The sequence below is a fragment of the Acanthochromis polyacanthus genome, chromosome 5 (genome assembly GCF_021347895.1).
Source record: "Acanthochromis polyacanthus isolate Apoly-LR-REF ecotype Palm Island chromosome 5, KAUST_Apoly_ChrSc, whole genome shotgun sequence".
Classification (NCBI taxonomy): Eukaryota; Metazoa; Chordata; class Actinopteri; family Pomacentridae; genus Acanthochromis; species Acanthochromis polyacanthus.
In genome coordinates, this window is record NC_067117.1 from 16,486,119 (window position 1) to 16,536,719 (window position 50,601).

Sequence of the window (50,601 nt, forward strand, 5' to 3'; positions counted from 1 at the left end):
TGTTGGCCAAATAAGAGAAATGCAAAACAAATGCAGGAACATATCTCCACCTCTCAACAATACGCATGTACAATAATCTAACAGCTGAATCTGCAGGGTAGATTTAATGTCATCACAGTCTCAGGTTGATTCTTTCAGGGCCATTTGTCTCTAGAGTGTTTTCCCCCAACAAAACTCCCCCATCAGAGCTTCTTCTTACACCACAGAGTTGGTTAAAAATCTTCCAATATAATCATGTCCTTGGTGCAGCAACCAAGTACAGGTAAGCCATAACATTTTAATTTCCTGAAGAGCGAGCAAAGAATCCTCCCAACAGATAAAACCCCAAAAATCCATTTACGTTACAGAAACCTCAGGTGTGTGAGTGTGTGTGTGTGCAAGTGAGAGCATGAACCAAAACGCAGTGATGCTGTAGAGATGTTACTGTCATCACTGCATCTTCCACAGATAGTGTTTAGTCCACCTACTAGCATCTGTAAACTGATTTGCAAAACTAAAGAAAAACAAAACAAAATCTGAAAATTTTAAAAGATTCTCATGACTTCCGGTGGACTGCAGGCCACTGATGCGAGCTGACAGAGAATCGTATCACCATTTGCTACTTACCATTGATAAATATCGCACTTCTCTGAGGTTACAACATAAACAAAACAATCGCTTCCTGTCGGCTGAATCGCAGGGCAACAGTTTCCAATGATGTGTGTTCATGTGTGCTGTATTTAATGAGTGATGCAAAACATGGATTTTGTAAAAAATAAATACTTATAATCTGTTTTTCATCAAGACTATACAACTTTTTTTACAGAAGATGTATAAAACTGACATTATTTGCGTTATTTGAGGAGAGGATTCTCCATCAGCACATTGACCTTAATGGCGTGAAACATTGCAGCAACGCAGCTGCAACATATTGTTGATGTAGTTTCAAAAGTGAAGCTCAAGTGAGAAATCTGAAAAAGACACGAGTAGAAATCAGCTCTGATACGACCATTGTGGCACCACACCAGCTTTAACACCAGATTTAAAGCCATCGAGGACACAGAAGTTTATCAAAAATCAAAGAGTGATGCCATAATTCTGTTTTTTTTAGACTGATAAGTTGTGATTTTGTCACTAAGGATGGGAACATCACAACCATATGACTGAGATAAAAGACAAAACATATCTTTAATGTTTTCCTTCACTCTGCTCTTCACAATATTTTGCATATCATCAGCCAAGTCTACATAAATGTTGTTTATTATTTAAAGATGTTTCTGAATCATATAACCATGACATGTTGGGGCGGGGGGGAGACACATTTCTGTTTCTTTTATCTGTTCCTTAAACTTATTTCTTTTCCTGAATTTGAGCCGGTGCAATAAATAAGCCATGGAGAAGGTCAGCGAGGCCTAAACTCATAATGATAAAAAATACAAAAGCATGTGATTTTAGAAAGAAGACCAAAGATAGGTATGACATTACATTTGGATAGAAACAAAACAATCTTAATATAAATTCTAATAGGGTTCTATATGTATTCACTTGTTTTTTGCGATGGCAGGATATTTCAAGATCTCAAATGACCTTTAAATCTTGACTCATCTCTGTTACATTTTGTTGTTGAATTTTAACTGATGTCTTACTTTTTATAAACACGGTTTCTGTAGCAAATGTATGTATTGTCTTCATGTTCAGGGATGATTCAAACTCCTCGCGAGTTTTATTTCAATCTGACTTGTAGCAAAATAGTTCTGATGGACACACACACAGTAATACAACAACTGGGCTGAAATGTTCTTGTTTTTATGTATTTTTATGAGAAGTTAATACTATTTTTGCTTTTTTTTGTTGCCTATTATTTGCTGTTTGTTGTTTCTTGTATTTTGATAAAGGCGCTTTTTGTTCTCAGACCTTTGACTTGTCATCTTCTTTGCCATCACGTTGCACATCTTCACATGATGAATCATATGATGGAAATACAACTGTTAATCTTTCAGCACAATATTTCCGCTGTCTTATACAATCTAAAAAAAAAAACAATGAACATACATATCTTCACCAAAATCAGCATGTATGTGTTTTCATCTTTTATTATACAGCCCCGTCTTTCTGACTGGGGGTCGCATCCATAAGGGAAAAAATATCATAAATACACTTTCATGTTCATCCAACCTGATGGTACTCTCAACAAACTGAAACCAAACATTTCACACTTAACCGTGACGTACACCCACACATTCACCACGATCTCAGGAGTCACACAGAGTTTATGTGCTGATATGCCACCAAAATATGATGCACTGGATTAAATTCAAGGTATCATAACATCAAGTTGCAACTTGGAATAACTTTTCACAGGTAAGAATATTTTTTGGATATTTTCCTCATTATTAAATCTTGTTGAGAGCTTCCGGTCTATGAGAGCTAACTAGTTAGCCACTAAACTTAAAAATAAAATAAAATAAATAAATAAATGAAAACTTAAAAAAGAAAAAAAAAAGATAAATGAACATCACCAGTAGCACTAAGATACTCAGAATATTTTACAGTAATAACATTGTCTTGTATGGTTTAAATCAATGTGAACATACGTGCCAACTGTGCCTCCTCAAACTTCATTGCCTCTGCGAACAATGTGCTGTCATCCAGCTCAGTGGACACAGAGGGTTGAGTGGATGAGCATGAGGGTTCTGGAGCCTCAGCGGTGGACTGCCGTGCGCGTGCCTGGGTCAAAGCTAAAAAACAACAAAAAGCAGGACAAACATAGATGAATACTGAACAACAGTAAATACTAAACATAGAAAATGTATAATATAAATAGATGCTTGCTTACAAGGTTTGGCTTTGGCAGGGGAAACCAGCCTTTTAATAGCTTTGGACAAACTTTACTGGTTCGGCAGCTTTCCGACCAACAAGGAGCAGAGACAGGAGGTGGCAACGTTCTGGGTGGAAGTGGCAACATGCTGGAGGGTGGTGGTGGGCTGGGAGGTGGCGGCAGCGTGCTGCCGTGTTTTTCCAGCATACTGCTCTTCCTTCATGGCAGTAGCAATTCTGCCAGAAGGAAACAACTCAATGTACTCCCTAAAACACGCCTTGTTCTGGGCGTGCTCTCGGGAGTCTTTGCTGCCTCCTGTGGGGTCCCTCTTCATAGCTGCCACCAGGTAAGCAGCATACCCATCGACTGTATATATAGTGGACGTATCATCTGGCTCCAGAATTGAAGCCAACCCGGAAGTGTCAAAAACTTGCAATATCACGCCGTCCGCTAGGGTTGGTTCCAAAAAGCTTTGCTCCATAGACCCCAATTCATTTTTGGAAAAAATAAAATTTGATAGACTGATGTTCTACAGCTCAGGATTTTTCGCCCGTTAGTTTTCATGGTCAAAATGAGAGATCAGGTGGCCGATCTTAAAATAAATCAATACTGAATTTTAAATAAATCGTTAAAGTTGGCGGAGCTAGGGGGCGTGGCTATACTTGATAGACAGCAACAGAAGCCTCTGCGGTAAAATGTGGGTGGGATAAGAGAGTCCTCAGTCAATCCTGCCCCTAGTTGCTCTCCGGTCCAGTCTGTTTGATGACGCTTTTTACGTCACTGGCTCCAAAAAATCCAAAACGGCGACCAGGAAGTAGCAAAATCCGGGCTTCATTTTCTCGGCGTTGAAACCAACGGGTGACGTCACGGTTAGTTTACGCTTGAGCATACCCCAGCGCGTTTTCAGCCACCCACCTAAATGACAGGCCACGAAACACACCAAACTGAATTTTAAAGAAACCCAGGAGGTGTACTCGATTTTGTGTGTCTCCGTGGGCCTGGACCAATGCTTTTTTGACCCTCTCCAGCACTGCTTCTCGGGACAAGGGGCGCTGCCGTGGCTTGTCTCGGTTTTGCGCTTTAACTTTGGCTGCTTCAGGTGAGTCTGAGAGGTTGAGACTGCCGTCAGCTCGCCTCCGGAAGCGAGGTTCCATCCAGGTTTTAAAAAAAATAAAATAGAAGAAAACTGAAAAAATGTAAATATCACAGCAAGGAAAGATGATATTGACAAGACATTTGGTAACACATTGCTTAACCCTCAAGCGACCAAGCTATTTTAGCGACTAAAATGACCGACTGGGGTCATTTACTGTATGACCCCACTATATTTTACACAGGAATGCCTACTTTAGTGCCTCTTTTTGTGCTTTCTTACCTATTCCACTCCACTGCATTTTAAGATGGATATTCTAAAATAACCTTCTGTAATTATTCATGGATTTTAATCATTTTTGACTCAGAGATAAAGTAAAATCATATGAACAATATGATGCATTGTAAGAATGCAATAACATTTATTTAGACATGCTTTGTCTGCCACTTCTTTTAAAACTTTATTCCTTTTGTTTCCTCAGTAGTAAATCAAAAGTACATAAAAACAAAATCCACACAAACACCTTGTCTGTATGTGTGCAGTGTAACATGCAGAGAAGTATTTAGATTAGGGGCGGCTGTGGCTCAGGTGGCAGAGCCGTTCGTCTAATGCAAGACACTTTACCCACCTTACATCCAGTGCTGCCACTTACACTGGTGTATGAATTTGTATGCTGTGTAATGTTGGTGGTGGTCAGAGGGGTTGTAGGAGTGGATCTGCAGCCAGTCAGTCTGCCCCAGGGCAGCGGTGGCTAAAAATGTAGGTCTACCAGCTATAGTGCACTGCAAAACACTGAAATATAGCGATTAGAGGTAAAAAAATAAAAAAATAAATAAAACTAAGGCCTACAATAGTGAAAAACCTATACATCTTTTTGGGGTCATAAGTGACCCCAGACAAGTTTCCATTGTCCTTGTCACACCGGTTGGCCGAGCTCTACAAAAAACTATGAGCAGCTGTAGGACAAGTAGATTGACAAATTCATGGTAGGAAACATTTTTCAGATAAAAGATATAAAAATGGAAATATAATTATATGGCTGGGGTCATAAATGACCCCACTGGGTCGCTTGAGGGTTAAGGCAGCTGTGTACATTATCTTACTCCACGTTTTATTCAGTCAAGAATCATCTCTTAAGCTTTGTCTTACAGTATATTATGCTCAGTCTATGTATGCTACTATAACATTCACATCAATCTGCAGAGTAACTGCCAACACTAACTAAAGCTACTAAGTCAATGTAGCTGAGGGAAAAAAGGTTTTCCCTCTAAAGCACAACACTGATATCGCAAAATGCAATAAATACGTGCCTAATTTGTACTTTCCACTAATCTGATATCTTATTTGCTCACTCACTCCTTCGTAAAAAACTCAGTAACCGTAGCGTTATTAGGCAGTCACCGATGTCACATCGGCCACAAGCTGTTCATTCCAAACATGTGAAGGTTACATAGACTGTACATCAGCAACAATGTGACAAACCGTGCATTATCCAAGACGCCTTACAAGACGAGACCCGACAGGTAACAGGACGAAGTAAACCTAGCGTTATAAAGCCGTCGGTAACGTCACGCCGGCCACCAAAAATGTCAGGTTAAATTGACTTTACAGCAAGACCACTGTGACAAACGTTCATATTCGCACGGAGTATCCAAAACGATAAAAAAGAAAATCCGAAGTTTATACGGCGACGACGGGACCTGACAAAAATACGTACCCGCACATCGCTAGCTCTTTTAATTCTGTAGTTTAATATCACCTTTTTAAAACAACAACAAACAACAACTTATTTAGCTAATGAGCTCGACCCTCGGGCGGCAGGGAGAGCTGAGCCTCGCAGCAGGTCACAGACTACAGTTGTCTCTATCTAAAATTGAACACGACGGGATTCGATCAGACGACCTTAAAGTCTTAAGCGGGCAGTTTTAAGCACTCGGCCACCGACAAGATGAAGGTGTGAGTGGACACAAATGGACCGCGTGAGCGATTACGTCACAGTCTGTGTCTGTCACTTGACTTCATGTTTCCACGTTTCGACCTGCATTTATTCCACAGATTTACTTTTGTTCCAGTGAAAATGATCCATCAGCAGATAATTTGCACTGTAACAAAAGTAAGTCTGCACCCAGTTAATGCCAAACATGAGCGGAGCTGTTGAAGGCAGGACAAGTGACTGTAACTGTGGAAGATGCTGGACGCTGGTTTCAGGCGGAGCTGAAGTGTCAGTGTGTGATCCACCGTCACCTACAGAAGCAGCAAAATTCGTGTGCTTCCAAAATCGTGGTTAGTTTAGGTGACTGATGTGTGATGAGATCCATAAAAGTATAGAAATAGAAAAAGCTCTTATTGTGGTAATAGCTGCAATCGTGATTTCATGAAGCGTTTTCAACAAGTGATTGAGCTCCATTTCAGAAACAGTCAGAACTGCTGGATGTTTCTGGATAAGTAAATATTGATTTTAAAAAAGAATAAATAAAATAAAGAACAAATAAAATTATTTTAAAAAATAAAGATATGTTTAGAGGGAGTGAGATACCCTATCTCACAGGTGTGACCTATTACAATGTGAAGTTCCCCGTTCCACCAGCACACCTACTCCTCCCATCGGCACTGAGAGTTGGCCAGTCTTCCTCCACTTCAAGCGTGAAGTGTCCCACTGGCACTTTATTTCGGTTATGAACGTGCTGGTTGTGGTACAGAACTTCACTTGCAATAGATCACACCTACCTCTAAATTTTCTTCATGCATTCCAGCGGTATATATACTCAACTGACCGGATGTTGGTCTCACTCATGGTGTTCACTAATTTTTTTGGCGGCATTTCCATGTGTGACACAATCTCCCAGGAAAATCTGACCACCCCACGGTGGTTTGATATTTTTATTTGCTTTAGTTTTCGTGTGAGCGGCTGGATTAGTTTAGTCTGAGGCTGCCCCTTGGAATTGTGGGTAATGCGTATCTAATCTTCTGTATATATCTATGTTTAGCTTGTCTGGTAGCATCTCTGGCTGCTGTTGACCTTGTTTTTGGAGTAAGACACGGTAAGAAGATAAATACTTCTAACCAGTAGCATTTTTTTTGTTGTACGTTAAGTCAGCGACTTGTGAAGAGTTGTGTTTTGTCGTGTTTGAGCAGTTGATCCAGACGCGTTAGCTAGCTAAGCGGCTAAGTTAGCTAGCGGGCTAATTTACACAGGTGGCTAACTTACCGCTGAACACCTGTGTAAGTTGCTGCCTCAGCTGTCTCTCATTATTAGAATGAACTTCTCAATCTGTATTTCTCTGCTGTGTATTTTAGCTTTTAAAAAAGTTATTTCACCTTGTTAGCTAAAACCCATTCAGCTGGTTTGAATTAAACTGTTCTGAACTTAACTTTGTGCAACATTACCTCACTGAATCTCCATAATTTCATTAAATTCCTTCTCTCTTCCACTGCTCAAGTTCAATCCAGTATATAAAGTGACAGTAGTAGTGAGTAAACTAACAACCAGCCATTGTATTTAATAATTATTGCATATATTTGTAGTAAAACATGAGTTAAATCATCTTACTTTTGGATCTAGAACTGCACAAGCCGTTCATATGCAGGCACCTAACGAGTTAAACTTCCCTTTTTATGTGAGGATGAAGCAAAGATCTGAGTTCACAAAGAAAATTGTTTATAATTTGCGATATCTGTTATCTCTGACTGAGGCTTTAGTTTTTGTTGAGCCAATTTACACGTCGAAACTTTGTTCAGGAAGATTTCTCAGTAGCTCAGAGGACAGGCTGCTTTTTACACAACCTTGTAAGAGAATGTCTGTCAGTGCTTTCAGCATAATTTAGAAGCACAACACTTCCTAAACAGATATTTTGAGGCTGTGAGGTTGGACATTTGAGTCTATCAGTGTGTTTGCTTGTGGTCTGTTTCTAGGTGGAAGCTGAATTAGTGAGGATGACTCCTGCTCCTGTCATCTCTAAGCTCCTCACACATCTTTACCTGCACATGAGGAAAATCACTCCTGTAGAATGCAGGTATGTTTGTCATTATTATAAAAAGATGTTGACTGGTGACCTGTCAGAAACCCATCATACAGAGTCAGTCAAAATAATGTTTACACATATCAGGAAAGGTAAAACTTGCATAAATATTTCAATACCAAATTAATTCAGACATCTCAAGATTAATAAAAGTTATCTTTGGCCTCTACAATTACAAGAGGTGCTCAAAGTGGAGGCCACTGACTTCCAGACATTTCTGTTGTGTTGTAGACCAGTGGTTCTCAAACCTGTTCCTCAGGACCCACTGTTCTGCATGTTATAGATGCTTCCCTGCTCCAACACACCTGATTCAAATGATCAGCTCGTCATCAAGCCTCTGCGGAAGCCTGATGATGAGATGATCATTTGAATCAGGTGTGTTGGAGCAGGGAAGAATCTGAAACATGCAGGACAGTGGGTCCTGAGGAACAGGGTTGAGAACCACTGTTATAGACGTCACCTGCTGATGCTCCATTCATGAGGGTAATGCCATCTGTTGGGAAAACATGGTACAACAGGACACGGAGTTATGGTGATTTGATGAAAGTACTGATACAAATGAAATATTTATTTAAAAAAAAACTTTTCCTGGTGTGTGCGTGCATTATTTTGGCTGACTGAAATTAATGAGAACAAAACTTTCATTTAATTGTTGCTCTGAAAGCTTCTTCAGTGAAAACCGGCTCGTGTTCTGCTTTGAAACAAACTGCTGTTGAGGTCTGTGTTTTGAGGTTTAACTATGGAGGTATTTCAGGTGCAAAATGTTTGAGCACCTGTAACATCGAATTTGTAGTTGTGTACATTGAATTTGTATGTGTATCATATCACATACAAATTCAATGTACACAACTACAAATTCGATGTTACAGGTGCTCAAACATTTTGCACCTGAAATACCTCCATATTTAACCCCACAGTTTCTGAATGAACTGATAGTTGTTGTTTTGTTTTGTTTTTTTCCTGATCAATGTGGCCCCGTGACCCTAGTGAGGATAAACCGGTGTATAGAGGATGGATTGATGATCAATGTGGACGTTATAATTGATAGTAACGTTTACCGATCATATAATCTGCATGACAATATAACAGTATAACATTATGACTGCCTGACTAATACTGTGTTGCTCCCTTTATGCTGCTAAAACTCCTCTGACCCAGTGGTTCATCAGGACCTCTGAGGATGTCCTGTGGGTTGCAGAGCGGGTCCTACCTAGATCAGGCTGATCCTGGACCATCTCATAGATGCTCAGTCAGACTGAGGGGTTGTGTGTCCTGCAGTGTTTAGGTGGTGGTACATGTCAAACATCCACCTGAACGTCAAAGTTTCCCAGCAGAACGTTGCATTAGAACAAGATGATGGATGTTGTTGTCTTCAGTGGTCAGAATGTTGTGGCTGATTGGTGGATCTGTCCTCCTTTACTCTGACATCCAGAGTTATACAAAAGTGTAGTATGTGTGCAATGCAGAAGAGATTTACTTTATTGTATGCAGTTTTTGTGGTCCCATCAGAGAAAATCATATCCATATACAGATTTTTATTAATTCCAGGGCTGGTTCAGTAAAGATTCTAATAATAACTACATCAGATAATTCTTTATCGCAGCTGGAATTTTGCAGACTGAGAGATGGTTGAGAAGGTTTGCAGTTCTTGTTTTAGTAAAATATGTTATAATAGAAGATCTTTATTGTCATTGTACATGAATTTATCTGCAAACCAGCAAAGTGCATCAGTCTGAGGTATCTAAAAATAAATAAGTCAAGAAAAAAGCTTCTAAAGCCAATAATAAACAGAATATTTTGAGGGAATATTCTAAAAAGGAAAGAAAAGCTCCATTCTCACTCCTCTCAGGATAAACTGTCATTAAAATTGACTTTAAATTTAACTTCAACACGAGATAAAAACATTTACTTTCATTACTGATGTTGTCCAGTTTTAATAAAATTCATGCTACTTTTATAAAATGATGAAAGTGAATAAATTGTATTTGTGTGATCTGTGTTTGATTTCTGTCTTTTCTCCTGTCATCCAGATGTTCAGAGGGTGATGTAGCCACATCTGGTCCAGCCGATGGAAGGTCTTGAAGTTCTCTGAAGACGGTCCTCAGACTGGATTTAAGGTTCAGATGCTCAGGAACAAACTTCAACAATGAGCCAACAGGGAAGCTTTATGTTTATTAAATGTTGCTATGACGGTATCGCTGTTTTTCTTTGTGAATGCAAAGTGCTCAACTGAAACTTGAATTAGAACTTAGAAGTAAATCCTTCCATCCGAAAGGATCTAGTTACATTAATAACTTCATAAGGTTCTAATTTTTATTCCAGTCTTGGTTGGAAATAGAATCTCTGTATTGATTCAGGTAAAAACTGAACTTCACAGCATGCTGGAGAAAAAACAACCAGACGAAAAGTGTGATGGTGTTGGACTGTCAGACCGTAATGTTGCAGCTCGAAGCAGCTTTTCTGTCTCAGTTCATTCTGACATTCAGCTCTGAATCAACAGCAGATCCAGTTGATGGTGATCCATGCTGTGGAAGTCTCACATCTCCTCATTTAATGGTAATATTTATTCACCAGCACTTTATTTAATAAAAGTCCCATTTAGTTTTTTTTGAGGAATGTGATGTTTTAATTTCTCTGTGAATAACTGCAGTCTAATGGAACAGCTGGAGTTGTAACATCTGTCCTGATATTGATCATGAAGTACTGATCAGAATACTTTTGGTTAGCCGTCATCCCTGAAGTTTTACATTAAAAAATCTTTACTTGTGTTGTGAACTTTGGTAAGAAGCAGAAACTTTAGTGTTGCCATGGATACATGAGTGTTAAATTCTGTCCATGTTTCCATTTTGGGATGCAGTCCAGCAGATGAGTTTGTTTTTACTGACAGCTAGCATTCAGTCTGAGATATTAAGAATAAATAAATGGGCATGATGTGGAAATGAACAGATTTTATTTTTATTTATTCCTACAGCTTCTGCAGGTAAAGTTCCAGAATGTGGAGGAATTTAGTCTCACAATCACAGACAATAAATATTATGTAAAAGTCGGGTACAATATGATGTTTTTTGGACGACAGCTTTGACCAGTCTGAGAACATGAAGTACATCAACGGCATCGGCAGCGTAACCAATGGAGGGAAAACCACCTTCACCAACCACCTGATCAAGAACCTGCCCAACTGCTGTGTGGTCCATCAGGATGACTTCTTCAAGAACCAAGATCAGATTGAAGTTGGTGAAGATGGCTTTAAGCAGTACAATGTCATCACTGCTCTGGACATGGACGCCATGATGAATAGGATCTACACGTGGCTGGAGAACCCGGTGAAGTTTGAGAAGTCTCATGGCGTTAATAACACCCTGGACACAGAGATCATCCCGAAGTCGGACCACAAGGAGGAGGAGGAGACTCACATCCTCATTGTGGAGGGCTTCCTGCTTTGCACCTACAGGCCTTTGATCGACGTGCTAAATCAACGTTATTTTATTTCCATCCCATATGAAGAATGTAAAAAGAGGAGGTGCTCAAGGAAGTAGACGGTGCCAGACCCCCCGGCCTGTTCAACGGCCACGTCTGGACCATGTATCTGCAACACAAGAACATCTGCTCACTGTGAAAGATTATTGAGAGCAGCTTTTTGTGATTTTCAGAACACTAATGTTTGCTGAGCTGTGCACTATTAAATGACTTTAGAATATGGAATATTGCTACTGTTTATTATTGTTCTCTGGTTTATTGTTAAATGTATAGAGTGTTGCTTATTGTATTTTATTGTATTTGATTTAAGAATATGGAGTATTGTTACTGTTTATTGTTCTCAGGTTTACTATTAAATGTACAGAGTGCTACTTACTGTATTTTATTGTTGGAGCTAATGATGCTGTAATTCACATAAACAAGGAAACAAGTCCATCATAATTTGAATGTTAACAGTCCAAAATGAAAAGGTCATATACAGCTTTCCTATTGGGTTAAAGAACAAAAAAAAAAAAAACATGAAAAATACTTTTTAAAAGTGAGAGGTCAGTAGCGGCTTTCATTTTTTCTTACAACTTTTCAGTGCCCCCCACAAAAATATCTGTTGCACCCCCCCACCCCTGCATTAAACACAAATCTGGACACTTTCAAACTTTGCCACATTTTCTTTGAAAACAGGCACCTAATTTTAACAAAACAACAAAATGGGAGAATTCTCCCAAAATGTCACAAGCTTCCTGAAGACACACATTGATTATCTTTGTAGAGATAACAGCGACCTGACTGTCTATCGGTTCTTCCTTGTGTTACCACATGGGGGCGTCAGCCAGATCACTGGAGAGGAAAAGAGAGATTTACAGAAAAGACAGACAGATTTACTAAAGGTGCAGAGGGTAAAAATAACAACACAGAATATACTGCCAATAAAGATGATACTAAATCTCTTACATCTATTCCTACTAATCTGTTGCTTGCCTGTTATGAATGTGTTCATTATTTGCATTTTTTTAAAACTCTTACTGCATTTTTATTACAATATTATTTATTATTTTTACTCTCCAGAGCTGACTATCAGAAGAAAGTGAACGATAAGTGGATGCGAGACTTTATAAAACAGTCTGTCAGTGAGGAGAGTGTAAAGTGATGATTCTAATCACGATGGAGGAAATGGTGTCTTTGTTGCAGATGGTAAAAAGCCAGATTTGTCACCTCAGGACGGGGTTGACGTGGTCTTTTAGGATCAGTTCCTTCCTTTCATCAGCTCTAGTGTCACAGTCCTGCCTCTTCTCATCCTGATTCAAGAGGCAGAAACAAAGATGGATGTAAAATGTAAATCTTACTGTTGTTTCCTAATATACTAAAAATTAATGTTTATGTAAGAACCAGTGACAGTGAGCAACATTTCCACACTAATGTCTGTGATGTAGCATTACTGGAAAACGAGTCAAGATGCAGTGTCTATTTTTTATTGTGTCTCCTAAAACAGTATTTATTTTTAATATTTTCTTTTTGCCTTTTTTCGGCTTTATTGTGACAGTAGCAGTGAAGAGTGACAGGAAACGAGGAGAAGACATGCAGCAAACGGACACGGGCAGGAATGGAACCTGGGCCGCTGCGTCGAAGACCAGCCCTTGTACGTGAGTCGCCCGCTTAACCCGATGAGCTATACGGGCGCCCCTAAAACAGTATTTTAACATGCGTTGATCTATCTCAACCCTGTGTCTAATGTTTGTTTTAAAATATTTTTTACTGCTCTGTATTTGTAAATAAGTCATGTTTCTACACAAAAAGCTCATAACTGATCTAATTTGAGCAAAATCAACCATATAAAATGATCTGAGCTTGTAACAAGGCTGTTGGTTACAAAGTTAGCTAATTATATTCTGTGTTGGCAGAGGATATCCTCAAGCAAAACATAAATGGATGTGTTGACGAGGTGTTAGAACAAGTTCTTTGTGAATACACAAGTGAGATGTTTCTAAGGAAGTGTCATTGTTCCCTGTTTTGTCTTTCACTTGATCTGGTTTGACATCATTGTTTCTGAGGCAGCACTAAATCCACGTGTTCAACGGTAGAGGTGGAACAAACAGCAGAGCTCCACGACTCAGTTGGGAAACTAGTCAAATATTTGCCCACTCAGGTCTGCTGAAAGCCAATGCAGGTGGTGTTAATCCTAGATTAGTTTAGTTGGATGGCAAACCTGTGTGTCAGAGGCTGGTGGATCCTCACAGATTGAAGATTCATCGATGTCATCCTCAGAGGACGAGTCAGAAGCTGTTTAAAAATGGGAATAATTCTTTACTTTGTCGCTCATTATAATGCTGTTAAACATTAGTCTGGTGCACAAAGAGAGTTTTTTTTTTTTTTTACTTACAGATACATGTAGAAACTGCGATATTTGATCTAGTTTCTGGCACAGTCTCCAACCTCTGCTCTAACTGATGAATGTAGCTCACCAGGTCCTGCTAGTTTCCAAATATAAACCCACAGATAAGAAGAAGTAAAGGTCGAGAAAAGAGAGAAGTAAATTTAAGTATTTCACTGTAAACTGTCATGATGCTATTATCCTTTCATTACTTGAGTTTAAAAAGTGTTTTCTTTGTGAATAATTGAAGATACCACTGCCATCAATAATGTTTTAGCTACAGAATGAGTGTAAAATGTAGAAAAAGACTTATTCCCATCTTTTAAGTGAATAAAATGGCAATATCAATAATGTAGAAATTCAAGCAAGAAAGTCCCACATTCAGAGATTGATTTTAGTTCAAAAATATTTGCATCAAACAACAGCAAAATTGGCAGCATCTATAACAACACAATTCTTTGTTATTCTATCACGCACTGTGAATTGTTATCTTGACTAAATTCCTGAAGAATGGCATATCATAAGAACATATAACGTGTACTGGTGATCTGGTGAGGAATTCTTGCCTGTTTGTTTAGTTGCTCCTCCTCTCTTTCCTTCTGGATTTTTCTCAGACTGGCCTTCAGCTCCTGCAGCTCTCTCAGCAGCACCTACAGGGGGCAGCAGCATTTAACTCACATCATCTCAACACCCACACAGCTGATGTGTCCTCTTTCCTGCTGTTCATCACATGACGGTGTGAAGAAATGTTTACTTACTGTTCGTGGAAGCTTTTCTATTTGTGCCAGTACGTGAGTAATAAAAGAGCTGCGCTGAACTCTGGCATGAATGTCCAGTTTCCAAAATGCAACCCGAGCAACTGACGATGCAAAACCGCAGCACCCGAGCAGTTATATTTAGAGCTGGATGTGTTTGTGAATTAAATAATAGTGATCATGATGTACTTTGGTTTACTTACTTTATTGTAATCTTTCTCTTCCCCGAGCTCTGCTTCTAGTGTCTCTCTCTCTGTCCTCTCCTCCTGCAGCCACTCTTCTTTTCTCTGCACCTCACAGCTCAGATCTTGTAATTTCTTCTTCTCACTCTGCACAAAAAGAAGAAAACAGGTTTATTAATGAAGTCAGATCTATATATAGGTCATGGTCGTGCAGCATCAGGTCCTGCTGCATCCTCACTTCTGCTGCATGTTTGTTAGCCTCTCTCTCTAAAGCCCAGTTGGCCCTCTCCTCCCTGAGGACCAGGTTCTCCTCAGACAGCAGCAGGGTCAGCTGGGCCACCTGCAGCCGGGCTTGGTGCAGCTCAGCGTGGGTGCTGCCCTGTCGGGTGCCCAGCTCCCTCAGCTCCCTACGGAGGTTCTCAGCTATATGTTCACTGGTCTCCACACGGTCCTGCAGCCCTCGCAGCTCCGCCACAGCAGCCTCGTTCTCCACCTGTAGAGAGATGAAGAGGTACAGGAGCAGCAACGGACACAAAGATTTGAGAGGAATATTTTATCTCATTATTCTTGTCTGATGTAGCCACAACAAAAAGTCTCCAATTAACCCTTGTGTTGTCCTGTGAGTCAAAATTGACCCGTTTTAAAGTTTGAAAATGTGTAAAAAATATATATATATTTTCACAGTGAAACTTCTGATGTCCACATTTTCAACATTTTTGGGAAATATTTGAACATGTTGAAAAATGACAAATATGAGTTGGTCAGGCATGAATTTTTTTTTAAATTTCATGAACTGAGGTGGAATGACCCTTCTTCTTATCCTATTTGTAGAAAGATCTGACCACCTATATCTGGCCTGGGGACAGTGTGTCATGGGATCAGAGGTTTTCTTATGTTACAGAGTCGTCTGTGCTCTTTCGACCTCTGTTACCGTATTTCTTAATCGATATCAACTAGTTACCTGCAGAGACTTTCTCTTTTCCTCGTCATGCTTCATTTGACTGGACATTTTCCTCACTCTCTCTTTCAGTCTGTGGTAAAAAAATAAATAAATAAGGTTAGCTGCAGGCTAGAAAGACAAATATTTAAAGTTTGCATTTGTCTCAGACACTCGCCTTTCCAGTTCATTGTTTCCTTCTTTCTCTCTGTCAGTCAGAACTCTGATGTCATCCTCCAGGTCTTTGATTTGCTGCAGACTCTCAGCCTTTTCAGTCATAAGTTTGCTCAGCTCGGAGTTCAGATTTTCCTGATTGTATTTTACGTCCTTTCAGTGTTGTAGAGAGAAGAAAAAAATATTATACATAACTTTTTATGTCATCTTTTATTGTGTTTATTCCATTGATTAGAAACCTTTAATCAAGCACCAAAGAAGTTGTGTTGTGGTGTTGTTTATCAGGTGATGTGAGCTGTCCCTACCTTGTGTTTTCCCTCCATGTTCTTCAGCAGCTCACGGTCGTGTCTCAGATTATCTCTGAGCTCAGTGATCTCCGCCTTCATTGCTTCTCTTTCACACTCCCAGTCCATTCTTGCTTCTTTGCTGTCTACTTTCTCGTTCTCTGCCTCTTTTTTTGCTGCATCCAGAGCTCGCTGTAAATCCGCCTGCTTTTTCAAGCACTCCTCCAGTCGACTCTGTGGATAACACAGGAAGACAGATGACTGCACAGCTGCATTGAAAGATGTAAACATATTTAAATACTTCCACAGTAACTACTAAGATCTCTGTAATGCCTTCCACTCAGTTCTTGTTGTCTCAGTGAACTTTTTCTTCCCACCTGCAGCAGCTCAGCCCTGGGGATGACCAGGAGCAGCTCTTCCTCTCCCTCCTCATCTTGCTCTTCCTTCAGAGTCTCCAGCTCATCCAGCGGTTTGGGAGCACAGAAAGTGAAGGGACGACTGCGGGCACGAACCTCCCCCATCCTGTCCACATATACAAACTGGTACTCCACGGCACTGGGCCGGGGCAGGTAGGATGCTGCATTGAGTAGACGTTTCTAATTAAACCTAATGTTGTTGGTTCACCAAATATTTCAGAATAAAATAAGACCTAAATAGAAATACAACAAGCTCTAATCTAAAAGCAACATTTGCAGGAGTTGTTCCAAGAACCTGCACTGCATTACATCAGCAAAATCTTATTCTTGCTCATCTGCAGTGGTTTGACATTTCACCTTTCTGTCTGTACACTCTGACCACTACTGTGTGTATTACAAGTAGATCAAACCATTAGTGATGATAAGAAGTTTGAAACTTGCAATGAGAAAGGCCTGCAGACACCTAATGTAGCCCAGACTATCATAAAATACCAGGCTTTGAGTATTTAAGCAGGTGTTGTTAAATGTGTTTATCTGTCTATGGAAGGATTTTGTCAACACAACAGTGTTACAACAGAGCAAGATGTGGTCACAAAACTTTGTCGGTGTGTAGCTGAGATGACAGGGTTGAATTTGGAAAATAGGTTTTGGTCTGACCCATAATCGTCTAAATAATGCAGAAATGACTACTGAGCTGGAATGTCAGCATGCTGATGGATATGTCATTTTTGGTGTCATGCCATTTTGAGCACTTTTATATTTTAACCCCCCCCCCAAATTTCACCCCAAGACCCCTTGAAAATTCATTGCAGTCAATAATTCTGTCACATCCTTTTCATCTTGTGAGTCTGTTTACCTGCAGTAGCAAAATATGTTGTGGGGACGCCTACTGTAGAAGGAACCACCCCAAAGCTATCTTTGAAATACTGCCAGGTGTTTTGATGTCTGTCTGTAGACCCAATAGTGTCACAACTGTACAAGACGCACTCACAAAACATCACAGGCGTGTAGGTGAGATAAAAAAAATGAAGTTGGAAGACGGGGTTGGTCCGACTCTTAATCGTGCGTTCATGTAGAAATGAATACTGGGCAGAAACCGGTCGTAGCCTCAACCTGTTGGTGGGTGTTGTTGCTGCTGTGATCACATAGTTACTTCTAAAGGTTCAAATCTGAAGAATATTGAATCAGTAACTGTCCTTTTAAAAGATGCTTGGCTGACTTCTTACCGTGGAAAAGTGCACAGAAGTCGACACTGGTTCCCTCAGTGTAACCTTCAGGAACTAGAGCCCATGTGTACGTGTAATACTGTTTAACTGAAGACCAGCCCATCTGTGACAGGGTAGAAAGACACATTTTTTGGTCCACAAAGCATAGAAATGTGCATCTTCTTCACCACTCGTGCAACACAGTAACAAAGAGTTGTGATATTTTTTGTTTTACATGTAGAGGATGCTGGTGGTAAATTGGGTGAATCTACCTCAAAAATACCAATCCAGTCACTGCTGCTCCACTGATGGTCTGAGCTCAGGCTGTAGTGACACTCCACTCTGGTCTGGGGGAAGTAGAGCTGTCCCACATTTCGAAACACCACCGCGGACTGTTTATCCATGGTAATAGGAAGCTGTGCTGTTTAGGAAGAAACACACATGGATCCAGTGAAATGAGCTCCAGTTTCAGTCTGGATGAGAGCAGCTGATGAAAGGTGATAGCCGAGTCAGTTTAGGAATCTAGCATGGTCAAAACACCGGCTGCCTGTGGCTCAACAATATGTTTATAAACAAGAAACTTGTATGGGCATATACGAGTGCTTAGATTATAGCATATCGTTCACAAAAATCAGACAGTGTGAGTGAATTAGTTGTAGCTCTGAGCATGTGGTATTTTACACTCCAAAAACAAAATAAATACATTAATTGACTCTCAAAATGATTCATAATGGCACAATTTTTAGGATTAGACATAATTAAGTAAAAGTTATGAGCAGACCAATAGCTTTAATTGACATTCCAATACTATTTTTTGATATTTCACTCCTAAAAACCACAATCATGACAACATGACTGCATCCAGAAATCTAACATTTAAACAAAAAAAACACTCCAGATTTAAATCAACATTTTCAGTTAAGTTGAAAATGAAATGTGTGTAATCAATGCATTTGGCAAACAAATCAGTTCCTTCTATGTGCATATTATTCATAAGAAAACACATGAAGCTTGCCCATTGTTATGGTTCTGTTAGTGGCTTTCTGGGATAAATTACTGGGTTTAATAACTTAATGAGCTCTGTGGACTTAATGCTGCTGTTGGTGGTGTTAATCTTACCTTATTCTGTAGAGAAATGAACGCTGTGTCTTTTCTGCTACCTCATGAGGAATAGCTTTGCATCAGTCTGTAGGTGATGAGCAGTCCTGTCAGGTGCAAGAGTTTCACAACCTCCCCTGAACCATGTGAACCCCAAATAGAATTAGTGATGCTGGGTGACTCATGGGAGATGCAGTTCACGAGTACACAGCCTGTCAGACGGCAAAGCAGCTCTGCACACTTCAACTCCCATCGAAGGATACAGTCATAGGACACAGGACCTGCTGCTGCTGGTTCCTCCTCACTGCAATTCTTGGTAGTGGAACGAGCGGGGGGTTAGAAAAGGAGGGGGCGCTTTCCTGAAGGTCTAGCATGTCTTTTAATATGAATCTAAATGCATCCAACATGGATTCAGTCAGAAAGTATAAAAACAACAGAATCCATGCAAGCTTATCTCTGCAATGTGCTTCTTGTGGATTCATTTAGAATGCAAAAAGTGTGGAAATAAAGTATTTGTTTCAGAGTCCCGTGAAGCAGAAATGAACACAGAGTGTTTTGTGTAAAATGTGACGGCTCCTCCAACATTTTCCAGTTTTCAGTGATTTGGACGAAGACTTGCAATGCATTGTAAAATTCAATAGCCAACCTTTGATTATATCCTGTGATTGCGAAAGAATCCTGTTCCCACTTTAAACACTTGATGGCAGTGTAGCTGTAGCACAAACCCACATGGAACACAAGAAGGATTTGGGGGCATTTAAGGACTCACAAGATCAAATTTAAATCTAGAATTAAACTCTGAAGATTGATAAATTGAATTCAGATTGAATGATACAATCCACAACATTCATCATCTCAAGGTGCATCACACAGTAAAGTGAAGACGCTGAAAAAATCATGCAGAGAATCCCAACAGATCCAAAGATTCATTTAGATCCTGTTTAAACACGCATTCAGCAACACCAAGATGAAAAAAAAATACTCTTTTTAACAGGAAGAAACGTTTGCAAAACACAAACTACAGGACAGGAGCTTAAGACGGTGTAAACGTATTAATATGGTAATATTCAGCAAGTCAACCTTCATTTTTGGAACACCAGAGGAAGCATATTTGTCCAGATTTCATAATTCAATGTTTATTTAAACAAGTAACTTCTAGTTTAAAGGGCACTGAGTTTAAACATCCATAAAACTAGTTAAAAAAAAACAAAAAAAGAAAAAAGCATGAGATAATCAGCATGTAAACACATAAAATACATGAAAACAAAGACCGTTAAAAAAAGAAACCATATAAAAGAAGAGTATTGTGTACTAATGTGGCACATACAACACAGATTACCGGTTTTACAGTGCTGTATTATTTCTGAACTCTGTAATGTTAGCAGTCAAAAGTTGCCGCATGTCGGTAAAATTTGTTACAAACTGAGTTGAACTGAGTTTTAAAAACTACATCAATTCTGTTCATACCTGTTGTCCTTTAATTCACAGAATTGTAATTTAATTTATGCCAAAAACATTGGATTGGCAAATTAATTAACTAATTTTCTAAAAGTACCCTATCAAAGGGTAATGATTGCTTCCAATGAAATTCTGCCATATTTGGAGGCCGTCTTTATCAAAGTATTTTCTATACCTATTTAATATTGTGAATATCTGTTTTGTTAATATATTTAAATTCTGGTTTCATTTTCACATATGCATTAGCTGATAAGTACTGGACTAGGCTGGACACAGTAACAATAATAGTTTTTTTTTTTTTTTTTTTTTCAATTTACAGGCTCAACAAGTTACATCAGTGGGCTGACTGAAACAAAACACAAAACTGAACACTCACTTAGACCCTGAGCTTACATTTGGACTTTTAGACTTACACACATACCCAGAGTAACTTATAGTAACATTAGTGTAGAAATATTTTTAAGTTCATTATCCAGTGCCATGCTGGATCTGAACAAAAACATCATCTTGAAATGAACAATCAAATCTTTGCAGTAAACATAAACATGCATTTGTAGAACAAATACATTTCCAGCATTTGTGCTAGGAGCTGTTAAGGCTTTAGTGTATTACAAACTCTCTTTGGAGCTATTTGCTGCTATTCTCACTGAGGGAAGCAATGTTTTCTTAGACACACAGACTGAGCAGTGAAGAAAAATGTGAGCATGCACTTTTCCATAGTGCAGCAAGCCATCCGTCGAATTAAAGATACTCTGCACACTTCTACTGATGAGTGTCACAGGAAGCTGATTAGCTCAAGAGTTGTTCAGCAGGGATAGAACACCAAGTTCTGCCAGCTTGGCTTTAGCTACATCCTCCCAGCCCTTATTGGCTTGTGCGCTCCTGGGCGACGGATGCATGATGCCCTCGACTCGCACGTTGATATTTGCAGCAGACAGAGCTCGCCGAGCCCGCTGCTCCGCCATCTTTCCTATGCCAATCACCATGGAGACGTTGAGTGCCTCCACCACCTGGCACAGCGCGATGTCACACAGGGCCAGCAGAGCCTCCCGTTCAGCTGCAGGCAGCTCAGGGGGCGTCAAATTCTTCCCACTGGCACTCATGAAGATTAGCGGGCACAGATTGTGCACAAAGCAGTGGCGGAAGAACAGCTCCGGTTCACCACACAGTTTCTTGAAGAAGCCCCAAAAACGTGCACCACTCACTTCGCTCTTAGTGCAGGCGAGCCCCGTGATCCGTCGCTTTGGATGCTCGTCATCAGGATGACCAACCTCCCCTGTGATCTTCAGCCAGTCAACAACTGACCTCACTTCACCGAATGGGACCTGAGCAAAGAAGAGTAGATATCTAAGCTTTTGTGTTGAAGCACAAATATCTAAACAAGTCGGGAATTGAATTTTTCCAAAGCTGGTCAGTACACAAATATTCAGAAGTGAAATCTGTGAGGATCTGAACACAAGTGGTGTTCAAATCAAGCTGGCACATCTGAACACATTTATTTTTTTATAAGATTGAGTTGTTGAACCGACCAACAAATGAATCAACGAAAACTATTTTGTAACAATCAAAGCATTGTTTGAAAGACATTAAAAAGTAAAAAAAAATAAAATAAAATGCTATATATTCACTGTTTTTGTCTCTCAGGATGCAAGGATTCTCTGCTTTTCCATCTGATATCACTATTTTCATTTACAGATAAAATTGTAACATTTTTCACTATCCTTTTCCACAATGAATAGTCAGTTATTAGTAAAAGCAATTGGCAATTTAATAAAAATAGCACATGTACACAACAAACCTGAACTAATAAAACCAGCAAAATAAAACACAACTGTGCTTGCCTCGTTTTTAACCTGCAGCGATTAGCTCACTGGCAGCCCTGGATGTGGTGACTGTTTAGCCCAAAGCTATTTAGTGAATTGCATCAAGTTGCGTCGGCTTAAAATAAGGCTCATAAAATTCTATACACAATGTATATCATGGAGCTTTTGTGGCCCAAAAGTGCTTTGAGGCACCTTGATTTCAAACACGTACTGTCGCTGCCTTTGAGCCCCAAACTGTGCCTATAAAATGACAGCTTGAAATATAATGAAAATCAATTTATTGAACCTTGTAGGAGATATTATTGATTTTGTCATTTTAAAGAAGATCTTTAAGCAAGAATTCCTAAATTCTGTGACTTCTCTGAACATTAGTGTGTGTGTGTGTTTGCAGTTTCTCAGTGATGGAGATCAATGTGGATACAGATCAGATGCAACTATCATCACAGCTAACAGCTAACTACATAAACTCAAACCACAAGGTAAATAATACCTGCATATTCAGTCACATACACAACAATGACGCATCTCTGAGATCTCGTGTTCTCTTGGGGGTAGTTCTAGTCCTAAATTGTATTTCTATTGGCTATGCAGGTATCATCTGAGTCTGGTTTGTTAAACATGTGATCTGGGGATAAGAATAACCTCCTGGGACTTCATATCAGTGAGAACTCTTAGATAAGTGAAATTTCTTCAAGAACCACAAAAAGAAGTGCAATTTTCTTCTATTGAAGCTCTTTAAATAAAGAATTTAGAGAACCTGCAGCTATCTTAAAATAATGGATACCCAGCAAAAATAGACAGTCCTAAAGGAATTAACGAATGGATGAAAAAGCCACCTAAGAGCATGAACAAATATTTGAAATTGTTGATGTAAAACGTGGAAGATTGTTTTTAAAAAGCTCTCACTAAGGATAAACTATTAAAAGAGAGTTACACTTTTATACACAGTGCAGCTTTGATCTATCTCTGATGTTATGACAAGTTCGGACATGTTGTTGCTGGTGGTTACTTCCGCATTGAGAACCAATGAAAACTGTTCACAGTGCAGACGTAAACAATGCTGCATGGTATTTCCTATAAGATGTAACTCTGTTCATTTGAAAACTACACATGTATGTAAAGCTGTTATGTGTTGTTATGTTTTGTGCTCACTCCAGTCTGCGCCATGCCGAAGGGTCCAGGATTCATCCCCAGGAACAGGAACCTCTGTCCGGGCTGACAGTACTTCTCCACGTAGCAACGGTGGGTTTCCCAGGCGTACTCCAGCGGGTTGTAGATGTACCGGACCTGCTCGCTGAAGGAGAGCCGCCGGAGATGGGCGTTGAGCTCCAGCTCAGCCCGCAGGAACCTGGAGGAGGGAGTCCCGTTCAGAGCTCCACTGTCCTGCTGCTTTGGTCTATCCTGACCCTGGACGGTCTCTTCATCTTCACGGTGAAGCGTTTCACCTACAGGTGAGTTGTCATCTGACATTTTGGGGCGAGAAAGTATTTAAAAAGCTCCGATTTGTCAAATAAAAACGGAGCATTAACTGACTGAAATAATGTAGATCAGGGTTTGTGTTTTCTTCCTCTGCACCTTCCTGTTAGTTCTTCTTTGCTCGTTAAAGGCGGTTGCTGCCCTCTACAGCAATGTTGGTGTAATTGCAGCAAAGACTTCTGTGGACACCAGAGTCAGTCTCTCAGCAACACAATGAAGAGATGGTTCGGGTTCACATGAACAGCCCTAACTATAAACTTTATCAAAAGGAACATTTTTTTAGCCTAATCTTTATGGGACAGAGGGTGTCGGACTCTTGAACCCAAACCAGGAGGTGGTTCCACAGCAGAGGAGTCTGATAATTGAAGGTTCTGTCTCCTATTCTGCATTTGGAAACTCCAGAAACCACAAGTAAACCTGCACTGTGAGAACTGCTCTATACAATATGGCACATATAAAGAGAATATTCATGCTCTATATATAGTTGTGCGGTATCATTTGGTTATTTTGCACAGCTGAGTTGATTAAATGAATATATTTTCTTTATCACTTGGATCAATTTATTTTTTTTAAAAGTATATGTATGACATTTAAGTAGCTTTTACAAACCATATTTTGAATCCACTTGCTTGAGAGTAATTTTGGTTCCTCTCTACCACTGTTTTTAGTGGGACAGATTTGAGTGTAACAATGAGGTTAAGGAGAAGTAAACACTGTCCTGTTGTGTTGGTGCTGATTGAGGGATATTATTTAAAGGGAACTGTAGCTTGTTTTGTCACAAATAGCCCAGAAAGTCTGGAGACTTCATGACTTTATTTACCTTGTAATAAAAAATTTACTCTTTAAACCTGATTTTGACACAAACTACAAAATTATATATTTACACATATCTTTCAGTTTATGTAATTTTGTGGCGCAGATTTCCATTTTCATTCAGCTTTCTGGGCTTGTCCCAACATCCTTAACTTTAGTTGGTGCCAATTTCTCAAAACCAAGTCTACAAAAGTTCTGACACTGGAGGAAAAGACACAATCCATCAGTCAGGTAATATTGTGAAATATAGACTGACACTAATGTGTAAAAGTGACTAAGTGTGCTTTTCTTCAAAAAACATGAGAGCACCTGATTGCATGAATAATCTATTGAAAATCCAACTTCACACATGCATGTGCTAAAATAAACAGGAGTGACATTAGCTTGAAGTTATAGCTGAAACAGGTGTTTAACAGTAGTATTTTCATCACATTTATGCCATCCACTTTTTTTAAAAAAAAAGCATACAAAAGTCCTTTACAAATTCTTTTATTATTTCAGCATAATAGTAAGAAGCCTCTCCTCTGATTTTCATACAGTTGAAACTAATTGGATCACAAGGGTACATATTAGTTAGCCCATTTTACAATAGTCATTTTTTTAGGAAGTTATTCTTATGCACTCATTTTCCTACACAAAATAATCAATATCAAGATCCTATCTTAACTGAGGACCATAACTCTGCATGCAAGACTAATAAAGAAAACAACTAATCTGTGATAGCTACTGTTATGCTGTTGTTCATCTAATACCATTATCAATATAATTTACTACAAATACCAGGGACTTTGTATAAGAAAGAAAACATTTTCTGGTGGTACTACTGCCTCTAATGTCAAAATTACCAAACATACTGGGCTCTCAACTGTACTGATCCAAATTGTTCTGTCCACCTTCTGTGTCGAGCTGAGGAGAAACAGGCTTTGTCTAAAACCTAAAATCTAGTACAGATTGAAGGAAAAAAAATATCCATATCTCTTTTTTTGTCTTTTTTCCTTTCACTCCAGTGTTTACAATTTCATCAGAATAAAAAGGTCCTTGAAACAATCATCAAAATGTGATGAGAAACTCTCAGACAAATAAATCCTTTCATCTGTCCGAAAAAAAAAAACCTTAACCTTATAAGAAATAATCTGACACGCAAGGATTCTATTGCATTTTAACCATGAGAATGATAATACTAAAAACAATAAATGACAAAAAGGTATTAACAAGTGATGTCAACTATATACTGTATTGCCCTTTAGCCGTTTTCAGTATGTGCTCACACCAGCAGTGTCCCTACCACAGACTCGGAATAGTGTTTCCAGAGAAAATTATTTTGTTTCTCAAACTTGGCCCCTTTGCTGCCACAGGGTTTTCCTTTATCTGTGAAGCCACTTTAAACTGAATCCCATCTTCGTGCACACTTTAACCGACACACAACTTTGCCTTTATATCACTGGACCACTTGAAGAAAGCTTCCCATTAATACTTTTGGTACAATATCTCTCAACTCGGTAATCTGCTTTGTTTTTTTTGTAACAGAACTGTTCATCCCACAATTCAGAGGCCAGCTGAAGCACTGAGAGACTCCAATCTGTACATTTAGTCTCAGGCTTACCCAGGCCGTTAAAAAAATAATTATTTCAGCTAGGTCTGATCCAAATAGGATCACAGTTGCCAGCAGATTATTCCTCCCACTCAGCAATGACATTTCTGGGTCAAACAACACGGGACAATGTGATCACTAGCTTACCAGCCACAGAAAGGATCAAGTTTGAGAAATTCTCCAAAACAAGCAGCAAAGCGGCCCCTCGTCGGCCCTCTCTTTGCCATTTGACCGTCAAACACTTGCACAGAGTACGATCGAAGATCATCAAAAGGTAAAAGAAATAGTTTGTTACAATATGATTATTTGTGTATCTCCAGCTTACTTAAGGCTAAACCCAATAACATGACAGACATCCATTATTACACACCAACCACATAATATTTGGATGAAAAGGCAATTGTTAGTGTGCAGCAGAGTCAAGGAAGTGTTGATTCTGCTGTGGCCCACGACCAGCCAAAGCACTGCAGTGGGAAACAAATTAGCACTACTGACTTCTCACAATGACTGTCAAATTCCCAGGGGGCTCCTTTAGGATGATATACTGTGTTACACCGTTATCAGTAACAATGACCCAAAATGTTATCATCATACAGACGACCTCTCAACAGAAGAACACGTTAGTCTGTTTTAGCGCCACTTAAGCCATCAACATTCAGTAACATGACAGCTTTAGGATAAAAAAAATATATGATGATGAAAGGCTAGTAAATACATCTGATCCACAATAACAGTTGAAAAAAGGCAAATAAAATAAAAATGTTAAAAAAAAAAAAGAAACATACTAAGGCCACAAGATTTTGTATACCCCCGCAAATCTCACAATGTGACAATCTGTACAAACATGACGGGACTTCAAGTGGCCAACCTGCACCATTTTACACCAGGGTCTATGGAGAGCTAGGAGAGACTTTTTTCTGCTATAGTGCTGGAGATGTCTGTATATAAATACCGCATATATACAGCGGCGTGTACAATAGCACATACTCTCAGTACATGTGGAAGGAGGACTCGCTTAGCCTGCCGTCCTGATCCATTTCCTGAGTCATCAGCATGTCACGCACACACACACACACGACACAACAAGAAATAAACATGTGACACTCCTGTGACTCGACCGTTCACGTCTGACACACACCTGGTCAAGCGCAGGTCGCCCTCTCATTGGCCAGTTCTTGGAAGTCCTGGTTTACAGTTACTGATATTACTTTTTTTCATGACGCACTCGCAAAATTACTCAGGTTTCCTCAGAACCTGACTGCAACAGTAGTAACAGATGGTATTTGAACAAAATCCTAATTTTCAGTTTCTTTTTGGCCCATTTTGTACATGAAAAAAATATCATTTAGGTCTAAAGTCAAATAATAGTAAACATGTTGAATTATTTACACAAACCAGTCATTTAAACTAGACCTTCCATGATGCTTAAGTCAGGAAGGCCTGTGTGTTGAAGCACATCTATATCAGACCATGTCTTCAGTGACATGTCTTAATGCTCAACACTGTATTAGCTGCAACAGCAAGCAAACTCTGGTCCAAACATAGGATGTCAACAGACTAGTTTCCTGCTGTACCTGGAAGGAAAGGTCAGCTATATTAGCCTCAGTGATAATCCTTTCAAGTCAAAATGGGCCACGTAAGAAAAATTAGAAAGAAGCTCAAACATGCTTCTTCACCACTTAATCCCATTTGTTGCTAACACGTTAGGATAAACAACACCCCGTGCCCTTCCCGAGTACCACTAAATGCCGATATTTTTTGAACAACAATAAAAAGTTTTTTTCTCTTTTGCAAAAATCAAATAGATTAAGTACAAAACAGGACCACTGTTCATCACAGAAAAGTCTCATCTTTTAAAAAAACAGGGAAGAAAAGGAAACACGGTAAAAAGTCAACAAAAACACAAATGTCCCGCTGTCATTATTAATCCCAAGACTGGAGCTGCAAGATCAGTCTGTGCTAGAATGTGGCGCCACTCTGCACAGAGCTGAGAAGAAGAAACCCTGTGGCTTGTCCCGTCTCTGGCGGTGTTGTGGGTGCAGGGAAGGTGGAATGTCAGACCGCCAGCCGACCCGGAGGCGGATGCAGGGGACTCCAGGTTGGGGGTGCAGGTGGGGGTTCTTGGGGATATGGGCGGGGTTCGCAGCACGGCTGGTTCTCTACTTTGGCTACGCTGCGACCCTGGCACAACCGTCGATGCCGCAACAGCCGGTCTGTGCGTGAAAAGTTCTTCAAAAGATAGAAATTAGACAAGGTTAATAATCTGTTTAAACAGTAATTAAGACATAAAAAACAGATGTTATAAAGGAGAGAGTCACCACTTAAAGAACACAGAAAAAACAATCTATAGGAGAATGCCAAAGATGGCATTTGCGTGACATGTTCCATCCTTTCCAGTTGAATTGGGGAAAATCAAGCATATCATGTTGTTGCACAGATATGGGCGTGGTCATGAAACTGTGCACGTGGTAGAAATGTGATTTGAGGGAAAAACAAGGCCCAATCACAATCAGTTTCAGTGGGATTCATCAGATTTGCCAGGGAACTCTACACATGCAGTTTTTATACAGTTATGGCTACCTCCTCTTCCCTTTAGATGAGTATCTGATCTTGTTAGCCCAAAGTAGCTGCCCTATGGTGGCACTGAGACTTGCCTGGCGGAATTTTTACAACAAGAAACAAGTCTGTTTTAAAGTTTTTCTCTGTTCACCTTTACCCCTTTTGCTGCAGCTCAAGCACACCAGCTCACTTACAATTAGGGATGTGCGCGACTAGTCGTTTAATCGTTTAACCGCCTACTCATTTATTAAACGTTTAGTATTTTACTAGTCAGTTAAACGCTGCATTAAGCATCATGCACCTTGTTCTTCGCGCCTCTGCCTCGGCTTCTTTGTAAACAGGCTGAGCAGCCAGGGAGAGAATTGCTCCTCCTCCCCTCCCATGCAGCAGGGGGCAGGGCCACACAGTTTGGGGAAGAAAGTTTGGAAAGGTAAAGTGGGAAGATGGCGACGCTCCCACGTAAGAAAATCAGCACCGTTTGGCAGTATTTTGACGCAGCAGATGACAAGGTCGCCTGTCGGCTGTGTAAGCAGAAACCAGTGTTGCCAACTTAGCGACTTTCTTGCCAAATCTAGCGACTTTCCAAAGCGTCCTAGTGACTTTTTTTGTCAAAAGCGACTAGCGACAAATCTAGCAACTTTTTGTGCCGTTTTGGAGACTGACAGGAAAACTTGGATCATTCTGCAGTTACTGTCCTCAACAAGCAGCAGGTGCTGCTGTGAGCTCCTCCCTGTCCCAAAGCACAGGCTGTCAGTCCAGTAACCCCGCAGCAGTCCCAGTGTCTGATTAGAGGACACATCACTCCGCGGCCAGACGACAATCGCGCATGCGCAAAGTCATTACAGATCCCATCCAGACTTACGGAGCGGGATGTAAATGAAAATGTTTCTTCACTGTCATTATGTGGCTTTATAGACTAGTCGACTAGTCGCAAATAAAATTTGAGACTAGTCGGTGGGGAAATTAGTCGAAATTCCCATCCCTACTTACAATGCGGCTTAAACACTGTAAGACTACTCTCTGCTACACAATGGGGCAACTTGTGATATTGAGAGTAACTCAGTCATACATGTTTAAAACTAGAAACTTATTCTGAAGAAGAATAATGACACAGAAAGCCCCACTCTGTAAGTTGACCCGACTGGTTCATTAGGTTTGTTACATGTGAACCTCTTGAAGTTGGAATCCGTATTTTTCACGTTAACAAGGCAAATAGTACGATTTTCCCTAGAGGGGATTTTTGAAATATTCTGAATGTTGATACGGGACATTTCAGATATTCAAATGCAACAAAAAGTGACGCAAAGATGCAATAAATGAGAAGGCAAAGCATTACAATCTGTTGTGTTTACTCATACATACCTGCTGGCACCGTTCGCACTGGTAAGGCTTCTCCCCGCTATGGACACGCTTGTGTCTCTCAAGGTGGTAGCGCTGAATAAACCTCATATCACACATGTCACAAGCAAATGGCTTCTCTCCTAAAAGAGCACACAAATACACAGTCAATGCATCAATTTTAGCGTGTTGTACCAACAAACTGCGTGCAATTTTTACTTACTAATCTTTCTTTGCAGCCTAAATTTCCAACACTTAAAAGAAGTTGGAAAAAGTGCCCTACCAGTAAAGTTCAACAGTGTACTTTCAGCATCTGAAACTGATATTCTAAAAGGCCTCGTCATCAACTCATTATGTGTAGATCAGAGTGGAATTTCTTGTTTTTGCGGCCCAGATCTACGATACATAGTGGCCCCACAAATTGGGGCAAAGTTTTTGAGACTGGTTCAACATCCCATCAAATGACTTGACAATCCAAACTCGAGTTTGTTGTGACCAACAGCGCCAGTGCCTTTCTCAGTAACAAGGGTACGGTAAAGGAACGCATACCCGTATGAGTGAGGCTGTGTCTCTCCAGGTGGTTACGCTGAATAAACCTCATGTCACACATGGAACAAGCATACGGCTTCACCCCTACACACACAGAGCAATATATTAGCCCTACCACCCACAAGTGCAAGGAATACAACTTTCAAGCTAGCTTTGGGCTAAAATACCTGCACAGACAATAACTTATCCTACACACGTATGTAATGTGTATTTCCTTTTTTTAGAAATAATGTTGAAATGTTCAGTCATGCAAGGAAGACTATCAATTTAAATGTGAATGGTTATATTTTGACACAATGTGGAGCTAAACATGTCAGATTTTAAAAGCAAAAACACCAAAATCTGCTGTATGAGATCAGCATGTCAATTATTATATCTTCAGTCACCTTCTCATTTGTTAGTACCAAAAAAATCCTACAAAAAAACCCACGTTCTCAGCATTCTCTCACCGTCAAATCTATAACCTGGCTATTAAGTCCTCTAAATTTATGATCTACTTCTAAGGTTTTGCAAGAACTTTCAATTGGCATCAGATGCTATCGAATGCAAATGCTAACTGTAGGTAGTTTTGTACAATTAGGAATTGTTTGTTGTTAAATGTAATGACTCCTGGGAAAAAAGTTTAGAGCAAATGCATTTGTGTTCGTGACAACTTTAACGGATGGAACTGGATTCGAAAGGCCTAAGTCCAATCCCGCGCTGAAAGGAGGCCTACTGTGCAAAACTTTAAGCCTGAATCTACATTTACACTCAGTATTAACATGTATTAGCATCCCTGTCTGGATACATTATCTGGGAAATGACATTTGACCTGTGGATCAATTACTTTTGATATTAAAAAGGGTTGGCTCCTTATCTCACTTGTCCCCACACTGTAATGGGACCTCCATACGTAAATTATTTACCTGGTCGACTTGTCAATTGGCATGTGTCAAGGGTAGCAATGCTAGGGACAGGTGTCATTAATTTCTAAATCATTTTTGTTGATGGAAGACTACTTGCCTCTTGGACCACTTGGAGCTCTTAGAAGAGCTTTTCATCTTCATGGTAATACATGATGCCTATTTCATCTATATCTGGGTAACATCAAATCTCAATGCAATGCCTTTTACCTTTTCCAGATAATGTACGAAGGTAGAAATCATTTTTTTACTAGGGCAAATGGAGTGATGATATTGCTTGCTTTTTGCTAGCCAGATTAGCTTTACCATAAGTGTGTAATAGACAACGCAAACAATGCAGAGGGAGACACATACATTTTGTTAACTATGAAAACTTAACTTCAATTTAGGTTACAAGAATACGAAAAGAAGATTAGATCCTCATCAAGCATCTTACTTAAAAGTAACTCACCTAAGCATGTGTGTTTTGACCACCCAAAATATCCCTCATATTACCATAAATTACATCAATTGGTGTTATGTATATTGTGACTATTTTGTAACTACACAAAGGTATTCCTCAAATTGCTCAGTAAACACTCGAAGATGATCGACAGTACTGTGAAAAAGTTTTAGGCATTTTAGATGCAACACAATACCACCATAAGGGCCTCTGATTGGTCCCAAATTTATTCTGCAGCATGACAACGAGCCTAAACATACCAAGTTCTAAAAAGCTAGCTTCAGGGGAAAAAATATGTGATGCCAGCAGAAGATGGTATGACCCCCACACAGCAACTGATCTAAATATCATGGAGTTAATCAGGGATTGCACAAAGAGACAGAAGACATTGAGAAACTCCAAACTCACAGGAGAACCAAGGCCAGTTCAGTGAGACAGAACAACCTATCTGCTGAGTATCTTAAAAAATTGAGCCCAAGTCTAATTGGGAGAATTTGTTCAATTTAAAAGGAAAAGCATGGTCACACCATGAAATGATTTGATTTAGTTTAATTCTACATACTGAACTTTGTATGAAGCTAATTAATAAATAAAGATTATTCATGGAATTATTTCTGGAAACATCCTCACCATACTTTTAGTGCCTAAAACCTTAGCACAGTACTGTATCTAATGTGAGAAGGGCAGGTGCACGGACCCATACCCGTATGAGTGAGGCTGTGTCTTGCCAGGTGGTAACGCTGAACAAACCTCATGTCACACATGGTGCAAGCAAAAGGTTTCACACCTAAACGCAGAGCATGAATGTGTTATTTTCAGGATTTTTAGTTCCTGTTTCTCAGTCCATCAATCACTCAAACATCTATTTACAATTGATGGGTTGTTAACCACTTTTCACTTCTTCAAACTTTCAATGTTGTTCTTAAAAAATGCATATTCAGGTTTTGTTTTCTTTTTCTCTAAATCCAATTAAAAATACATCCAACTGTGTTGATTAAATTTCAGATCCACAACTAAACACATCTCATGAGCTGATGATATCACAGTCCTATGTTCATTTACACGCCAACACCTGCTGTAAAGCTGTCTTTACACACGTACTGCAGGGTAGCCTCGATCCAAGAAAAATGTACTATTTACAGAATAATAAGAATCGCCTCAGACTACTGTAACTATATCTGACATTATACAAGTACAGGCTGATCTCAGTGACATGGGTAAGGTGGGCGGGCGCCTACCCATATGAGTGAGGCTGTGTCTTGCCAGGTGGTAGCGCTGAAAAAACCTCTTGTCACACATGGTGCAAGCATAAGGTTTCACACCTAAATGCAAAGTAGCAATATTTTATTACTTTACCTCAGTTTCAGTTCTTTAGCAAAAATACCTAAACTATTGGTTATTAACCACACATTTGCCAATTCATGCAAAAACATAAAAGCTATGTCAAATGTTTCCTTTATGCAACACTAGTTACCAACAATAACAACTACACAACTGACCATTTTACCTGTATCACCAATCAGAATGTTTTTGCCATTAGTTGTCTAAAATGTTTAAATTAGTTTTGGGATGCTGTAATCAAGAGTTTTACATTTGTGTACCTCTTGTTAATATCGACTGAATAGAAATTTGATCATGCGAAAATTCAACTAGGCATTTTTCCTCATTCAGTGTAAAAATGCTTCAAGTAAGTGAGAATTTAACCAACAGTGATCATGCCTGATAAAAGTGGGCTGATGAAATTGTACCCCAGGTCTAACTGCTAGTTCTAACAGTTGTGGTCACCGAAAATGCAGGACCGGAAGAGTTTTAAACGCAGAAGCCAAATTCTTCTGTGAAGCTGGTTTTTAAGAGTTATTTACCCAATTCAAAGAAACTTTCAAAGTGCTAGATGTTCTGGACATGATTCATTTCACGAAAATGACCAATCTTTAAAAATTAAAAACGCGTTGAAACTGGTGACACTTCTGATATTGGCACAATTAAGTTTATATAAGAGGGATCAATATAAAGTGAGAAGGGCAGGTGCACTGACGCATACCCGTATGAGTGAGGCTGTGTCTTGCCAGGTGGTAACGCTGAACAAACCTCATGTCACACATGGTACACGCAAAAGGTTTCACACCTAAACGCAGAGCATTATTGTATTATTTTCAGTCTTATTTGTGTTCACAATCCATCAATAAGCAATACATTTAAAATATTTATTTGGAATTGATGGGTTGTTAACCACCATTACCAATAAATTTGTTTTAATTCTGGTTTTTCTTCCAATTCTGATAAACAAAACATCAAACTCTGTGAACCAATTCTCAAATCCACAACATAACACATCACATGAGCTGATGATGTTGCAGTCCTGTTATTTCATTACACACTGAGACTTGTTTATACGTTACATTTACGCACATGCTAGTGGGGTAGGTTTGATCAAGATCATTCTTCTGGTCAGTTTAAGAGAACATGGATTACTAGAACATGGAGAACTACCATAATTGGCTAAGTCTGTATCTAATAAAATGTAAATACAGTCTGATCTCAGTGACATGGGTAAGGTGGGCGAACGCATACCCATATGAGTGAGGCTGTGTCTTGCCAGGTGGTAGCGCTGAAAAAACCTCTTGTCACACATGGTGCAAGCATAAGGTTTCACACCTAAATGCAAAGTAGCAGTATTATATCACTTTGCCTCACTTTCCATTTTTAATTTAGGAATTTATATTTACACTATTGGTTATTAACCACACAATTGCCAATTCATGCACTAACATACAACTTTTTTTTTTCACAATTCCTTTATCGATTTGGCAGTGTTATAAATAATACAACCATGAAAAAACTGATTTTTGGTTATTCTGCTGATCTTAACTGGTAATGGCTAACATCAACACCTAGGAAACCTTGTTAAAATAATTGGTCCCTAAATACAAACAGGCAGATGTCTAAAGTGAACTAACAAAATAAAATGTGCACACTTAATGCTAACACTGAATGTCATGGGCACGGTGCACGGACCCATACCCGTATGAGTGAGGCTGTGTCTTGCCAGGTGGTAACGCTGAAAAAACTTCATGTCACACATGGTGCAAGCATAAGGTTTCACACCTAAACGCAGAGCATCGAGAGAATTATTTTTATGCTTCTGCAACAAAGAAAAGAATAATCTATAATCCTATTTCAGAAATCAAAAGTGCCAGCCTGAGCTAAATTGATATCTGTGGTTAATAACCAATGTCATACCTTAAGGTAACTTACAAGGCTATAATATGATATAATATGATGCTTGCTTCAAATTACAAAAGAGGGGCTCTAAAATCCACTTACACAACACATGAGCTGATGATGTCATCTAATGAATAATTACACTTAAAAAAATCTGATCCATCAGAAATTGTGTATGAATACAGATATTTAAGACTAGATCAAGCATACAGATGTTGCAGCATCCTAATCTTGTGACTGGGTTAAGATTGGCAGACGCATACCCATATGAGTGAGGCTGTGTCTCGCCAGGTGGTAACGCTGAAAAAACCTCTTGTCACACATGGTGCAAGCGTACGGCTTCACCCCTATACACACAAAGTACCAACTTTAGCATTAAAAAAATTCAACTGCCAAAAATGATCGACATTAAACTTTACTAATTGCTTAGTAAAGTTTGGTTGCACTTATCAGCGCCTTTTTTAAACTGGAAACTCCAGCATGCTTCTAAAATCCGGTGCTCCAATTGGAATCGGCGTTTTCACATCCCATTGATGATAAACTGTAACTGCTGAACGTCTTGGGCCAAAGTGAAAATTTGAAAACTTGAGGGATAATGAAAATATCCTGTGTAGAAAGCAAAATTGATGTTTTTTCTCCAACCAAAAAAAAAACCTACGAGATGACCAGCCAAATATTTGAGATGAAAATCGGAGTCCATAATGAACACGTTCCAACTAGAACAACAAAGTTTTTCACACTATGCCAATAGGTACTTGGGATCATATAATTTCATCATACCGCATACAGATTTCTGAAAATAGATTTGCGCACATAAATACTTGAATTTCTGTCACGCTGATCGCAGAAGTTAAGACAATTTTAGGCAGTTGGCAAACAGCTATGCACAAGACATTGAGTTTGGACATTCATTTGCAGAGTCACTGTTGAGATTAACCTTAAAACTGAAATGCACTGATAAAACTGCTCTGAAAATCTTAATACAGAATCTAGCTTGTCATAAAAGCAAAAATAAACTGCTCAGTCTTCAAATTAACTGTTATGTAAAAACTGATTCCAAAATGGAGAATATCATTACACAAACTGTGTTTACAAACATAATAAACTATTCATACCAGAATATTATGACCATTTCTTTGAATGTGAAATGACAAAATGACTAAGCTGAGTAGGAAATCAAATCTAAATTCATATCCTCTTTTTTTTTTAATTTTATCTAAATATTAACTAGTCCCATTTCTAAATCCCACTCCTATCGCATGAGACCTTATGCAATGTTTCCCTTCTAGGTCTCGGCAGCTCGACAAGATCACATTACCAATACACACCTCTAAATTTAGACTTAAACCACAACTGTTCCAAATTAAACATGATTCAAACTGCATATCAACACGTAAACAAAAAAGACATAGCCAATATTGTACTTATTTATTTTTAGATATCTAAATACACAAACCTAGAATTAATCCAACTGCAGTCTACATAGTAACACACCTTCAACACAGTCAACACTTTGTTCTTGAATTTTTAAAATAAAAAAAAGAAGCTTTTTGAAGTTTGACTGAAGTTCCCACACTGTTTTAATATGTTCTAATATTGTGACTGTCACATTTTCAGACAGAAGAGTGGACTATTATTAACCTGTATTATATTGTACTCATATTGTATTATTATTACTGTACTCGACTTTGATCACAAAAATAGTACAAGTTCATCAATACTTTTCTAAACCATTTTTGAAATCTTGCTGTTAATTGGAAATATTCACACATTCATTTTTTTGTAATACTTAAAGCTCTTCTGTTTTTCACAGTGAAGACTTCTCATTACATCAAGCTACTCGGCTAACTGTACATTCCAGGCTGCTAGTACTGTAATTTTTATTTTGCACTTGGCTAACAGTTAAGCATTTAACAGGTGAAACAAGATACAAAACTAAAACTACAAACCAAAGAGTGTCATGGTCATCATGTCATTTCATATACAAAGTATGGAGGAAGTATTATTACAAAGGTAGTAATGAAGATTATACAAAATGCTACATGGCAAATTAGCACTCGTCAGTAGTGACAGAAAGTAATACAAACTCGAGTTTGAAGCAGCCATGTAAACATTATTGTGGGCCACATGCATGACCAAAGTCAAGGAGAGAGCGGTTCAAGGTTGAAAAAAAATGAGGACATACCTGTATGAGTAAGACTGTGTCTCTCCAATTGATAACGTTGTATAAACCTCATGTCACACATGGTACAAGCATATGGCTTCACCCCTAAACACAACACAACAATGTTAGATAGATTTCAACACACTGCTGAACTTCATAAACACCAGGACAAACAAACATAAAGCAATAGTTCAAGACAGTCGACTTTTGCATGCAAGACATTACACAATAAAGAGCCCAACCTGCAGATATCTGCTGAATCTTGGGTACATCATCAGTTAAGGAACAGAGCTTACACACTGCAATTTGGATCTGCTTGAGTAATATTTAGATGGTCTGAAAACCCCATTTTAATTTTATGTTAAAGCCTGTTCGCAATGCACCAATTCACTTTATAGTCAGGCCAACCATTTGTATTTCAGCCTGAAAAAAACAAAGAAAAGGCAGCCTTTCTTAACTGCCATTTTAGACCACTGATGCCTGTATTTAAAAAAATCTTTTTAGTGTAATGTCTCTTTCATCAAATCTGCTATACTGGACTCAACAATGCACATGCACAAGTACCATTACAGTGTTAATCACAAAACAAGGTAACTGACAAAGAGTCACTTTTTCAGTGGACAGTTTTCCAACAAAGCCTAAAAAATTGATTATAAATCTTTTAGAAGGGGAAATTAATTTACCAGCAGTGGGATGGTTATAGTATTGTGTATATAAATGGGCTTATTAATATATTTTTTCAAAAAATCATGTATAAATTGCTCATATGAAAGGTTTAAATAGTGAAAGGGAACAATGAATTCAAGCATACCGGTATGAGTGAGGCTGTGTCTTGCCAAATGGTAACGCTGGAAGAACCTCATGTCACACATGGAGCAAGCGTATGGCTTCACCCCTAAACGCATACAGTACCAAATTTTAGAAAAAAAAAAAAAGGTTCTCATGAACTATGTGCACAAAATGTGTAACTTCACATACACTGGTCACTGCTGTTACATTACAATGTCATGTATTTTCAAAACCAACTAATTCTTAGAGATACAAGTCATAATATGGGTCACATTAACTCAAACAAATATAATATATACACTAGAGAGGAAAGGAAAACAAATCTTATAGCTCTTAAAGTTTCATAATCAATAATACAGATGGAGTACAACAAATTACAATTTGCTTTGAGTCTAAGTATTCTCACAGGTAGATGATGCATACACACAAGGGCAAATATCTACAACCCTGATACTGACAGGTGAGAGGAATAAGTAAAACTTGTACCCGTGTGGGTGAGAGTGTGTCTTGCCAGGTGGTATCTCTGGAAAAATCTCATGTCACACATGGAGCAAGCATATGGCTTCACCCCTGCACACACAGAGCAAAATATTTTGTAAAAAACAACACAAAGTACTTAACAGGACACACTCACTTAACTTATGTATCCAGACATGCCAAAAGCAGCGGCAACAGTATGGTGTCACAATACACATTCAGCTAACATGTTCTACTCTGTCAACATGCTTGACCAAAAAGGACTTCAATGAAAACATTGTTTCCTCAACTTAATGCAATTTTTTAAAGCCAATCTGTTTTGCGTAAGCCGAAAATGTCCAAAGACCCAAATCACGGTGTAATTTAAAGGCACTGTGGATAAGTATTAATAGAGGTAAAATGGGAACTGCTGTCCAAAATGGTGCGTTAAAGGGTTAAGGAAACCACTGAAAGGCATTCTCCGTATGCCACAACAGTTAAAACAGCTTGATGCTTCTGAATGATTCATTCTATACACAACGGACCGATAAACTTAAACTTGGGTATTTGGGCACTGATGTTGCAAAGAAGGCTGAACCCATACCCGTGTGAGTGAGGCTGTGTCTTGCCAAGTGGTAGCGTTGGAAAAATCTCATATCACACATGGAGCAAGCGTATGGCTTCACCCCTACACACATAAAAGTATATGAATATTAGCTAGAAACAGAAAAAAAATAAGCTTTAACACATAACCATCAACTCTTCCCTTAGAATAGCTCTTCTTTTGGTACTGTGCATTATATATCATAAGCCTGAGGGGGGAAAAAGGCATAGTTTTGTCTTTTTTGCTGTAGTTATGTGTATTGGGACTATTAGTGAGTCATTTCGGTCAAGTAAAAATATAGTAATGACGCAATAATGGCACAGAACAAAGTAGAGTATTCAGCAGGGGAAAAGCTGAAGTTGTTTACACTGCTATGCCCCTCTGTGTAATCACAATAAGCACTAAAAATGATAAGTTTACGATCCTAATACATGTCTGGATACCTCTATGTTTTTGAATGTGAATTTTTGAAGCTGCTTATTATTCTAATCACCCTCATTCTGTTTACATTCCTTTAAGTTAACACACTTCTACCTAATGAGCTAAGGTAAGCAGACGCATACCAGTATGAGTGAGGCTGTGTCTTGCGAGATGGTAACGTTGGAAGAACCTCATGTCACACATGGAGCAAGCGTACGGCTTCACCCCTACATACACAAAGTATCAACATATTAGCTAAGACGTTCCCTTAAGGTCACAAGGAAGCAACATTCAGAGGTATCAGATCACTGGGATCTGGCAAGCATTTCATTTTGTATTAAAGCTTCATGCAAATAGGTGATTTGTTATACTTCTAATTAGTAAAATTGTCTTTCGTCATGGGGAGCCATTCATTTTCAAATAAACTGGAGTATATCATAAAACAAAAGCAGCAACAGGGTATTAAGCCAAGTGTTTTTGAAACAAGACACACATGTGAGCAGCAAGAGAGCTTAGAAACATCTGAGGCAGTGATCACACTGGGCAGGTGAAGCAGACGCATTACCACACCCGCCCCCATTTGCTAATATGTTGGGGTTTTTTTGCCCGATGGAGAGTTTATTGGCTTTAGCTTACTGCAAGCAGAAATTAGTTTATCGTGTATGGTGCATATAAATTTATGGTGGCATTAAGACGTGTGGTATTTTAAAGGTAGAGTGATTACGGCCTAACACACCGAAGTAATGATCTGCTTCAACTTTCAAAAGCTTCCAATATGATCTCTGCCACAAACTCACAGATGAAACATCTGTTTGAGCAACTATTTAATAAAAATCTTCATTGAAAAGTTACAGCTTAGAAACATGAGCTTAAGCATCATTAGTCTATACGTAAAGTAAGTGTGGACATCAAAGGACTATTCCCATAATATACCATGGCTTAAGTTAATGGGTTATTTCAATAGGACTGCTGCCCAGTTTACTTAAAATCATTTCAATTTATGCACCCCAATATTTTTTAAACACCAAAATGACAGTCTGCCAAAAACTAAATCCTGTATATTATAGTATATATTGCAACCCCTCACTCTGTATCTTATTACAAGTGTTAAAACATAACTTTTTTGGAAAATTTTGCTGAGGTCTTTAATCACAATGGGTAGATTTGTCAAAAACAAAATACCTTGATGAAAACTATATCTCAGTTAATGGGTATGTAAAACGTGTAAAGCTAGCTTCAATGCTTTTGCTTTACTAGAGTGAAGACATTTCTGCCAAAAAATTTAAATAAAAGGACATTTAGGTGCACAGCAATGGTACAAGAGGGATAATGCACTTTGAGGGGTCCACAGGAGCAATTCTACTTACTATGGCTTGTGCTGTTTGCATCACATGAATATTGCTATTTCTCTGGCATTTCACCGTAAACTAAATATTTTTTGAAGTTCTACATTTATATTGGTTGAAATCAAACACATTTAGACAAAAACCTATGTTGAGAAAAGAACGAATTTAATTTTAAATCAACGAAACACCCACTTCAACCGCTGATGTACTTCTATGCACTCCTCAATCAGCATACGTTTAGGACTCCATTCAACAGGACAATGAATGATACAGTCATGATCTGATTAAAAATGTGTTCAGGGCCAGTTAAACATAAGCTCCCCACTTTTGTTTTGTTTCTGATTGACTCTTAAAAAGGTTGTTTCCAGCCTGCATGGTTGCTTATATACCATTTCTGTGGTTGTTACGTTGTTCAGACCGTAAATGTTTTTTGTTCTCAAATCTTCTTTAATAATAAATATTGGTTTCAGAGACTACCTCTATCAAAAAAAGATTCTCAGCGTAAACTGGGTACGGTAAATGGACGCATACCCGTATGAGTGAGTCTGTGTCTCTCCAGGTGGTAACGCTGGAAAAACCTCATGTCACACATGGAACAAGCGTACGGCTTCACCCCTACACACACAGAGCATACAATTATTAGCTATTCAGTCTACTAAATAAGCGATAATGTGAAAAAATAAATCACAAGATGTATAATGTGCAAAACAGAACAGATGCTGTGCTGCAACAAAGAGCAAGTGCTTACTCAAACTAATAAAATATTAGATATAAACATATGTGCATATAAGCCATGCCAACTTAGTTGGGCAGATTTACTGAGTATTAGTTTGGTATTGATGCATTTCTTGTTGTGAATACTGGAGCAGTAGTCACTGACATGAAAGAACATTTAGGTTGGAAGTTGACTTACCCACAGTGCATACTTCTTAAACAATGAAAAACAAAGAATTTGTGAATGGGTGCAACGCAAATATTTACACTAGGCAAATGTTTTTCATTAAAGCCCTCAATTTTCATTTTGTCTAATTAAAAATAAAAACATAGTCCTTTGATGTCCATGCAGTTTTTTTTCACTGACAAAATCATGATTCCATACAAATAATACACAAATGTATGAATTGTGTGTTTTTGCGGCCTGTGCTTTGAGGCTTTCACATTCTCACACTGGGTCCACAAGTCTGAGTCCACCTTCAAGTCCACTATCAAAAAGTCTATTCATTTAGCAATTTAGTTTTTGTATTTAGTTTTCCTAAAGCAAGTTAACATTTTCAAATCTGATGAATGCACACAGAAAGGCATGGAAACCTGAACATTCAAATAACAAAAGTGACTGTCGTCATACACAGTGAAAATTATGTCTGTTTCAACTTAGAATACCACACACTGACAGAAGTAACATGGATGTGTGACTACTGCTGGTGTTTGCATGTTGGGTTGGAAATCTAACAGTCTCAACCGATCTCTTACTGTCAGCCAGCTCTCAGGCAGAAAGTTTCACAGCACAGTTCTGCTTCTAAACTGACAGTTGGATAGGTGGCTGCATACTAGAAATACTTTCTAAAGTCAAAATACAATGTGCATGGCAGACTTTAGAGGAAAAAAACAGCCAGTATGCTTTAATAAAATTGCTTTTGGGGTGGTTAGATGTGGTCTGCTGTACTTGTGACCAAAACCAGGTGTGATGCAACATTGCCAAGTAGTTCACTGTGAAGTGTTGTCCTGCACAAGGCATTAACAGAGCATGCAGCAACTGCTAGATGGAAGAAAATGTAGGATTATTAGCCTGTGTGTATATGTTCTTTTATGTGACTACATCATTTCAAGACCAGTGTATCAAGCAGGTATCTTTGCAATACTAAACAAGATTCACATTTACATTAACAGCCTAAGTCCACATAAACAAAGAAACTCCTGTTTTACATGTTAAACAGAAAATGAAGCTTTTCCTAATTAAACAACAGAATGAGGCAAAACAAAAATCAAAGCACAGATGAAAACAAGAACACAGCTGTTTTTACAGATAGATGAAAGCTTTCATTTACAGTAGCTTTGTTTTAAAGTCACAACAGGGGCATATTTTTTCCTTCAAAAGGCACAAGAGCTAAATTCCACTTCACAACAATCATCTAAAGAAAATGAGAAAAATGTCTCAATCGGGTCTGTGATCCTCTAAAACTGTATCATCTCAAATTCAGCAACACTTCAATGGCTGCCAGTGAAAATGCAATCTATGATTATGGTACATAGACATTCAAAAAGGGGAAAAAACTATTTAATTTTAGATGCTGACAAAGGAAGAGTTTTTAATAGTGGACTTTGGACTATCGGACCGCACAGTATAATACTGTCTTCTGTAAATTTTTCCTGATGTTGGGGACAAATATTTAGACTGTGCATTATGTTTTGGGCTGAACAGATTTGGGGAATGGCTTTGTTGGAAATTACTGTCCACAGACAAAATGAACCCTGAACATCTGTCCATTGATTCCAGTGACAGACTAGGTTTATGTAATATGGGTACGGTTAAAGGACGCATACCCGTGTGAATGAGGCTGTGTCTCTCCAGGTGGTAACGCTGAATAAACCTCATGTCACATACGGCACAAGCATACGGCTTCTCCCCTAAACCGAAGAGCACCAGTTTTAGTCAAAGTCCCCACAGATACCAATTAGCTGTGAGGCAAAAGCTATTACCAAACAAGGTTTTAAGCAGGCCATTGCAAAACCTCACAGTTGCTGCACACTCCTAGATTCAGTCCAACTCAAGCTTTCATAGCCTCTTTCAACAAATCATTCAAGTATTTAGGCAGTAAAAGCTGTTCTGGCTTAACTGTGAATTTGGGCTGTTCCAAGCATGAACCATACCTGTATGAATGAGGATATGTCTCTTCAGGTGGTATCCACTCCTAAATGCTCCGTAACAGTGATCACAAATAAAGTTTTTCTGCACTTTGGACGATGGACCATTTTCATCTCCACCTGTTCCCTAAGGAGAACAGTAAATAACAGAAGATGAACAATTTAAATGCTGCCTCAAGAGTGTAATGATAATGAACATGAAGATACGGCACATTTTATACTAAACAACATGGCCGATTTCTCTAAACATACCAATTTCTAACAGATCTGAGTTTGATGAAAACATAAAATTCCTGTGTTTAAATATAGGCTTATGATTACTATTACACTCCAAAGACACAAAATCAAAGATCGTTATGTATATTTCTAAATGCTCCGTTTTTTTGTTTTTTTTTAAATCGTACATTGTCCTTGGCGTGAATAAACACAACAGGAAAGTTTGTTTTGTTTTTTAACTAAATGCAATTTACATTTGAATTGAGAAATACCCCACAATGGCCTAATGCCCTCGTGTTACTGCTCCCCCTGTTATGCACACAACTGCAGTTATTGTGCTCGACTTCACTCCACTCCCCTCCCCCTCTTTCCTCTCTGGAGATCCTCCACCCCCTCCACATCTTCCCTGAGCTCCTCCCCCCACCCCCACACAAACAAAATGTGCACACAGGAAAGCTCCGTGTCAGGCGCACTTGAATAAAGTTAAAGGCCCTAACAAAAAAAGACAGAAAAAAAACATAGGTAGAGGCAGCTAAAGATACATTTTAAGCATTAAGAAAAAATTAACAAGCATAGCAAAGACCATCCCCTATTTAGCAGTCAGAGCAACTGACCTTCCCTCCCCTTCCTTCTTGTTCTCTCACTTTACAGGGCGTTACTGATTTCCTGTTCTTTTTTTTCTGCTGCATGTCCTCGTTGGCCCTCATCTCTTTCTCATCCAGCAGGCGGGGAGCTTGGAATTCACCTTCCTTCCGGATAAGCTACAGAGCCAGAAAAAGTTAATTATTTCCTATTTTCAGAACTGCTTCCTTTAACACTAAAAACAGAAAGTCTAAATGTGATGAAAGTAAAGTGATACATGTGAATGTCTATTATGTGAATTGTTGCCACCTCAGAAGGCGGCCGTGTGTGAAATTTTAATGGTTGCTAATGTTAATAAAACGGACACGTTTTTTATGGTGTACATCCGATCTTTGATTTTCTGGTTATGGCATGTCCATCTGAATCAAATCTAAATTTAACAAAAAAAAGGAAAGTATTGTTTGTAAAAGGAAAAAACAATGGGCCAAAAGCAGCCTCTAAAACAATGACCATTTTCCGTTAAGTATAATCTGGTAGTGATTATGTCAAGACGTTCTAATATTCTTAAAAGCATGTGTGCCTTAAATTCATTTGAGTTTATAAGCTAAAATGCTGCTAAAATACAAAGCATGTGTTGTTTTAAAGTAGGATAAATTATGACAACTGCATATCCATAATGAAATTTTCAACTTCATAAAAGCAGAGGGGTTTACACCCTTCACAATATTAAAAGCACACAATATAACCCCCATATCAGGCCCATTTCTACTCCACATTTCCCATATGGGTCCTAACCAGGGGTGGACAGCTCATTCCAGATGGGAGGATCATATGGCTCTGGGGAGCACGGTCAGGTCCCTCTCTCTGTGGTGGTGCATGGCCAAGCGGAGCCATCATTTTTTTGGGTGGAGCGGCCATGGAGCTGGCCTGCATCAGGGCCATACTGGAAAGGACAGCCTCGCAGCCCAGCAGTCCCGCCTGCAAAGAAAAAGAATGAAGAGCAGCACTTTACCAAATGTATCAAACCTTTTAAAACAGTCTTCAATTTGAAATTATCTGCATCTAATACAATATTTCCAGTCACATGGCATTTGCCAAGGTAGTCATCAACGACAACATCCTGAGTGACACAAGACTGCAAGTAAAGTTATCTGTAACCACTTTGGTGTTCTCAAAACAAACCCATTTCATATGGTCGCGGACTGAGCTGCTGGGCAGATGTGACATTGCTGTGGTATGTGTGAGCGCAGGGACAGGGGTGGGGACAAGGTCATCCAGAGATCCGTCAGTCAGGATGGTCGGGCTGGTGGGAAGCCACACCCACCTCACTCATCTAGCATTAAAACTGAGGAAGAGGAGGATGTGAATGAAACAGACAAACATTAAATTACAACAGCATCACTCGCTGTCTGCTTTGTTACATATAACACAAATATGTTCAGAGATTCAAAACCAGATATCACAAGGTGTTCAGTGATTTTGGTGAATATTAAATTATTTATACTGAATAACTTTCCTCTTGTAGACAAACAACCATTAACCATGGCAAGCAAGGGGTTGACTCCGAAAATGACATGTTTCAGAGTAACTCCTACTCATGAAAAAATTTGCTTATTACAAATTAGTGACTGAGACTACAACCAGATATCCTACAAATTTAACTACTGGGTGATACAAAAAAAGCAAACTTAAGACAAAAATAATCTGACTGATGTTGCTCATTAAATGACAAAAATTTCATCTGCAACCGACCCAATATTGAAAACACTCACACAATATGATTACGACAGACTATAAATTTCTTTATGCACGTATACAATTTCAATCTAATACATTTCCAATTCTGCATTTGAAGATTGTCTTGAATCAAAATTATTTTATGGCCATTTAGGCTAGTGTAATTGCTACAATGTATGCACTTTATAATGAAGGTGAAAAAGTAATATTTCACACAATGAATTAATCAATAGTGCATTCTGACTACTACTGGGGACATCTAAAGTAGCACCATCCTACATTTGGCTACACTTTTTACTGCTAATTATCAAGTTAAAGAAACAAAAAACTATTTGAGCTATAAGGAATTCCAGGATCATCGTCATAAGTGCTACCTCTGCTCCCCTATTGCAGAAACTATACACCTGGGAAGCAGACATCACAAAAAGATGGAAGCACAGTTAAATTTAACTTTCAGAAATTGATAAGTCAAGTCAAACGTTTTCCTTATAAACCTCGATTCAGTACTGGAGCAAAACCATTTGGAGATGCCAACCCCCACACACTGTCCTACATTAGATTATTACTATTTCATATCCCATTAGTTACCTCACCACATCTAATCCAAATTTGCCATTAGTTTACAAGCCATTAATCTGTATGCTGGCAATCCAACAACAAAGCACACCTTGATGTTCTCTGTATTCACTAAGACTCACACACAGCTTTTGTTTCATTTGTGACACCTTTCAAGTTGTGCAAAACTTGATGTTTTATGCAAGCCTTTATATAATGTAATGTGAACCAGTGCAGAGGAATTTAGAAAAAAAAAAAGATTAATTTTGGGTGAAAAAAATCAAACAAAGCACAGAAAGACAAACTACACATTAATTTGTTTTGAAAATGGGTATGACTTGAGACAATCACTATTTTTACAAACATCTATAAATCAAAACCCTGTGAGCACATCACAGCCCTGACACATAAGCATTTTAAAACACATCAAGTATGATTGCTCAAACAAAAACTGAAAATTTCCTACAACAAAAATAACATTTTAAGGCACAAAGAAGTTGTTAGAATTTATTATCTGCTGTTTGAGTGTATTTCTGTTGTCTTCACGGCTACATAGAGAAAAGCCTCTATCTCTGATAAATACAAATATATATGTATTGTCCATCATGTAGTTCACCTAGCCAAGTACACAAATCTGAGAGAAAACGTGTGCCTCTGTAGAATATCTATGAGTGAGCGATTCTACGTGTACTGCTGAAGGCATTGCAAAAAAATATAATTCCCTACGTTGTAAACTATAAATAAATTACAGCATGAAAAGCTCTCGACCTGCACCCTTCCTAATGGTGTACATTAAAACGTGGCTTTAACATCGTGACATTAGGTTTGTTAACTGGAATGTTGAGAGGAGGCCATTATTTTACCAAAAGACACAGTGCCCGACGCTGTGGGAGGCTTTTTGCGGGTTTAACGTTAGGTTTTTAGCTTAATTTGTGCTTTAGTTCAACCATGCTACAAGTCAACTGTTACGCTTGTGTACCATCATAAAAGTTACCAATGGCCAGATGGAGACAGAGACACACTTTGACACGCTTTCGCCATTCGTGTTGGTTAACTAACATAAGCTAGCGCTAAGCTAGCACTGCTAGGAAAACAGACAGCTAGCAGGCAGCGAGCATCGGCTAACGCTCGTTAAAAGACTACGGGGCTGCGTCGAATAGTTAGATATTGTTTTTTGACATTTTTCAATATGACAACAGAGCAAATAAAATAAAGCTGATATCATGTTGCACCGAAAATAAATGTCATTTTTCAGTTCGGTACAAGCTGGCCTTCGCACTACCACTCAACCTAACGTTAGTTTTGCTGATGTTGAACAAGCTGGCTAACATCAGCTAACCAGCAGCTAGCGGCTCGCTGGCGCCCTCGCCCACTGTAATGTTAACGCTAGTAACCGAACAAATTCTTCGCCCACCTGGTCATCTGTTGTGTGCAGCAGTCTAACGAGAGTATTTGTCCTGCACGATGGATTGAATAATGTTTTCAACACAGTACTACAAATAAGACACAAGCTCAAGTGGTCCAAGACAAGACTGGGCGATAAAGACATTCGTGATGGCCGTCGCTGCGAGTGCCTCCCCCTCCCGACGATTAAGCTAACATTTGTTAGCCGCGGCTAACGTAGACGCTGTAATGTTATTTTAATCGCTTTGCCGCCTCCACCCGAGCATGATTCGTTTAGAAATGAAACAGCAGCCAGTTCAATGCACGGTTGAAATTCACCGAGCACCTAAGGAAAGAGAGAAGATATTTAGCTACCTTTCAGCTCGACTCGCCCGTCGTTTTCAGTGCCGTCTAGTTTACAAACACAGGAAACGCCACAGGATGTAACCCACTCCCCCACACAGCAGCAGCAGAGCCTCCTCAAGCGAAGAGAAAAGGGTCATCTTCTTCTTTCTGCTCCCCGGGAACAGAGAGTGTAGCTTGAAAGAGCGAAGAAACCCTCTTTAGTCCATTTTTGCAACCGTCGTGGAGATGAGACGCCCACCTAAGGCTGTGTGTCTGTGTGTTGCTGAGCTGCTGCTGGCCGCCCTCAGTTTGCAGCAGATTCAGGCTGAACAGACGCAGATGAAAAGGAAGCAGTGAAAATGACAGAAAACAGGGACGTGCAGACAAACAGTGGTGATTAAAATGGATCACTCCGCCGTCCCTCTGCCTCGTCTGACTAAAGTGTCCCTCTGGCCATTACATTAATTATTTCTATTGTATGGCTGAAATCATTTTACTGGTCGCTGTATCTTATATTTCTTGGATACTTAATTAATTCTATTAAATAGCCTAGCACGAGCGATGACGTCATTTTTAATTGTATCAGTATTGATTTGTTTTGGTGTTCATTCTGCACTTTGCACCTTTTTGTGCATCACATTTGGTTTGCATGTTGACCTGAAAAAATAGCCTCATTCTCATTAATCTGGTAATTAGCAAAGGGTGCAATGTTGGTTTTGTTCACTGTTGGCCTTGGATAGTTTAAAACCAGCATAAGTCTCTCAACCCCAAACAGTTTATGGGATTTTTTTTTTTTTTTTACTCTTGTTGCATTTTTACTCACTGTGAGCTCATTATTCAGTGCAGTACAAAGGTTCGAGCCTTTATAGAAACAGCATAGCCATAGTTTTTTGTGTTTTTTTAAAAGGAGGGAATTCAAAAATGCAATTTGTACACTATGACATAGTTATACATTAAAGCATTTTTAAAAAGAACAGTATTTTTGCAAGGGCTAATTTATTAATTTTTATACTAGAGACATTTAAACTTTTTTTTCATTTTCCATTTAATTTCCATGTCAGTCACCTATCTTATCTATTTAAATACAGCCTTCAGTTCACCCCAGTTCAGACTAAATGCTTTGGGATTTTTTCTTCATGCATGAAACTTTTGGCCACAGATTAGTCAGTTAAGGTTTTGTGCTTGCACTGAGGAGGGTGGATTTTTTTTTCTGACAGGCATGTGCAATAAAGGGATTTTGAAGAAATACCACGATTTTAAGATGAGATTTGGTTCATTTTTCCAGCAGAACCACACATCAGACACACTTTAAAAGATTAAATGACTTACAAACCAGCTGAGAGGTTTGGGGGTCCAGAGGATTAATGTGCACTAAACAAAAAATATAAACACAGCATGCAAATGTCCTTTTTTCTGACTAAGAGAAAAACTTAACAAACTCATTTTTGTTGTCATTTAGGTTGCAACAGTTTGCAAATGGTTTTTTTTTAACTGTGCAACTACTGATAAATTCCCTGAGTTACTCCACATCATAGTCAGGTGTTGCTATAAACAACAATGATCAGATAGCGTGGCCAGCACTGAGTCACTCCTTTGACTAGTAAGAGGCCATTTTAAAATGCAGTTTTATTCAAATAACACAATGCCACAGTTGGCAAGAGAAATGGGAGCTGTTGGCTGCTGGTATGTCAGTTAGTGTTAGAGCCAGGCACTTGAATGTCCACAACTCCACCATTTGTCATCTAAGAAACAGCATAATACAACAGACAATCTACCAGACGATGGTCTGGATGGAAAGTCTTTCAGAAAGAGTGGGACAATATTCCACAAGCAGCATCAACAACTTCGTTACCTCTGTGTACTACAGATGTGTGACTCATTACTGACTTGTGAATTCTGGTCTATAAGTTCTCTCTTAATCTGCTCGTTGTCGTTTCCAATACAGTGTGTACTTAGTTGTTACACGATGTTCACAACCTTCTATTGTAGAGATGCTGTGTATTGGAACAACAAATAAGTAATATTTAATTAAATACTACAAGACCTGCTATTTATGTTCAGTATATTTAGCAGTTAGTTCTTCACACCCATACATGGAAATATCATACTAGACTTATACTGACTCCACTATTTAATGTATTTTTAGGAATTATGAAAGAATAAAATT

General features: G+C 38.9%; 4 protein-coding genes across 45 annotated transcripts in view; 1 reads left to right on the top strand and 3 right to left on the bottom strand.

The window, feature by feature from the left end:
• The window catches only part of LOC110960672 (retinoic acid receptor gamma-A-like), a 17,966-nt gene extending 16,074 nt beyond the window's left edge, over positions 1-1,892 (top strand). The window contains exon 8 of the mRNA XM_022208015.2: positions 1-1,892. This exon is cut by the window's left edge and continues 1,145 nt beyond it. The gene's annotated coding sequence lies outside the window, so the exon portion shown is untranslated.
• Positions 1,893-10,842: 8,950 nt separating this feature from the next.
• On the bottom strand, positions 10,843-19,596 carry LOC110953464 (calcium-binding and coiled-coil domain-containing protein 1-like). 2 transcript variants are annotated; one of them, XM_022197483.2, is made up of 14 exons: positions 18,824-19,596; positions 17,977-18,125; positions 17,726-17,828; positions 16,461-16,660; positions 16,105-16,317; positions 15,804-15,952; positions 15,650-15,719; positions 14,927-15,181; positions 14,710-14,835; positions 14,318-14,401; positions 13,761-13,848; positions 13,587-13,660; positions 12,596-12,678; positions 10,843-12,220 (listed from the first exon to the last, which is right to left on the bottom strand). In XM_022197483.2, the coding sequence occupies exons 2-14, from the start codon at positions 18,106-18,108 to the stop codon at positions 12,193-12,195; spliced, it is 1,605 nt and encodes a 534-aa protein (XP_022053175.1). In that variant the 5' UTR covers positions 18,109-18,125; positions 18,824-19,596; the 3' UTR covers positions 10,843-12,192. The 2 variants fall into 2 exon arrangements, with proteins under 2 accessions (XP_022053175.1, XP_051804887.1); XM_051948927.1 differs by having other exon boundaries at positions 13,761-13,851.
• A 118-nt stretch (positions 19,597-19,714) lies between these two features.
• On the bottom strand, positions 19,715-23,697 carry smug1 (single-strand-selective monofunctional uracil-DNA glycosylase 1). Its single transcript, XM_022197482.2, has 2 exons — positions 23,236-23,697; positions 19,715-21,585 (listed from the first exon to the last, which is right to left on the bottom strand). Exons 1-2 carry the CDS (start codon positions 23,551-23,553, stop codon positions 21,055-21,057), a joined length of 849 nt encoding a protein of 282 aa, XP_022053174.1. The 5' UTR covers positions 23,554-23,697; the 3' UTR covers positions 19,715-21,054.
• A 1,148-nt stretch (positions 23,698-24,845) lies between these two features.
• On the bottom strand, positions 24,846-48,885 carry znf740a (zinc finger protein 740a). Of its 41 annotated transcripts, none has more exons than XM_022197462.2 (21): positions 48,465-48,883; positions 45,597-45,759; positions 45,210-45,392; positions 44,447-44,593; positions 43,623-43,743; positions 43,296-43,379; positions 41,286-41,369; positions 39,552-39,635; positions 38,989-39,072; positions 38,415-38,498; positions 37,951-38,034; positions 37,161-37,244; positions 35,239-35,322; positions 34,775-34,858; positions 34,325-34,408; positions 33,795-33,878; positions 32,992-33,075; positions 32,457-32,540; positions 30,410-30,493; positions 29,885-30,003; positions 24,846-28,192 (listed from the first exon to the last, which is right to left on the bottom strand). In XM_022197462.2, the coding sequence occupies exons 2-21, from the start codon at positions 45,639-45,641 to the stop codon at positions 28,019-28,021; spliced, it is 1,965 nt and encodes a 654-aa protein (XP_022053154.1). In that variant the 5' UTR covers positions 45,642-45,759; positions 48,465-48,883; the 3' UTR covers positions 24,846-28,018. The 41 variants fall into 41 exon arrangements, with proteins under 41 accessions (XP_022053154.1, XP_051804860.1, XP_051804861.1 ...); XM_051948900.1 differs by lacking the exon at positions 48,465-48,883 and adding an exon at positions 48,121-48,458; XM_051948901.1 differs by lacking the exon at positions 45,597-45,759 and having other exon boundaries at positions 48,465-48,884.
• Positions 48,886-50,601: the final 1,716 nt, after the last annotated feature.

Excerpts from the sequence above, each read along its gene's own strand:
- LOC110953464 (XM_051948927.1), bottom strand. The coding sequence starts at position 18,108 with ATGGATAAACAGTCCGCGGTGGTGTTTCGAAATGTGGGACAGCTCTAC. Across the intron at positions 15,720-15,803 it reads GGAAACAATGAACTGGAAAG|ACTGAAAGAGAGAGTGAGGA; the intron begins GCGAGTGTCTGA and ends TTTTTACCACAG. Across the intron at positions 15,182-15,649 it reads AAAAGAGAAAGTCTCTGCAG|GTGGAGAACGAGGCTGCTGT; the intron begins GTAACTAGTTGA and ends ATCTCTCTACAG.
- smug1 (XM_022197482.2), bottom strand. The coding sequence starts at position 23,553 with ATGTCAGATGACAACTCACCTGTAGGTGAAACGCTTCACCGTGAAGAT. Across the intron at positions 21,586-23,235 it reads TCGGCATGGCGCAGACTGGA|GTCCCATTCGGTGAAGTGAG; the intron begins GTGAGCACAAAA and ends TTCTTTGCTCAG.
- znf740a (XM_022197462.2), bottom strand. The coding sequence starts at position 45,641 with ATGTCACATCTGCCCAGCAGCTCAGTCCGCGACCATATGAAATGG. Across the intron at positions 44,594-45,209 it reads GAATGAGCTGTCCACCCCTG|CTTATCCGGAAGGAAGGTGA; the intron begins GTTAGGACCCAT and ends CTGGCTCTGTAG. Across the intron at positions 30,494-32,456 it reads ACACAGCCTCACTCATACGG|GGGTGAAGCCGTATGCTTGT; the intron begins GTATGGGTCCGT and ends CTGTGTGTGTAG.